General features: G+C 41.3%; 2 long non-coding RNA genes across 2 annotated transcripts; one reads left to right on the top strand and one right to left on the bottom strand.

The window, feature by feature from the left end:
- Positions 1-15,190: 15,190 nt before the first annotated feature.
- Positions 15,191-69,755, bottom strand: LOC133363359 (uncharacterized). Its single transcript, XR_009757664.1, has 3 exons — positions 69,495-69,755; positions 51,401-51,496; positions 15,191-15,322 (listed from the first exon to the last, which is right to left on the bottom strand). It is a non-coding gene; the product is annotated as an uncharacterized LOC133363359 (long non-coding RNA).
- On the top strand, positions 67,832-69,058 carry LOC133363309 (uncharacterized). The gene is made up of 3 exons (XR_009757659.1): positions 67,832-68,169; positions 68,266-68,345; positions 68,441-69,058. It is a non-coding gene; the product is annotated as an uncharacterized LOC133363309 (long non-coding RNA).
- Positions 69,756-72,089: the final 2,334 nt, after the last annotated feature.

The raw sequence follows: 72,089 nt of genomic DNA, 5'->3' as shown, positions 1-72,089 counted from the left end.
CAACTACTTGCCACAGAGATGTAGTCAACCAAGTGTTTGGAACAAATCTCAGTGCAGTGCCAGTTGTCTCCATCCACTCTGGCAGAACTGAATAACTTTCGACAGGGCTCATACATCTATGAATCCACTAATGTCATATATGTCATTGCCTACAAGTAATACCAGCCAGGAGAGTCCCTATGCAAAATAATGAATGGTCTAAATGAATTATTAAAAACTAGAACATTCAGTAACAACTGGGAGAACACCTGATCTTTTGGTTCTATGTGCACTTACTAGGGAGTAAGGTCACATCCACACCATACATTTGAAACATATTTAAAACACATGGTTTCCTGAGAACTATGGCTTACTCTTCACACAGCTACAGTTCTCAGCATCCTTAACAAACTACAGTTTCCAGGATTCTTTGGGGGAAGTTGTGTGCTTTCAATGTGCTTAAAATATATGGTGTTGATGTGACCTATTGAAATGAGTGGAACTTACTTCTGAGTAAACATACACAGAATTGCCCTGTTAATTTGCTGCACCTCAACAAAAAAAATGCAGAAGTAAGAACCTATGGACTTGTACGTCACTCAAAAATGTGGCTTTTTCCCCTTACACAATTAAAGAACCCCACAGTGTAACCAAGTGAAGTATTTTTAAAAAATCTATCCATTTCAGAGGCATATGCTCACATCCCTCCTATCGAAAGATGGGCTAAATAAGTACACTAATTAGACTGTTTCAGACTTTTTAATGGAGGGAGAAAATATAAGTACGGGGAGAATTAACAAAATCACAAACACTAGAGGGATTTCTCCCCCATACACACTGAACTGCAGATGGCTGACATTAGGTTACAGATTGGCAAAAGGAAACACCTCTTCACACAACATATAACCAGCTTAAAGAATTCACTGCCACAAGATTTGGCAATGTGTACTAAGTTTCAAAAGGGTTTCATGGAGGTTAAGGCCCTATCTGTGCTGGACATTTAAAGCAGTATTATACAACTTGAAACAGTCACAGCTTCCTCCAAAGAATCCTGGGAACTGTCATCTGTTAAGGGTGCTGAGAGTTGCTAGGAGACCCCATTCCCCTCACAGAGCTGGAATTCTCAGTTCCCTTGGAAGAGGGATTGACTGTTAAACAATTCTGGGAACTGTAGCTCTGTGGGGGGAATAGGGGTCTCCTAACAACTCTCAGCACCCTTAACAAATTACTGTTCCCACGATTCTTTAGGGGAAGCCATGACTGTTTCAAGTAATACTGCTTTAAATGTCTAGTGCAGATGGGGACTTAATCTGCCAAGAGTTGTTTTTTTAAAAAAAAGATAGTTCAGTAGAACCTCCACATAAAGAGATCTAAATGCTGGATGCTGGGAACAAGAAAGTTCATTAGCTTGTATGCTTCTGGAAGCATCTGGCATGACACTCTTAGAAACTGAACACCAAAGCCAGCACACATTTTGCTGCTTGAGGCAGAACAGCAAATTACATACCCCTTCCCCCAAGTCAATGTTCTTAGTACCCAAGGCTGGTCAAGTTATTTAAGAAAAATCCACAAGTGCCTCTCCCTAGAAATAAAAAAATACAACTATACAAAAATTAAATAACTAACAATTTGCTACCCTTTCATGAAACCCAAAATCTGCTGTCTGAGGTAGCCACCTCACTCTGCCCAATGGGAGGCTGGCCCTGCTGGACTAGACAGATCTTGCTCTGGTCTCTTAAAGCAAATCTTTATGTGGTTAATGAAGGAATGATCTTAGAAACTCACCGGGAATATGTAGATGGAAGATTGTTTATTTCTAAAATATATCCAAGAGAAGAAATTTCATCCCAAAATCAGAGCAAGGCCTTCCAAAGTCACCTCAATTTTCAGTTGAGCATTGCTGGCAATTTAATGAGGTGCAAACCACTCCCATATCAGCAGGTATATTATCTCAAATGGACATCTTCAGGCATTCATCCTGGATTATCAAGGGCTAAAGCGAGTAGGAGTACACGTCAGCCTCTCCACCAGCATCACCAGGCAAGCTCCCTCCATTTCCTGCCTTCACTCATTTAATGTGAGTTTTTGAAAGGGGCTTGTGAATGCACTTACAAGTCTCTTGGCAGTTGGGTGAAATTAAGTGGCAGTTCAACGTTTTCTTGTCTCTAGCACACTTTTCCACCTTGGTCTAGAGTGCTGTCTTGAAATGGTCCTACCAGTCCCATTCACAGGCCATGAAGGTGAGAGAGTATTTTGGCTTATCTTAAGGGGCAACAGGCAAATTTCAAGAGGAGAGAAGAACTTCCTCCTTGCTCCTTTGCCTGGTGGCTGCCATTTTTGTTCCCCCAGAATGCACAAAGCTATGCAGTATGTAGCATTGTCTTGAGGAGCATTCTGATTGGGGGGGAATGGTGGTTCACACTGGTGACCTTAAAATGCCCATTAAAATTACCCTCCTTTCACTGGGAAACAACCATCCCCCAAGTAGCCAAAAGGAGGGTGGGAGTATTTTTTGGGAGAATTTTCAACTCGACCATAGTGATAGGTTTAGATATGGAGGACTGTGAGGCATCCTTCCCTGGCTCTCCCTGTCAGGTTCCTACCTGCTCGTGGTTACTGCCTGTCTCTAGGCACCACCAGGGACTCCACCAGTCCGGACCGCTCTCTCTTATGATTTCTCTCCCCGCTCTAGCACAGATCTCAACAGATCCCCCTGCTAGGCAACCACCAGTAACGTCCCAATACTAGTATTCCCAGAGACTCTGAATACTGGTATTGTTATTCTCTTCACCGCTGCCACCATTTGTTACAGTTCCCCTTCAGCCTTGGTCATTACCTTACCCTCCCTTCTGGTCTGTGAAACCCCAGCCAAGGATCAGACCTTTGGTAAACCAAATTAAGTATTTATTTCAGATAACAAAGCTAACAAGATTAACAAGATTTCTTCTTAAGGCACATAAGCATATGGTTTTACTCAATACTAATCCGAACTCCACCTCCCTCCTGGTAAACAACTCTCTAAACCCCACCAAGCAATCCACTCTTTCTCTTCTCCCCCCAGATTCCACAATTTACCACCTCACATTCACCCAGATTTACCTGTCATCCTTTCATTTATACTGTCAGCCATTTTAAACATTCAGCCAATCATCAAGCATTCTATTGCCCATTCACTCCCCCTCCTCTTTCACTACTTACCATGTATACTCTAAACAACCAACACTTACCATATATACACTAATATATAGGAACATCACAAGGACCCAGAGTCCAATCCCACTTACTTTAGAAGCTTCTCTCTCTCTCTCTCTCTCTCTCTCACGCACTCCCTCACTCATAACTCTTAAGATATATTTCCATCAAATATATGTTGGTTCCCCTAAAACAATACCCAGATGAGTTTTACAGCCTTTTAAATGCTTTTACATCAGGATGCACAAAATTACATCTCAGTTAGTTCTCAGCCCCTTAAGGCTCCTGAAGGCAGATCAATGAAAAAACCATAACACTACTAAGTAATGCAGATAATTGAATTATCTTTGACATACATATTGTGTGTCTGTAAAATTCACCCGTCTCATCTTAGATTGGGCTTCATCATTATGCTTCACTCAAACATTACTTTGCCATCTCTTACATCATCACATGGGGCAGGTTTCTCCAAAGAGCTGTTATAAATTAATAAAAGGTATCTCTTACTCATTGTTACATGATATCCCCAGTGACATTCTTTGACAGGCAAAGTAAATGAAGAATAATAAAAGTTAAATTACTTATTTGTAATGCTAGCTAACTAATGCTTACACGTCACAAATCCCACAAAGTGCAGTTGGGAATCATATGCACTTCCTCAATTCCTCTCCCCACCCACTGATTCATTATTTAAAATACCTATTTGTTTACCAGTGCCTATTTGACTGGTTGACATGTCACCTTAAAAAAGAAAAAGCTTTAGATGCATATATTATTTTATGTGTATAGGATTGGGTAATGGCCAGATGCTATAATTTAAAATGTGCTGGTCTTTCCATCATCCCATTAATATATTAAAATGTAAAACCAATGGGTTGTATCCAACATAATACTAAGCAAGTTGTTCTGTCAATGCAGGGATTTCTCCTTGCACACTGGAACAATCTCCCCTTCTCCTCCCCCACATACCCCCTAAATCTGTTATGGGGGATCCTCCAACCCTCCACAGCAGATTTGGGGATGATACGGGGGGGGAGTAGAGAAGGAGGGAAATCCCTTTGAGCTAGTACTAACCCTTGCACTAGAGCAATTTTTAGTTGAATACCATCCAACAGAACTAATTAATGTTCTCTTCCCCTGCATGATATGCAACAGGTGGCATTTACCCTCACCCACTTGACAGGGGAGAGACTGCACATGATGTTACCCAGGCAGGTTTGCTAGGGCAGTTCAAAAGAGATATACAATGATGAAGTGAGGTTACTTCATCCATATGTTCCCAACATAGACATCCGTCTTATCTGGAGTCAGACCATTGGTCCAGCTAGCCCAGTGTTGTCTACACTGACTGGCAGCTCTTCTTCAAGGTTTAAGGCAGGGATCTCTCCCAGGCCTATCTGGTGATGCCAGGGATTGAACCTGGGACATTCTGCATGCATGTGTGTGTAGCACGGGAGACAAATGGTGCAGCTACAATTAAGCAGATAAGCTGTCGAAACCCATGCTTTTCCTGGGGGTGATGTTGCCTAGAGTTCTTGGTGTTAAGCATATCAGTGTAGTGATTGTAAGGAACTGCTTGTCGTACTGAGGCCAAGTTTCCACCGGACCATTTTACCCAGGGGGTTGCACTATTTGACACTACCATCTGTGGGTGAAAATATGAACAAACCGGGAGCTGCCTTTTGATAAATCAGAGCACTAGTTTCTACAACCTTGCAGTGGCTCCCCAGAGTCTCAGATGGAGACCTTTACCAAGCCCGCGACCTGATATCCTTTTGACTGGTCATGCTTGGGACTGCACCTGGGACTTCCTATGTACAAAGCATGTGCTCCATCACTAGCTATGGCTCCTCCTTCTGACGTTGCACAGAGTGTTAGAGGAGAGTAGCAATTAGGATTAATGGTGTACAAAACAGCCTTGTCACAGTTCATATGGTAGAACCTTTGAAGAAGGAGAGGATGGGAGGTAAGGGACAGATAGCTGTCAAAAGCATCCTACTGGGATGAAAAGGGGATTGTGGGCTTACCCCATTAGGAAGGATTCATTTATCTCTTAGAAATTCCCATTTTTGTGCCTGCCCTGGAGCAGTGATAGCTGATCATTTCATCCCCCTTGACATTTCTTTAGGGGACTGGAATAGTGGAGGCTGAAAGGTGGACAAATTTAAGACATGCAGTATTCATTTGCGTTGCATGTGGAAATGGTAAATAGCACACTATTAATTATATGAGTTTAGAACATATGCATCTCCTCAAATCTGTCCTTTATAAAATATCAACCCCATAATGTCTGAATAATGAAATTAAGAGAAGTTGCCTTCTTATCAGCATGGTTTCTCCTGTAACTACTTAAAGCCATTAAAATTGATTAAGATTAAGAGATGGGGAGTGTGAGTTGTGTTACCTTCAGTACAAATAATTTAGTTCCTTAGATTTGATCAAATTAAACGGGGAATCAAGTTAAGCGCCAGTGGAGGAAATGAGATAGAAGCTGCTGGGTTTGAAATTTCTTTCCTCATTATTTGTCCCATTTATTTAGAACAAGATGCTTCCTGACTTATTAGCCAGAGACATTTACTCAAAGGGCAAAACTCAGCTGACACTAAATAAGAACTAAGTCTTATCAACAAATGATAATGGTCCATTAGCTGTCTACATAAATGTGCAATGACCTTTAAGTACCCTATGACATATAGGGTGGGGACAGGGGAATGATCCCTGTGTCTAGTCCTTGAAGCTCTTGTGCATGAGCACCCTTAAAATAATCAAAAGTCTTTCATTAGTTCTATTTCCCCTTTGTCCTGAACACAGGGCCCAAATTCTTAGAGCCTATCATGACAGCACTGAGCGATTCTGAGATCCCTGCTTGGTTATTCCAGTTCTGCATTCAGCATCTTTCCCAGTATTCACCCTTGCCTATGTATATATGTACTGCCTTCAAGTCGATTCCGACTTATGGAGACCCTATGAATAGGGTTTTCATGAGGCTGAGAGGCAGTGACTGGCCCAAGATCACCCAGTGAGCTTCATGGCTATATGGGGATTTGAACCCTGGTCTCCCAGGTTGTAGTCCAACACCTTAACCACTGCTACTAACAATCTCATTCTCCAGGTGTGGATCCTTTAGTGAAAACAGCACTATCCGTACACCAGGAAGGGTGAATCAGCAGGCTTGAGGGAATCCAAAGGTTTGCAGAAACACACAATATATTTTCAGGGGAAAAGAGACCCCTAAGAGGAGGAACCTAGAACTGCCCAATGAGGAATGAGCATGCTCAGTGAATAGTGGGCACAGATTACTGACTGACAGTTGGAGCAGTGGGAGGGTGAATGGAAATGCATGATGGATCACAGGGAGAATGGAATGGAGAATCCTGGAAGAGGATATGGCTGGCACTCCTAAATAGGCACACTCCACATGCAACATTGTGCAGGCCCCGCTTATAGATGGCTATTCACATTTTTCTCACTGCTCTGCTACATCAGTCTTGCATTACATTTAGGGATGTTGCTTGATTAAAGAAATCTTAGTTGGTTAGTCATGTGAGTTTTAGTTGATTAATCAATTAATTCTGCAACATTTGGCATTCCAAGCTCATCCAGCATGCTCAGTCCTCATTGGACAGTTTCTGTCTCTCCCCCCTTTTTTAGGCTTCTCCCCTCTCTGCATTATCTGCCACAGCCTCAACATTTCTTGGACCGCTTCACCTCCCACCTTCCCCCCCCCCCGCTCCCTGGTCAATTCCCAAATGTATTATCTCCCAAATGGAGATAAATTGATATCGTGTTTGAGGCATTAACAACACGTTAAAGATATGTGGCAATTAATAAGCTTCAAAAGTCTTCCCAAATACAAGCCCAGTTAATCGGTCTTGTTCTGCATAAGTAGTACAGGATTCAAACTATATATATTTAATGGATGTGGGAAGGGGAGAATGGGGGGGAAGAGAATGTCACACAGAAAAGTCTTTTGTCAGCCAGGAAAGAGCTCCAAGCTCTTCTGTTAGCACAGATGTTCATTTGGGAGAAAGGGTTTTCTTCCTACTTTAATGGCTCTAAAAATATTAGCCAATGATAAATTATTCACAAAAGGTTGTTATATACATGAGCAATCACTCATCATCATGCTCATATTTTCCCCCATTGTCATCACTCATTTCACATGAAACCCATCCAATGCTGTTTGCCTACATTAATATATAAGTTAGATCATTATGCACTTTTTAGACAATGGGTAATAAAAGATACATTTCTCCTACACAAAAAGCAATTCTTTAACAGGAGAAAAATTACCCGCAAAACCAAATACAGCCCTACTCATTATTTCTTCTTCTTCTAAATAATAACTTGGACTCCCAGCATAGTTGAAAGCAAAAGCCTATGATTTTTCTGAAAGACACGCCTTGAAAACTTGCTATAACATGGCTGTTGATCACTGTGAGAGAGTTGATGGTATTTCCTGCACAAAACCAAAGGATATTTTCGGCTCAAACCATGCCATCCAGTGATGACATGATAGGCCCACTTTTATTATTATTATTGTTATAATAATAATAATAATAATAATAATAATAATAATAATAATAATAATACTGCTTAATGCCAAAATAGGCTTCTAAGCAGTTTACAAGGATTAAAACAATCACAACTGTTTTATGGTACTTTGCACTGTGTGTTCCTGGATAGCCTGTGCAGCAACTGGTCCTCAGACTTTGAACTTAGTTGGGATTTGAAAGTTGTGGTCCATTGAAAACACTTGGTGGTGGTGATGGGGATGTGTGTGTGTTTTTCTGCTGTTTTTGAAGGATGGTCATCACTGGTGATCCATTTTCAAACTAAATTGAAGTGGTGCTGTAAACTTGTGGTGGCCCATGACTTGTCCAGAAGCAGTTGTGCATACTCTATGGATGTGCTAGAATTCAGCCCAATTCGGATTTGATACTGAATTTTCCATTAATTTGCTTATTCACTATTGCTGCGGATTGGATTTTTATGTCGTGATTTTCCACAGCTATTTTTGGAAATGTATTTTTTTTAAAAAAAATCTGTTTCTCAAATATTGACATTAATAATATGTTATCAATATTTCCTTCAATTTATCATTTCCTTCTAAATTATCAATATTTCCTTCCAAATTATCAATATTTCCTTTTAAGATATGGATATCAATATCAATATTTTTTCTGAGAGAAAACAAATAGATCGGTAAAAGCAGCTGCTTGCAGACAAAAAAAGATCTCAAATCAACACCAGTCTGTTAGGCAAACAGAATGCTTTCGTATTCACACCAGCCAACAGATCCCATCCCTAGTATATTCCAGTGAATTGCAACAGTGCTAGTGGTTTGTGGAGCGTTTGTCAATGCAATGCCCTCCAGATATTGCTGAACTACTTTTCCCATCATCTAATACCACTGGGCAGACTGGCTAGGTCTGATGAGAGTTGTAGTCCACCAACATCAGCACCACAATAGCTATTCCTGGGTTTCTGTAGAGCAGGAGGGATGATATCTCACAAGTCCTCTTCAGCAGTTGCTGCTGACCACATGAATAGGCCTGCATAAATGTGTGGGGCTAGTTCCATCCTGTGGATAATGTCCTGCATGCCAGCAACTCTCCCAAGCTGATGCAGAATTGTCTAAGCCTGATTGGGGGGGGGGCATCTTTATTGTGTGAAGGGTTTCAAAGATGGGGATGGGAAACTGTTGGAAACACTGATGTCATTAAGAGTGGACCACCTTCAAAATCAGGTGATGGTGCATTAGCTCAGGAGTGTTGCCAACTTGAACATAATTCCCAAGGGGCCAGAGCTAGCCCCAAAAGTTCCTGCAGATCCGTTCACATGTTCCTGAAGAGGGCTAAAATTGTTGGGGCTGTGGTGTCTGCCACACATGAGGAAGGGGATGACCCATCCATAGTGAAGAATTTTATGTTTTGTATACTATGAAAAGATGGGAAACCATATAAATGAATGGTGAGCATCATTCAGCTGGCAGGTAGAATTTATTATTGTGTTTGGATCCACATTCTGAGGTCTTTACACAAAAGTGCTTTTGTGGACTAAATATTTGCATAACAATGCAAGGAACCAGGCTGGGGTCTGATGATGCTAGTGCACATCCTCTAATCAGAGGCTTGATAAACATTTTTCATTTTGTTTTTGCTGTTAGGCGTAATTCCAAAACCAGAAGCTGGTGGGCCACAGTACAAGGTCATCTAATGAAGATGAATGTTTGGAACACTAATAGACAAAAGGAAGAGCTTCATGTAGCACATGGTTTAACTCTGGAACTTGCTACCAAAAGATGCAGTGATGGCCACCACTTTGGACAGCTTTAAAGGGGATTTAGACAAAGGATAAAGCTATCAATTTTTAAATTGTGTTCCAGTATTTCCACTATAGGGGGCAGTATACCTCTGCATGCCAGTTGCTAGAAATCACTAGTAGGGAGGATGGTGTTGCACTCAGAACATGCTTGAAGGCTTTCCATGGCTATCTGTTGGTCACTATGAGAACAGGATTCTGGAGCAGATGGACCCGTGGGCTGATCCAGCAGAGCTCTTGTGGCTGGTGGACTGAAATCAGCTTGGTTGGAAGTTATACACACCTTCTTTTGGAAATGAATACTACACAAAGCAGGCATTTTATATTGGGGAAGTCACAGGTCTTCCCTTCACACATTACCCAGAAGCATGAAATGTGCAACAGAGTCATCATTGATATGGACACTGATTTGTTTCTGGATTTCAGACTATTGAACAACTGAACATATAAACAAGTTGCTTCAAACAAGCAACCCATGCCACAAGCTAAAGGGAAAAATCTGATATAGAAAAAATTCCACACAGCCTAATCTGATGGCTTTTCTACATTCTGCAGCAGTAATCCACGTTTGACAAAATACACACACACAACATACACACAAACATACATTTCATCAAAGGGCAACCAATTGTGACTCTCTAACAAGTGTATTTGCCTGATGCATTTCCAAATATTTATTCATTGCATTCACACTTATTTTTTTTAGTTATGTGTTTTTTTAAGTGTACACCCAAAATTGTAATGTATGAAGAGTACCTGAGATACAAGAACCAATTAGACCCAGAATTTCTGTGACTTCTCCCATCAAATCCTCCACCCCATCCTATTTATTGGGGACTGGGAAGACTTTTTTTGAAGATCAAATTATATTATGTTTGCTTACTTCAGTATTGTAATAGATTTTCATGGTGTCCCTACACTATATCAATGCACTCTTTGTAAAAATTAATGCTTAGCAAGCTATTTACATAATAAGCCCACAGAAACAATAACTAGAGAAGAGTGAACAATTTATTTTCTAAGCATCTGGTAGAGAGAAGGCTTATCACTAATGTCTGTAGACAGATACAGATTTTTCTTCACTGTGCATTTTTATTATAGTAGTACCCAAATGTTGCCAACAGTATATTTATTTTGGGACAGGGGAAAAAATCTAATAGATAACTGACTGATTTAGTTGTCAGTTTGTAGCCATTAAGCATATTTATAGCTGGTTACAGTTTCTTTAGGCAGCATATCACTGGTGGTATTTATTGCCTTCTAGTCGAGATAGCATTTTTTGAAGAGGTAAGATGGTCTTAAGAGATAATGGAGGACAGTTTTGAACTTCACTGAATATACAATATCAAAGGTGAAAGGAAAATAAATAAGTTTTAAAAGGAGATTTCTAAAATCTTTTAAAATCTTTCAATCCTTTAATTTTGTTAGAGACTATTTTTAAGTACATGCCTTAAATTATCACCTCTGTGAGCATCACTGCTAGTTAGAGAACACCAAGAAACAGCCTTTTATTGTTACTCGGTTGCTAATTAGGAACCTGCTTTGAGCCAGTGAATATGTAATAGGGAATAGCCACCAATTGCGATGTGCAGCTCAGCTTGCTGAAATACTATCAAGGAAAACCTGCTTAACAAAGCTTGGTAAACTATCCTGATCTTCTAAAAGTAGACCAATCCCTTTTCTGTTTATATTTAGGACTGAGCAGTAGCAGGTGACAGAGCTTACCTGTCCTCCCATCACTTGTGTCTCTGTGGCTTATTATCAGAAAGGGGGGTAAAGTTGTGCGAGGTGGCTATGGTGCAAATGCACTGGCAGGAGTGCCATATTGGCTCCACCAGAGTGTTTGCACAATGCTGACCTTGCTGCTGCCTTGCCCCTTTTGGCAAGTCACAGCAATGGCGATGATGGGAGGTCAGGTAAGCAGCAGTGCCCTACTCTGCTGACTGCTACTGGACCTGACAGATATTTCATCAATCTCATCAAAACTCACTCTCTTTCTCTCTGTCTCCCCCCCCCCACACACACACACACAATGATCAAAAGTTCCACCCAAGCAAGAATGTCCATATTTTCCCTTAGGTGAAGTTTAGTGACATCTTATAAATGGCAGATCCATCCTGAGAATTTTCACTAGTCCTGTTGGAGGTCATTTGCTTTCCTCAAAATCCCTAAGATGTTTTGCCCAAAGGGATTTGTCCCCATTCTCCTTGAAACGTTGCCATGGGAAAAATTCAGTGACAACCCAAAGATTTAATGTGCTATCAAACAGGTGCAGAACTGGACTTAGCCATCTTTCTGATGCACATTAAATTCTTCAAACCTGGGTGCAATATATTTGTATGAATTGATACTTCTATGCAGTTACATTCTGTGTATTTTGAGTGGAACAAATGTCCTGCAATACCATGCAAAGACAACCAAATGACTTTCATGTCTAGATCCAGATATGAACTGTGCCTTTTCTCGCCTGTACTAAATTATCCATTGTGGCGTCCACAAGGGGATAAAAATATTTGAATGAATGGATGGATAAGTATTAGCCTGAGCCAAAAAGATGTGCGATATAATCTCAGTGCTGTTCTGGGACAGATTCAGAGATTCACACTCACGTCATGTAAGGCACTGGCCAGGCCTGTTTGGCAACACCGAAAGCTCAAACGGAGGGTGCAAATGCAAACTCACCTGTACATCCCCAGCCTTCCTCAATTGTGCAGAGTTGGCTCTCCAGTCATACAGTGGAGTCTACTAATATTTAAGCGAATGCAAGTAGAAGCCCCCTGCAGACCTTCACCATGGAACATGATGAGCACACAATGTAAGGACAGTGGGTGTGGGGCTTGTGTGCATGCCTCACCTCCATCTACACTGTCTGCATCCATGTGTTCCAATGATTGAGTACACCTACAGTATGAACTGAAATGTTGTGATTTACAATACACTTGACGATTCACTGTGATGCACACTGCAAGGAAAGATCAGTAGTGGAAGGCAAGTTGTATTTAAGGAAGCTTGTTTGCCATTACTGATTTTCTTATTTAGAAGCCCCTGAACAGTTTCCAAGTATCCTCAGGGTTGCTTGGAACACAGTTTCAAAAACAAAAACAAAACACATGATCAAACTGATTTCCTCCTCCTCCAAAGACTACTAATTTCTTGAAAGTCCTAACAAGGCAGTCTATTTTTTTTAATACCTTGCAATTAAGTCAGCGACACACAAGGAAACATAACTTCTGTCAGTTGTGAGTATGGATTGCTGAAACACGGCTTTAGGCTTTTGCTCAAACTGAGTCCCTGTGTTCTGCCTTTGGAACAGATTCCAGCAGAAAACGGCGTGTATTCCAAGTTTCCTAGATATGTTGCATATCAGGATGGGCAATATTCTTTGGCCACTGCTCTGCATAATCTGCTCTCTCTTTCTGTCTGCTTTTCCAGTCAGCTACAGCCACAGGGTCTTGGCAAAGCTCCATTGTGGCCCAGAGTCAAAATCAGATGTAGCTTGGGTACATCTGTAAACCCTAGCTGAAATCTTAACATTTTTTTTGCCATAGCTTACTGATTTGCTTCCAGCAGAAGCTATTAGTAAAAGTTCATTCCAGTTGCTGTTATTCATCGTTGCCAGCACTCTAAATTGTTTGACTTTCAAATATCAGTGATAATGGCATTTTTAATGTGATGACTTTGGTTATTTTTACTCGCCTTTTGTATTTTAAATGATAAAGGGCTCTCCAAGTCTTGTGGAACATATTAGTATTAAGGTGGCATGTATGGCATTTATCTTGCTTGACGATAAACAGGGGGACAGTGCCTCTTTGCAGTGTTTTTGATGCAATGCCACAAATCGAAATTTGAAGACGGGATAAAAGAAAGCCAGTGGCAGAGCTTTCGACACGAAGTAAACAAAATGTGAAAAAAGGCCAAGAGATTGGCTTTGAAAGTCTTTGAAGACAAACATTATCATTGCTAATAAAAGTCTACAGAAAGAGGCAGCAGCTCACATAAGTATACATTTATAAAGAGTCTGGGTTAGACTAAAAAGTGCTGATAACCTTTTAAAATAATAGAACTGAAAGACTCTGTAAAAGACATGCAGATCTTCTACTCCAGTGATCTACTCCCAGAATCCTGCAGGCTGAAACTCAATTTGTGTGCATATATCATATCTGACTATCTACACATTGAGCAGACACATTGAAATCAATGAGCTCAAGTTAGGCAGTTTATGCTAGGGATCTGGTAGAATTCTGCTCAATTCGGATTTGGTACAGAATTTTCCATTAATTCACTTATTCTCAATAGCTGAGGATCGGATTGTAATGTAGTGAATTTCTGCAGCTATTTGTGAAAATGGGCTTTTTTAAAAAAAGTCGTTGGTTGTAGAATGATTTTATTGATATTTCCTTCAAAATATCAATATTTTAATAGATATTTCCTTCAAAGTATCAATATTAATATAGATTTTTTTCCATGTGAAAAAAACCCATGGATTGGTAAAAGCAGTGGCTAGCTGATAATGAATTCAAATAATAGAATCATAGAACAGTAGAGTTGGAAGGGGCCTATAAAGCCATCAAGTCCAACCCCCTGCTCAATGTAGGAATCCAAATCAAAGCATTCCTGACAGATCGCTGTCCAGCTGCCTCTTCAATGCCTCCAGTGTCGGAGAGTCCACTACCTCTCTAGGTAATTGATTCCATTGTTATATGGCTCTAAAAGTTAGGAAGTTTCTCCTGATGTTATTGAAATCTGGCTTCCTGCAACTTGAGTCCATTCTTCCATGTCCTGCACTCTGGGATGATCGAGAAGAGATCCCATCCCTCCTCTGTGTGAGAACCTTTCATATACTTGAAGAGTGCTGTCATATCTCCCCTCAGTCTTCTCTTCTCCAGGCTAAACATGCCCAGTTCTTTCAGTCTCTCCTCATAGGGCTTTGTTTCCAGTTCCCCGATCATCCTTGTTGCCCTCCTCTGAACCTGTTCCAGTTTGCCTGCATCCTTCTTGAAGTGCAGAGACTGGAGCCGGACACAGTATTCAAGATGAGGCCTAACCAGTGCTGAATAGAGGGGAACTAATACTTCACACGATTTGGAAACTATATTTCTGTTAATGCAGCCTAATATACCATTTGCCGTTTTTGCAGCCACATCGCACTGTTGGCACATCAATGTCAGCCTCTTGGGTTGATGGAATGCTTTCAAACTGGCACTGGCCAACAGATCCCATTCCTAGTTTATGCTGAGTGCAACCTAACCAAATACTACTTTCTGATTTACATTACTAAAGTCATGTCATACTCTCATATCACATGAGTGACCAAATTATGGAAACAAGGGTGGAGCTATGCAACAGGAGCAGCCTTGGTTCTAAATGTTTCCCGCTATGTTTTATAGAATGAAATCAATGGGCTGCAAATTGGCAAGATGGTTAGTAGAAGGGTTAAGACATACTGTCTCCAAAGAACTGGAGTCATGAGAGAAAGGGAGATTGGACCTCCTGTAATGAAACCATGTTCTAAAATAAGGATGGGGTGGGGCAGAATGGCAATTGCTTTCATGTCTGACATTCTTTATTTTATTTTGTTAGATTCTCAACAAGTAACACCATCAACTAATTAACAAAAATAACCATGAGTAAATAAGAACCAAATATAAATAGTTCAAACCATACATCACAGTTAATTATGAAGCACAGTTAGCTAATGTTGCTAGATTGATAGCAGTTCTTTTCACAGTTCCTTCAGTCTATTGTACACTCTTTGTTGGCTGACTTTTTTCTTTTCCTCTTCATGCTGGGCTTCTCTCATTGACTCCTCTCCCATTGTCTTTCTGCCCTGTTGTCACAGAGAAATGAACAAATCTGTCAATTTCAGTTTCTCTCCATTTTTCATCTTTCCAATCTTAAATTTCTGCACCAGTCTGTGATTTTTTTTTAAAAAAAGGTTATCATGAAAATCATCAGTATTTTAGTGTGAATTTCTCTTAATATACACATTTTAGTATGCCATTTCCCCATATGTAATGCATTTTGTATGTTATTTTTACTAATATATGCATTTTATGGACTCTTTCCCCTAATATATGCATTTTTATATACAGTATATCGTTTGGCTGGAGAACTGAACTGTACATTTCAGAAAAGTGTGAATTTAGAAAGATATCTGCCTTTGGGTTTCTGTATTGTTTTGGGAAGTGCACATTAGGTGTGAACCAAACTGCATTTCTCCCTAATCCACATTAACCTGTGAACCATGCATGGCTCAGGCTCAATGTTGCATAAAACAGATGCTGTTTTAGCAGCAGTTAGACTGAGCCTTATATAGGAGCTGCAGCTCTGTCTCAGTAGCTAGCTCCGCCTGCACTAAGGTGCCTCTTCACTGGAAAGGGATCAGCTTTCTCCAGCAGTTGTTTACTCTGACAGAGCAGGGGCACCTTCAGTTTCACTGGGACTTCTGAAATGGTGTCTTCTGAGTCAGAGGACAACACAATCCCCATGGGCCAGAGGGGTACTATGTCCACAGGCTCTCCTTGCAGAAGTGCTTCCAGTTGATTAGGTGCTTCTGGGACTGGCCTGAGGGCAACTCCCTCCACCATTCTGGATCCCAAACGTCATCCCCTGCAAGGATGGGTGAGAATTTCAACTCATTTCACAGTTCAAGCGGAATCTACCAAATTAGTACTTTCCAAAAAATATGAGAACCAACACACAGCCATCCATCAAAAATTCTCATTTATTTGAATTTTCAATGCAGTTTAACAACCAACGAATGTGTTAAAAAATGCATGTATTAGGGAAGATATATATTTGAGTGAAAATAGCATGCAGAAACGCATTATGACGAGAAATGGCTTGCAAAAATGTGTACATTAGTCAAAACTGCCTATCACAATGTGTTTACTAGGAGAAATCTGCACTAAAATGCTGGAGAATTTTCATGACTAATTCAGTGAAGAACTGAATTTAGGACTGGAAAAATGAGAAATGAAGAGAAGCCAGAGTCATGACACCAACCAATTCCCCCCTTCCCTCCTTTTCCACAGTCCATGCCTCTCACCAATCCAATATTCTACCAGTGTCTGAGTGTACCCATAATTTCTCTCTTAATAATTGAATTGCTGTTGTTCATCCCTAAGGAGAAAAAATAAGTGCCGGAAGAATTCCTGCTCACTGACAGACCCAGAGGTCTGTGTCAGTGGCAGATGTTTGCAGCCATGCTGGGGAAGACCTGGCATGGATTCAAAGCCACCACCACCACCCCGATTGCAGCATGGCCATGCACACTGTGTTGCGCAGGGGGCAAGGCAGGATGGCTATTTCAGCCCTGCTCCACCTTCCCTTGGCCTCTTTCTGGTCTCGCGCAACACAGAGCAGGTCGTGGGTCCAGCAGCCTCCACTTCAGGTTTTGGTTTTAGGATTCCAGTTATTGGGGAGCATAGGCCCTACATGTCAGGGAATCTGAAGTCAGTAGTTGGAATGGAAACAGTGGTGCAGGAGAAAATAGATAACGAGGTAGCTGAGGGACGGGTCTTGGGTCCATTTGATTACCATCCTATGCCCACTTTAAGGGAATTCCCTTGGGCATAGTTCCTAAGACAATATCGCCTCATTCATCACCTGTCTTACCCTAGGGGACAGTCAGTGAATGATGCTATTCCCGAGCATTTGTGTTCGGTGCATTACGCTTCCCTTGACAGCACAGTTGTTATGGTTCGGCAGTTTGGCCCAGGCACTGTAAGTGTGATATTAAGTCAGCTTTCCACCTCCTGCCAGTCCAACCTTTGGATTTTAATCCATTGGGATTTTCATTTAAGAGTTTGTTTTACGTAGATCAAGCTCTGCCCATGGGATGTTCTATTTCATGTTCAGCTTTTGAATGTTGTAGTACATTCCTTGAGTGGGCTCTCAGGCAGCAGGCCTGCTGTAATGCTGTAGTGCATTATCTTGATGACTTTCATTTTGCTGGTCCTGCTGTTTCACAGCAGTGTAGTCAGCTTATGTTGGCATTTGGGAAGGTAGCGGAAGAGTTAGGGCTGTCTTTGGCCAGAGAGAAAACTGAGGGCCCTTTGCCTGTCCTTACCTTTTTGGGTATTGAGCTTGACTCAGTAGCATAGGCTTGATGTTTACTGGGTTACCAGGTTGACAACATGAAAGGTGCTAAGAAGGCTACCCTCAGGGAGCTTCAGGAATTGGTAGGGCATTTCGTGTGTAGGGTCATAGTACCTGGCAGGGCATTTTTGGGTAGGATTTGTGACCTGATGAAGGGCCTCAATAGGCCTTATCATCGGGTTAGAATTACCAGGGACATGAGGGATGATTTGCTATTTTGGTCACAATTTTTGGATCAGTTTAATGGGGGTTTTTTGGCGTAGGGATTTATTATTGGAAGCTGAGTTGCAAATTCACTCTTTCGCCTCTGGGTCTTTAAGGTTTGGGGTTATTTTTTGGGATAGCTGGTGTGTGGAGACATGGCTGGTGGCCTGGGCTGAGACTGGCATCACTAGGGATTTGACCTTTTTGGAGTTTTTTCCCACAGTGGTTGTGGTACATCCTTGAGCAGCTGATCTGGCTAACTCCATGGTGCATTTTTGGTGTGATAAACAGGCCACAGTGCACATTATCAACTCTCTTACTTCTAGGAATGCTAGAGTGATGGTTTTGGTACATGCTTTTGTAACTTAAAATTATTTTTCTTGCTTGCCATACTCCTGGTCTGGTCAATGGCATGGCTGATGCCCTCTCTCACCATCAGATGGGAAAAAATGAAGGAAAATCAACCAGTGCCTGAACCAGTTCCCAATGTGCTCTTCAGCCAATTCAGGAGGAGGAGGAGGAGGAACATGTTATTTGTTATCTAATTTAGAGAATTGTTATTTAATTTTGAGAATTGTATTATTTTATTGATGTATTATGTTCTATTGATGTATTGTTATGTTCATTTTCTTTTGTAAGCCGCCTTGAGGGCCTTTTGGCCGTAAGGCGGGGTATAAATTTAATAAATAAATAAAAATAAATAAATAAGATGTCACATTTTGGGGAGTTTGCCCCTTTGGTTCTACCAGAGCTGATGTAGGTGGCACAATGGGAACTTGATAGTTTGAAGCTGAGAAGGCCATACTGTTGTCCCTTGCTACCAGTACTAGAAACTCCTATATAAGAGCAGGTAGGGAGTTTGACAGTTTTTGTTTATGCAGGGGGTATTCACTCCTTTGGCCTATCCCAGTGGATTGGTTGGTGGAATTTTGTGTGGTTCTTCACCAGCAGGGAGTTTTGGTGAAGACCATTAGGGGTAAGTAAGCGGGGATTGGATTTTTGGCCAAGGTCAGGGGAATACCTAACTTCTCAGGTGATTTTAGGATAAGGAAGATCCTTGAGGGGTGGACCCAGGTGCATCCTCCTGCACCAGATACCGGTTGCCCTATTTTGCCTACTATTTTGTCGGGCCTTCATCGACTTTGGGTGGTTTGATATAGTCCCAGCTATGAGGCAGTTTTATTTCATGCAGTTGCTGTTATAGTGTTTTGGGGGGCTTTTCACATGGGATAGTTGCTTCCCTTGTCTAGAAATGACAGGTTCGGTTGGGCTTTGGAGGTGATGTGATGTGATGGTGAGCGGCAGCTATGCCTGCATTCGGCTGCGCAAGTCAAAGACTAACCAGAGAGGGTGAGGAGCTTATCACTTTGACCTCTTCCGCTGTTGATGGGCTGTGTTCATTCCAGGTATTAGGTTTGTTTTTGTGCCTTAGGGGTAAGTCTGGGGTTTTGTTGTTTTGCCACCAGGATGGTCACCCTTTGACTAGGTTTCAGTTTTGGTCCATCACCAGACGGGCCTTGTCATGTTTGGGTCTGGATCCTGGGCTGTTTGGTGCACATTCTTTCAGGACTGGTGTGGCCTCTACAGTAGCTACCTTAGGATTTGGGAGTACAGTGATACAGGCAGTGGGGTGCTTGCGATCGGGTGCTTTCCATGCTTATGTCAGGCCAATCAAGGGCCCACATTGACCATTGCACTAAGGAGTGTGTTGTTAATTGTTGTTTCTGATTTAATAGGTTGAAGGGTGCTGGAGAGAGTCAAGGTACTCATTTGTAGCCACAGCATGGTGTTCTGGGCCAAGAGGAGGGTGTCACAGACCAGGCATGGAATCCAGTTGGGGCTCAGCCATTGCACTTCAGTCCAGTGGCTGGGTAGGCATGGCATGCTGTGGGAATGCCTCCTACCAACGCTTTTTGATGCTTCATTGGTGCAGCACCCTCTACAGGTTTTGGTTATCCATTTGGGAGGCAATGACCTGGGAATGTTGAAGGGGAAAGGCCTTATCATTCAGGGTTGCCTGGACTTTGAGGCTATACATGGAAGGTGGCCTGTGACCATGATTGTTTGGTCCAATATCCTCCCCACAAGGATTTGGAGGGTAGGGATTGACCCCAGGAGCCTGGACAAGGCTTGTAAGAAAGTAAATAGGGAGGTCCAGCTTGCCCTTGCTGATATGGAGGGTGAGGTGATACATCATCTGGAAGTGAAGTGTGGCAAGGCTGATCTTTACTGGCCAGGCGCTGGTCATATGTCTGACTTGGGTAATGATCTGTTTCTGACTGATCTGCAAGATTGCCCTGAATGTAATTATTGGCAGCAGGTGGTGAAAGAGGGACTAAGGTGATGTTTGTCATCTTTTGTGGTAGTTATGTGTGGGAATATCACAGGGTAGGGTTTGGTGAGCACCCTTAGGGACCCTTTAAGGTGATAGGTGGAATCTGAGGCTTGCCTTCCAGGTTGTGTGGCCTGTTCACAGGATAAGGCTCACCTTTGGGGCTATCCTGTAACACCCACTCAGAGTTGTGTGGCCTGAGGGGTGGTGGATCAGGAAGGCCTCCTTAACCACCCTGTGGGGATGGGGCCCAGCTTGTACCACCCCGTTTTCCATGGCAGGGTGTCCTCGCCCATTTGTGTAAGAGTTCAGTCCCACACTTTTCTGTGCAGATCATTTGTTATACAACTAAGCACTTAATTGGCTTTATTTAAATATATGTGGCCCTTGATTTACCCACCCCTCATCTTGTCTTGCCTCTTCATTTCCCAGCTATGGGCTGCAATGTTAGTTTCATGTCAAAAGTATAGCCCTCTTAACATATCCTAGCTCCTGTGTAGAGCAACATGGGAACAGGGTTCAATAGCACTCAATTGCTCTGATCCCGATATTAGGTACATTGAGAAGTCCCACCCCCTTGGAAATTACATGTATGGTGTGAATTGGGGTTCCAGGTCATGTGGAAGCTTTCAGATGTACACCTGCACACATGAAGGCTCTCTGTCTTCAGACATTTGTGCTGTATGCATGATTGCCATGGGTAGGGGCTTCTTAATGTGTGATGTCAGGGGCAGGGTTACTCTAGGTCACCCCTCTCCCGTGTTGCTGTACACAGGAGTTAGAATGTCTGAAGAGGACTGAGGAGTGGATTAAATTAATAATAATAAAAATCTCTCTTACTCATTACAAACTAAGTAAAAGTTACAGGGATAAAGGTGCTGAACTAGTAAATTGGGTTCCTTTGGGAGGAAATGTGGGATACTAAACAAACAAAAAACAAAAATTCTAAACAGTGGCAACAAATTATTAATTAATTCATTTTTTAAAAAAAAACACCATCAGCTCCTAAGCCAAACAAGACTCCCAGCCAATATCTTACAAAGAAGAGTAATCCCTGTCCACATTTACAGTCTAAAAGACATGACACAAGAAGGAAAGCAAATTGAAGGGAGTAGGGAAACCTGCAAACGTAGGCACTAATTCTTTGTTTCAAAGTTCTTAGAAGGACCATCTGGAATGAAAATAGAGTTGAAGGAGAGGAGACAAAAGTAGCACAGCTTCCCTTTTCTTCCTCCCTTGGCTACAGCCTGATGTAAGGGCTGTTTCCAGGTGACAGCTGAAGGAGGGAGGAACTGGATGGAACTGAGTTATCAGCAGAACTGTTTGTGGCTCTGTTTCCTTTGACTCCCTCTGCTACAGCCTGGTGGAATTTACAAACCTGTTATCTGAAAACATATTCAGCATCACCAGAGATGACCCTTGAGATAACTTTCATATCAGTGTTTCAGTTCTGCTGACAGTGATTATGCAATCAAATCTCCTGCAGGTATAGCCAGACATCTTATGCCCCCCCTTATGATGTGTGGCTGCTTGAGTAGTGTGCAGTCTTCAAAGGAAAGGTGAACATAAGCAACAAAATTCAGGCAAATGTGCAAAAGAAGTACAGAAGACCTGGAGATGTAGAGATCAGATCGTTCATGAGGGTTATTCTCTTGAATGTCAAGGAATGGACATTCTGATCTAATTATAAACCCCAGGCAACAGAAAGAAGTTTAACTGAGCTTCGTTTTTGACCTGTCAGTAAAGAAACAGTGAAAAGGAGGAGGAAAATATTTAGACAAATGAATGCAGTGGAGTCATTGTGAGAAAAATGAGGAAAATATTGCTGGCTAGGAAAGACTTGTTCATTAAGATAACCCAGTGGTTTTCAAACTGTGTTCCTTCAGTGGAAACTAGGGGCTAGGGACATAAGAAAGCATCCATTTCTTTCCTGACTCATGTACATCTCATGCAGCACTGTTTCCATTCTGTTACAGTTCAGCTTCAGACAAAAACTATGTTAGTCAAGTGTCCACTGTTGCAGAATTGTATGCAATGAATCATGTTATCATTACATTATTCCACACCATTCATTTCAGTGCAAAGGAAACAGAATGCAGATGAGGGAGGGAAGGTTACGTACTGACTGAGAACTGAAAACAACAACAGTGAATGCCAATAATATTTGCTGAATTGATTTCTGTTCTGGAAATGGGACAAACAACAAACATTGGCAATTTCTGCTCCTGTTTCCGTTTCCATCAGAATACTACAACATCCCTGCCTGTGGTTCTATGGAGGGTATTCAATAAGATACAAAAATGTTGGCCATTGAAAGATAGGCCTTTACTGCAATGTGCTGTTGCAGTGTTCTCTGGGGTATGTGCTAGAGCACACTGCTGAAGCCCACTGGGCTTGGCCAGCATTCCATGTGAACTGACAGAGCACACTAGTACATTTCCCAGCATTTTCTGCAATGGTTCCACAGAATGCTGGAATTCCTCCAAAGTCATGTCAGTGTCTGAAAGCAGCAAGCTTGAAAACCATTGAGGTAAATCCATCTGTCCTATATAAGCCTTACAGCACAAGCCTATCCATTTGTTCTCAGAAGTCACACTGTGTTCAGTGGGGCTTATTCCCCAATAAATGAGTTTAGAATTGCAGCCTTAGTCAGGCTAATAGCCAATGAAAATACTGTTAGTGATTACATCACATTAGCTGATGTATTATGAAATGAGCATTCTGGGGCATATTGACTGCTGAGTTGGTATCAAGACCCAACCCACAATGCTGCACTAACCAGATGGTACTAATGGTATTGTTGTGTGGTATAAAGCTGAGGAGAAAGATGTGACAAGGATAATACAGAGGATGATGAGTCACTTGCATGGTATGAAAAAAGTGTTCCACTGATATGGATATGGCATCAACGTGAAATATTACGCTCACAGAACTTTGGTATTATCTATCACACCCAAATGCAGTACATCTCAATGGAAATGTATACAGTAAGCAGCTAGTCCTCAAGGAGTGAACAATTTCCATGCTGGATTTTTTATGCTGCCATGTTTTTTAATGATATTTTTAATATCGTATTTTATCTTTGTATGTTTGTGAGCCACCCAGAGAACTATATTATTGGACTGACAAGTTAAATGCCATAAATTAAACAAATAATTGTGTATTAAATCCTGCTCCTCTTTTAGCTTTCTTTTCCTCCAGGAATTGAGGGTAGCATTCAATGGAAGGCCTAACCCTCTCCACCACGGCTTCTGCAAGTTTTGGAAGTCTAGGCAATGGGGTAAGGGCTCACACAACAGAGGGACCTCCAAACCCTGCTGTGCGCTGGTGACATGTATACAATAGGGCCCTAACTTTAGAGTTGGCTAAAAAAGTAATTTTCACATTTATCTGGAAAATAAATTTTACCTAAGCTCCATTCCACACTGAGATGGGAGGTGGGCACTCACACATCATATACAGTTCTGAACCAGGGTATTATTAGACATTGAGACTGAAATTATTAACATTGAGTTCTCCTTTCCCATCCAAGCGTTCACCAGCACTTTGCAAATGTGATTAAATGTTGTTATGTGCTTTATCTATTGATGCTCACTGGAGCATCAGGCCCTCAGGCAGCACTAATTCACAGTGATGCAGCTACTGTTTGAGGTGCATACACTGTGAATAGGGGGTTGCGAAACCCATTACTCTCTTTTCAGTTTAAGAAAACAAAAAAGAAAAGAGAAAGCATAAACGTTTTCCATGCTTACTAAACAAGATATCACAGGACAATCTATTTCTGACAGTCTAATTCTTTGCTCTGGTGTGCTAAGACTGCAGTCTATTAGGCTAACATCTCCTAGTTCTGTAGCATCAGCTGTCATCATTGGTTCACCAGCACCCCATCTAAGCCCTTGCATCATGGCACAGCCATAGAGCAGAAGCACAGTGAGAGAGGAAGGAGATGGAGGACATTTCATAGCATAATTCATAGAATCATAGAACAGTGGAAGGGGCCTATAAGGCCATCAAGTGCAACCCCTGCTCAATGTAGGAATCCAAAAGCATACCCAGCAGGTGGGTGTCCAGCTGCCTCTTGAATGCCTCTAGTGTTGGAGAGCCCATCACCTCCCTAATTCCCCCTATTTCCTGTGTTCAGGTGTGAATGCCACTGCTGCCATAGCCAAAACAGTGCCCCACACAAGGTACAAGATATGAGAAAACAAGCCCTATTTTTTTGGAGGGTGATAAAAAAAAGTCCAGTGAAGACTGAGTAAGTCCAGTGGCCATAAAATGCTGACTATAGGGGGAGGGGGACTTGAAAACAGGGAACAGGAGCACTCATTAGAACATAAGAACCTGCTGGAACAGCCCAATGGCCCTTCTAGTCCAGCTTCCTGTTCCCAAAGTGGGCAACCAGATGCCTATGGGGGGCCTAAGAGAAGGACCTGAGTGCAACAGCACTTTCCCCACTTGTGATTCCCAACACCTGGCATTCAGAGGTATACTGCCTCCAACAGTGGAGGGTGGATTGTGGAGTGAATTATATAAGCATTGTGGATTCTGTGATCTACTTTGGAATTTTGGCAAAACTTTTCCAGCCAAAACAAAATGGAGGGGAAATGGCTTGTTCTGCCCATCCCTAATCTCATCTAATTCACCCATCCAGACATTATTGGAGTGGCACAGACAGGACTGAGCCAGAAGAATGTGGCTCCCACACTACTACGGTAACTACATCTCCCATCAAACCCACCCAGCACAGTCAATAGTCAAGGTGGATGTGATCAATCAATCAATCAATCAATCAATTATTTATTATGGTCCAGACCAGCACTATAAAATATTAAAACAATAAAACATATCAATATTATACAGAGAAAGAAAGAAACAGCTGCAACATAAGATAATACGGCACTAATGGTGTTGGGTAAGGTGGATGTGAGCTGTAATCCAACAGCATCTGGAGGGTTCCCCACCCCTGTAATAGAGTCTAAAGCTTTGAACCTGCTGTTCAAACCATGACATTCGTTTCTTAGAGGGAACTTATTTGGAAGACTTGAGAACAGAAAATGGTGCAAAACTCCTCTGTAGCACTTCCCTATCAGAAATGGGAAGGAAAACAGAGTGACTGAATAAGTGAGATACAAGAGCAAACATGCAAATTATGATTTAAACTTTGTCATGTTAATCAAATAGGGCAGAAGCATATTATGCTGCTAGATGAAGTTGCAACCTTTCATTAGATAGCTTGATTTCCTTGAGATCTGGACGGATAAAACTGAAATAATGACAACCAATGTTTTTCCTGCTTCTGAAAGAGATCAAAGACAGCCGACCTGGAGTTTATTGTACTTGGCACCTTAATAAAAATGCCGAATACCTACATGATTGAATCATTCTCTGATTTCCATTAGTTTTGTATCTATTAAAATTAGCAATTCATATCCCCAGCCAGACAAAATATCTAGAAAATGAGACAGAAGACTATAAACATGACATTGAGAAATTAAGAGGAAGAACATATTAGAGAGCAGTATCTGTGCATCACTAAAGTTAATACTGTGTCAAGAAGTCCCTTCTGGGACAGGCAGAGGATTTTCCAGTGGGTACTAAGAGGATTGTGGGAATGGCCCTAAGTGGTGATTCCTATCAAGCACAAAATATCAGTGTGTCCTGGGCATAGTGGTTTTGTGTTCTGGGGATGCAATGGTGATGGGGAAGAAGGTGGTTCACATTTATTAGATTATATTGCTCGTTGTGTGTTCTTATGGCCTGTCCTTCCTCCCCATAAAATACACAGTAAAAAAATAGTTAAAATATCAACATAATTCATATATTTCACAATAACTCTTTTAACTGTTAGGTTCCTATCCAGTTATGTTCCAAATGCCTGGCTGCACCCAGGATGGAGTTCCATCAATGTAGAGCCACTACTGAGAAGACTCTGCCCCATATCACTGCCACCATATCACTGCCACTGGAACCATGTCCAGTGATGGGATTATGGGCAAGCCTTCTGCAGCTGAATTTAAAGTATGAGTCATGAAGTACTGGGGCGGAAAGCTCCTTTAAATACTTGGGTCCCAAGTTGTACAGGGCTTTGTAAACCAGTATCAACTTCCTAAACCTCCTAAATTCAGCCTTGTGGTTAACAGTTTTAAGGATCGGTGTAATTAGGGTAGCCAAGTCAGAAGCATCCCAAACCCTGAGATTTTAGGGGCGTGCCCTAGTGCTGTCATGGGGGCATGCCCTAGTGATACATTAAGCATCAACCACAGTTACTTGGAGCATACCACTCAAACAAAATAAAATCTCTGTTTGGAAATTAAAATAGAAATCTTAGCTAAATCAGAGTGTTCCCAGGTCCTGCTGAAGTGACGGGATCATTCCTTTTCATGTGCTTAGATAGCCTGGGTAAGGAACATTTAATCTAGCCTATCTGATTCTGAAAAGAAGGGTTTAAGTGGCCTCAGGCCAGGCCAGCCACCAGAAGGCCATTGTAGGAAAAAATCCTAGTGTTGTGGAGATGTTAGATGGGAGCACTCAGGAGTAAAGATGGATGCCCCTGAAGGCTGCAATTCTAAACACACTTACTAAGGGACTAGGCCCATAGGACACAACAAGACTTACTTCTGAGTAGATATTGTTAGGATTGTGCTGTTGGTAAGGCATGGCTATGATCCCCTGCAATGATATCCATATCAAAGCAGGGTTGGCAACCTCCTGCCTGACTTTGGCTGCTCCAAACCTCTTTACAGACTTGACCACTGCAGAGAGAGGGTTGAGAAATGAGTAAGAGTTAAGAAGATTCTCTCCTCTTTCTACCTACTCTGTAGGCTGCTATAAACTTACTTTAACAGCCAACCTAATACCAGTGAGCAATAATTGACAGAGAGAAAACACACATGTTTTGGTCTATCTTCACAGGCTGTAGCTTAGGAACAACAGCAATTGAAGCCACACTTCACAGCATGTGAATTCTCTTTTACCACTATTAGGCAAAAAACAAACCATCATGCAAATAACAAGGTGCATCATCAGTGGATTTAAGGGGGTTTAACTTACCACATGGAAGCACTGTTGTTGCCAGTACTGCCCCTAGGCACTGGGAAGCAGGGCAGTTGCCCTGGGCCCCGCGCTTTGGGGGGCCCTGTGCTTGGCCATCTGCCACCAAGATTTGGCATGAAGGCAATAATGTGATGGACATGACCCTGTCACCGCCCCCAGCCAAGGTGGGGTGGGGAGGCACCTGACTCACTGCTCACATGACTCGGCCAGCACAGATTAATTCTGACTGCAGGCAGCACTGTTGCACACGAACCGACGGGGATGCAATGGAAAGCAACACAATGCAAGGCATGTTTGCATGCAAGCGAGAAAGCAAATGAGGGGAAGGTGAGAGATGCACTCCAGGAGAAAGGAGAGTGGGGGAGCCGGCCGGCTGGCCCTTTTTTGGCATTGAATTGCAGTCAAGACGGCGTGTTTACAAGTTAGGGGTTGTAAAGGAGAATCACCACTCTCAACCTGGAACACTTGGAGCAGGTTTTCTTAAAAAATAATTTAAAAAAGAGACTGCCTTTGAGTGTGTGCAGAGTGCCTTCCACCGGAGTAAAAGCAGCCTCCCTCCCGCACACATATCTGGTGGGGGAGGGGGAGCTCTCTAGAAGTCACACCCTCTGTAACCGAAAGCCATTCTGTCTACCTTAAAAAGTGTATTGGGAGGCTGTGTCATCACACAGCAAAGGCAAGGCCGTCTGCACATGATCAAGGGCTATTTTTACCCTGGGCAGTTCCACATCTGACGTGACAAAAAACAAACATACTTGGTACAGTACAGTTTGCCACTGAGAATCCTGGATCTCTCAGGAGCACCTTTTCACATATTAAGGAAACCCAGGTTTGCCACTGAGTATATACTTGACAGGGAATTGCAGCCAATAATCTCCACTCTGAGGAGTGTGCCTGAATCAGACTCATTTACTTCATTCCAGTGTTACACTTTTAGGTGTATACGTTACACCAAAAAAAAAAGGTTACGTTTTTTGTTGAAATGGCTGGCCTAAATCAGGGATGCAGGATACCTAGTGCCCTCCAGATGTTGTTGGAATACAAATCTCATGAGCCCCAGCCAGCATGGTCAATGGCCAGGAATGATGGGAATTGTAGTCCAGCAATATTTGGAGGTCCACAGGTTCCCCATCCCTGTTCCAAAGCCTTCCTGCCTGCCTCTGTTCTGTGTGCTCCTCTCCTCGGTGTTTCTCTTGCCAACCCACCTTGTGCTTTTGCCAAGCACACGCATCCTCCTCCTGCGACTGCCTTGAGTCTCTGCAGGCACTATGAAAAAGCTTCAGCACTTGTTCGCTCACTTTTATTCCTCGGCCTACAGCGGGAATTTCCCAGTGCTTTCAGAACAAAACTAGAAGCACCTTATTCCCATCAGCTCTGGGAACAGATGTCCGGAATCTCCTGGAGGGAGTGGAGGACCCAGTGTCGACAACTAAAATGTAAGTACTACTGCATCTCCTTTTTTTCTTAATTCATTTTTTGTTTACGTTGTGATAATTTCATTTTAATTTCATAGATCTATCTATAATTTATTATTATTATTTTAGATATTTATTTTTTTATTAATTTTTATTCAAATTTTCAAAAACAAAAAAACAAACAAAAAAACACAAAACAAAAACAATTATACAAAAAATAAAATAAAATGTTGACTTCCGATTTGTCGCAGATCAAACATAGGTCTACATAAATAACAATCCTGTCTCTAAAATTATATTACAAAATCACTTTCCTCCAGTAGTTATCTTAATTAATCATCGAATCTCATAAACATTACTTTAATCTTTCCACAAAAAGTCCAAAAGAGATTTCAATTCTTTGAGAGATATATCTTTCAATTTTTCTCCAAATAAACATGTCGCTTAATCCATCTGATTCAAATCTGTTAGGTCCAATAATTTCAGTAGCCATTCCTCCACTATCTATATTAATTCCATCTTCCATCTTCAATAATCCTGTTAAGTCCAGTAATTTCAGTAGCCATTCTTCCATTATCAGTATCCCATAATAATCTTGTTATCATAGCCATAATCCAAATAAACATATCAATTAATCCATCTCGTCAAATCTATTAAGTCCAATAATTTCCATAACCATTCTTCCATTATCAATATTAATTCCATCTTCCATCTTCAATAGTCCTGTTAAATCCAGTGGTTTCAGTATCCATTCATCCATTATCAGTATCTCATGATGATCTTGCTGTCATAACCATAGTCATATAACAAGAGTCTGATGGGAATTTCCCCCTTCACAAATACGTCCTTGCCATTAAATCTGAATATGTTGCTGAAATATTGTTGTAAAGTCACTTCTCTGCTCTTCTTTTTTACAAAATGCACTGGCTCATCTCTTAAGAGTTTTTCCATTGTCATATATTTGTAATTAATTCCATAGATTTTTTCTGTGTCAAGCTCCATCACATCATTCCAGTCAAGAAAATTATCCAAGACGTTGATAACTTTATCACTAATATCTTCATTAGTTTCTTCAGAGACAACGTTGAATTCCAAACAGTAAACTTTATTTCTAACATCCGTAAACTCCAGATCTTTTTAGATATTTTAGATATTTATAATGAATGCAAGTCGAGATCGAGATAAAAACAGAAAATACGAAAGTGGTGCTCATGGGGGGGGGCAACTATGCTTTTGCCCCGGGCCCTGCACATGCTAAGAGCGGGCCTGGTTGTTGCTTCTATGGATGTAAGGGAGTAAGGTCAGAGGTAAATGAAATGCAAATAGAAAGAAAAAAAAAGACAGCGAAGATTTCCTAAATGCAATATCATACCAACCACAACAAGATTCCTATGAGTAAGACAGAAAACTTAGCATCCCACAACCAGTCAGGGTTCCTAACCAAAACTAAATAAATCAGTCAGTCAGCTAGTCAGCCAAAGTCACAGAAATCCCTATGCAGAGGCTGGAGTTAGTGCAGAATGCTGTGGCACAATTGCTGACATGAGTGAGACCCTATCAGCACATAATACCTCTGCTGTGAAATCTGTACTGGTTACTGATTTGCTACTATGCCAAGTTCAAGGTGTGTTTTCCATGTCACGGGTTCCACATAGGACTTATTCTGCTCTTGTAAGAAATCTATCCTTTAGTGTGGCAATACTTATACTTTGGAACTCGCTGTCTATTGACATTAGGTAAACACCTTCATTGTACTCTTTTCAGCACCTGATAAAAACATTTTTGTTTAGGCAAGCCTACCCAGGCATCTAGTAGCTATTATGTTTTTATCTGTTTTTAACTCAGTTTTAACAGTTTTTTCCCAATAATTTTATTGTTTTAATTTCTTCTATAAACCACTTTGAGGGTGTTTTTTTTTTACAATAAAGCAGTATATAAATGTTGTAAATAAAAATACATAGATAAATGTTGGACTCACTGTGGCCTTTGGGTCTCTTTTCTCTTTTATACCGAATCAGGCCACTTGGTACCATGTAGCTCAGTACTGATGACATGGACTGGCATTGCCTCTCCAGGATTCCAGGCAACAATCTCTTCCAGAGACTGAATTTTGGACCTTTGCATGCAAAGCATATGCCCTACCACTCAGCTACAGCCCTATTTAAACAAGTATCTTTTAAAATTGTTCTTTTCAGTTCACTAATGAATGCAAAACATACTAGGCCAGATCCACACTATGCATTTAAAGCACATTCAACTTACATTTGAAGCACATGAATCCCACAAACCTGGGAAGTGTAGTTTGTTAAGGGTGGTGGGAACTACAACTGTGAGGGAGAAACTGCACTTCCCAGGATTCCAGGATTCTTTGGGGGAAGTCATGCACCTTACATACAAGTTGGATGTGTTTTAAATGTATTATGTGAATTTGCATTACTTTATGAACTTTTCCTGCATATAAATCATTTTAATTAAATTTTAAAATGGAAATAAGCTACAAAGTTTACAGGGTGACCATGGGCTATGCACCATCTCTTGGCCTAATCTGCCCATCAGGGTGAAAACAACAAAGGGGGACCATGACCACCCTAGGAAGAAGGCCATGTGACATCCTTCCCCAGCACCACCTGTGAAGCTCTCACTTTGTGGCTACCAGCAGACAGGAACGTCAGCTTTATTCTTACCCTTTACAGCACTAGCACTGATCTCAAAAGATCCTCCTGCTAGGCAGCACCACCCGACACTCTGTAACCCTTTTAGCCAATAGACTGTGCCTAGTCTCTGCCTGGCTATTCTGATACCTTGTGTCAAAGGGTATAGGTAATTTGTAACCCCCCCTGCAGCCCCTTGACTCTGAAGCATACAGCCCTGGGTTTCTCTGTGGGACTGGATACACTTTCCTCCGATCTGCCTCTGCCACCATTTGATACAACTGTTCAGCCTTGGTTACTTGCTATTCCCCCTGGTTTGTGTTTCCCAGCTGAAGGAATCAGGCTTTTGTTTAACCAAGAAATATTTGTTAAGAATTAGAAATAACAAGATTACTTAAGGAATGTTTCACAAGCGTATGGTTTCATCTATATTCTGTTATGTACTTGACTTCTTACTAATTGCCTCAGAACTCTGACTCACTCTCAACAACAACCTCCAAACACCACCTCACAGCCACCACCTCAATTCACCACCGAACCTCTACCCAGATTCAACTGTCATTCTTCCATTTATACTCCCAGCCATGCTCAGATGGTGGATGCTTATCCTGTTCTAGATGGGGTTACACTCCCCTTGAAGGAACAGGTTCGTAGTTTGGGGGTCCTATTTGACCCTTCCTTGTCGCTCGAGGCTCAAGTGGCCTCGGTGGCACGGAATGCGTTTTACCACCTTCGCTTAGTAGCCCAACTACGCCCCTATCTGGACAGTGATGATCTCGCCTCGGTTGTTCACACTCTGGTAACGTCTAGACTGGATTACTGTAATGCACTCTACGTAGGGCTGCCCTTGAAGACTGTTCGGAAACTTCAGCTAGTGCAAAATGCGGCTGCCAGGCTGTTGACAAGGACCAATCGGTCTGCGCATATAACACCTGTCCTGGCTCGCTTGCACTGGCTACCTATTTGTTTCCGAGCTAGATTCAAGGTGCTGGTGTTGACCTATAAAGCCTTACACGCTGTGGGACCACAATACCTTGTGGAACGCCTCTCCCGCTATGAACCTACCCGTTCACTTCGTTCTGTATCTAAGGCCCTCCTCCGGTTACCAACTCACCAGGATGCCCGGAGGACTGTTACTACATCTAGGTCCTTTTCTGTGGTGGCCCCCAAATTGTGGAACAGCTTACCGGAGGAAATACGCCTGGCGCCTACGGTTCTTTCTTTTAGGCGCCAGGTTAAGACCTGGCTGTACTCCCAGGCATTTTAATGTTTAATGCATTATGTTTAATGTTTTTAGTTTAATGTGTTCCTCTGTTACTGATTTTATTCTATATTGTATTTTAATCCTGTTTTGTACACCGCCCAGAGAGCTATTAGCTATGGGCGGTCTAGAAATGATAAATAAATAAATAAATAAATAAATAAATAAATAAAATAAACGCTCAGCCAATCATTCAGCATTCTACTGCTCATGTACTCCCCCTCCTCTTTCACTCCACTTACCATATATCTTCTATATAACCAGCACTTACCATATTTACAATATAAGCAGGAACATCACAGGCCACACTTAAAATGTAGAGGAAATAATAATTTATAAATATTTATTTATTTTTTATTCATATCCTCCTGCTGGGACGAAGGGCAGGATATAAATCAAATAATAAATAAATAAATAGTGTGAAATCAGATACAAATCAAGACATAGTATGAAGAAATATTTATATTAGGGTTGCCAGGCTCAGGGCCTGGGACTGATCCTGTATCTTTAGGAGAAGAGAAAGTCAGCCAAGTGCAGGTGTTCTTGCAACACTATAATGGGAAAAACCACAAGGTGGAATTGTTCCTTCTCCCTGCACAACTTTTAAAGATACAAAAGACCTCTTGGTTGCCAGGCCTAACCATGAATATAAGCATGAATGTCAAAGAAGTTTACTATTTGCACAACCTGTAAAGATATTTATAGTGCAATCCTATGCATGTTTACCCAGAAGCAAGTCCCAATGTATTCAATGGGACTTACTCAGACAGGGAAGCATGCACAGGACTGCAATTCAATGATAAGAAACTTCACTTTTATGGTTATTGGATATTAAATGGCTTTCTTTCTTGTTGTGAGCTGTCTTGGTTTCTAACCCTTGGCTTCACAGGGTTGTTGGAAATATTCTATACACACACAAACCAGAGATGTAGAAATACATACACTTCATATAATAGGTTATTGTCAAAACCAGTTAGCCATTACAGCACATTTTTCTAAAAAAAATAAGTACTTTTTTTCCAGCCATAATACCAGTGACACCTAAGTAAGCCCTGCCTAACTGCTTCAAAAAAGGATCAGAGGGGGGGGATAAAGATTAACAACACAATCCTTTCTATGTTCACTCAAAGGTCCCATTGATTTTCAGCACAATCCTAATCATGTCTACTCAAAAGTAAGTCCTACTGAATTCAATGGGGTTAACTCCCAGGTGTGTGAATTAGCATTGCAGCTTTACTCCCATAAAAGCTTCATATTGGAAAAGTTTTCAAAACAGGTTATGAATAAGACAAATAAACTGCCCTCTTCAACAGTCCAATAAAACTTAAACTTGTTTGACTCCATAATTAGAAAAGCATAACACTGCAGCACGTACACATTTTAAAACTTCTGTTCAAAATTATTTGAAAGATAAAAGTACATGCCATTTTTGCAAGTAATTAATTAAATCCTACATATACACTTTTATGCCTACCATTATCCTGCTGTGATCTTGTTACAGTGCAATTCTATGCATGTTTACTCAGAAGCAAGTCCCAATCCTGTACAGAGTAAGTACTCTTTATGATGCTGAAAACTATATATTTACTGAATTCCTGATATGAGACAAACAGGAAAAGGAAACTGTTCTCAGAACTTGAAATGGAGTTTAGGTATTGCCAGGGAGGGGGTGTCAACAAATCTTTTCAATCACAACCCTGACTTCACTTATTGGCTAAAAACCTGAAAGGGCAGGAATTACATCAGCCAGTACTAACAGAAGTTGTGGGTGGAGCCTGACATTTTGGTTTATATCTTTTGAGCCAGATCACCTCGAAACTTCATTTAAAAAGAAAGAAAGAAAGAGAGAAGAGAAGAGAAGAGAAGTAAGTAAGTAAGTAAGTAAAGGCTAAGAGTTTGCAGATTAATGTGACTCTCCTGGAGACTTGGAGAGGACCCCCCAAAACCGGAGTAAAACCTAGGTGTAATGCAATCCCATCTCACTGCCTCTCATCACAGCCTGGCAAGTGCAGCATGTTGACCATCTCCAAGGGCAGCCACACATATTGTGTATTGCAGTAGTCCAATTGGAGCATGGATTACTGAAGCCAGGATATCCTGAGCATAGCTGGTGAACCAACTGGAGCTGGGCATAGGCACTTGTCACCACTGAAGCCACTTCCACCTTCAGTGACAGCTTAAAAGAGAGGCATTTGTAGAACAGCAAAATAACTTTAGAAAAAAATCCAAGGGGGTAAAAAACCTCCTCAGAACAGCTCAATAAGAGCTGTGTGTGATCACTGGTCAAAGTTGGCTTACTCCGTGATGAAGAGGAAAATAGAAAACCAGAAAGGGAGGAATGGAATGGAGTAAGTATCCTGGAAAGGGGTGTGGCTGACTGGCTGGAACGTTGAACAAGGACAGTCCACACAATATTTTGTTGCAGATCCCACTTGAAACTGTTCTCATGGTTTCTGCATCACTTGTAAGTAGGATCTTCAAGGCAAACAATAGTCTAGAATAGAAACAGTAGAATCTTGGGAACGGTAGCTTGTTAAGGGCACTGAGAGTTGTTAGGAAAGCCCTATTCTTCTTACAGAGATACAATTGCCAGAATTCCCCGGGAAGAGTGACTGACTGTTAAACCACTCTAGAAAGTATAGCTTTGTGATGGGAATAGGGACCTCTTAACTCTCACCACCCTTAAAAACTACCGCTCCCATATTTCTTAAAGAATTGAAACCTCTCTTTGACTTTTTGTGGAAAGAATAAAGTAATGTTTATGAGATTTGATGATTAAGTAAGATAACTACTGGAGGAAAGTGATTTTATAATATGACTTAAGAGACAGGATTGTTATATATTATAGACTTATAACTGATTTGATCTTTGACAAATGGGAAGTCAATATTTTACTCTTTATTTTTTATTTTTGTTTTTTTTTCTTTTTTTCTTTTTGTTTAACTATTTTTGATTTTGTTTTTTGTCTTTGAATGTTTTATGATTTTGTCTTGTATGTTTTATGAAAATCTGAATAAAAATTATTGAAAAAAAAAAAAAAAAAACTACCGCTCCCAGGATACTTTGGAGGAAGCCATGATTGTTTCAAGCGGTATGATACTGCTTTAAATGTATTGTACAGATGGGGCCATAGTCATCAATAGCTCAAAGTCATCATCTGCTAAATGTGTGCATATTTTTTTTTTATTTATCAGGCAACATTTAAACTATTATAGAACAAAATTTTCCACATGTGGATCTTTCATTGCCAAAATGGCACAGCCCACATACAAGAGGTGGTGGGTATCAGCAGGCTTGGGGAAACTCCAAGATTTACAGAAGTACAAAGAATCTTTAGGAGGGAACCCCCTCACAAACACACAAAGTAGATAACGTCAAAGCAGCCAAATGAGGTCTGAGCGTGCTCACTGGTGACAGAATCCTGGCTTGGTGGTTGTAAGAAATGGAAAACAAATGGGGAAGGGTAATAGAATGGAGTATCCTGAAAAAGGGTCAGAAACCTTAATAGGAGCATTCCATACTGCAACATTTTCTTGCAGGTCCCACTTGTTCTCTATTTTAATAGCAAACTTCCAAGCAACTCTATGCATTTAAAAGGTACTGCAATATTCATGAACTGGAACTGAAAATTGAACATATAGTCAGAATAAATCATTGTGATACCTGTCCCTAAAGTGCTTAATTATGTATTTAATTGCTTAAAGTACTGTTAACCCACTCTAAGACCATTTGAAGTAAGGAATTCTGATGGTGGGATGAAAGATGTCCATGCTCATTTTTATTCTACTTTGTCATAGGTTATTTAGGATTTTTTTGTGCCATGGTGTGAATGCATAATTGATCAGTTTAAAACATTTTGAAAATATATATTTAGCATCTAAATATCAAAGATCCTCACACACACACACACACACACACACACCATATGTAGATATGATAATTCCAAACTTAGCCAAGTCTGATTTTAACTGAAACTTCATAAGAAATTGCATTTCCCTTTGATACAAGATTTCAGTTACCATGAAAGCTTCAGGGGTAAATTGAAGGGTATTGAAAAGAGAGGACCCTGAAGTATTCCAGTGCTCTTGGCCATGATTATCAAAGGGTTTTCTTTTTTCTGTTACCATCAGCCACAGAAAAGTCAGTTTCAAGTTCCATTAATACAGGAGTCCTTTATCAGTACAAGTCAACAACTAACACTTCCACTGCCTTCTGTTGCCTTCCATGGCTTCAGTTTGAGTCCCATGGTAGCATGGATTTTCTTTATAGTACAGTGTGGTCTTTGATCCAAGAAGATTAATTCTGCATAGGTGTTGGAAAATAAACATACCTCATTATCTCTGCCTTTTCCCAACGTGGATGATAACACTATGGAATGCAGAGGAGGACTTACAGCAGGGGTGGGGCACCTAATTAGATGCCTCCAGGAAGATAATGACTGAAGACAAAGCATCATATATTTATAGGAATCCAATATCAGTAAAAGCCAGCTCCTTTATTGAGACAGACTGTCCTTTTGTCCAATGGTGAAAGAAGCTCTTTAAATAACAACAACAATAATAAACCCTAGCAGTCTTGTTAACCTATGAGAAATGTATTTAGATCCTAGTTCCCCTCCCTCCTAATAACTCTGAACTAACATTACAAAAAGTCTGGCCACTTCAGACCTGTCATAAACTTGGCTGGAAGGTAGGTGTTTAGAGACAATACAGTGGCTAACTGTCTATTCTAGGAAAACAGTGGCAGGGGAGGGCAAGAAATCCCAGATGCTCTAGGTGGTACTGTTGAACTATATTAGGATACGGGGGTTGTAATAGCCCCCAATCTAGTATCAGCTACATTGACCTTTTTATTATTTTTTTGTTTTAAAGAAGACTGATGTAGCAGACACATTAGGTGAGTAATAGAAGTAATACAGCAAGAATGTCCAGAGGGCTACCAGCTGCTGAGAAAATGATTTGGCTTATATGATGATGTATATAGATTTTTTTTAAAAAAAATATTTTTATTCTATTCTGTTGTTACGTGCCTCCCCAATCTTCGAGCGGTGAGAGTTCCGGGGTCCCTGCACTCCTTCAGGGTTTGGTTTCCTTTGGGAAGAAGATCAGCGGAGACTGAGGTGTCTTTATGAAATATGGTTTGTTTATTTACACACATTCCAACCTGAGCTTAGGATGGAGGGGGTTCAAGGCATCAGCAGTCCAATATCCAACTTTTCCATCTGGGTTGCAGGAGGCATCCTAAAGCCATGGTGCAGAGGGAAAGCCTCTCTGCCTGCCTCCAGTCACCAACCTTTCTCTAGACACTCTAAAAGCACTCTAAGCACAAACTTCTGCTAGCCACCAGGAGGGGGGGAGCTCTCCTGATGTGTTTCAGTGACAAAAGGGTCTTCCTGGCCCATTCACCAGTTGCTGGGCAACTGATAAACCCATTATCCTACCTGGCCACTCTATTAGCTTAACAAAGGAGAGACTCATCTGACCAGCAGAGCAAATTCCTCATTCCAAAGCACAGGATTCCAAATCAGAAGCTGGAAAGGGGACCCACAGGGATCATTCATTCCAACCCCCATGCTCATAACACTATCTTATTTTTTTCCTCTCTCTTATTTACTAGTGCCATATGTGATGTGTAATATTGACTGATTCCAAGCTGGGGGGGGCAGGGGTGGTAGTGGATTCTGATATATTTTTCTCTTCTGTTGTTTTTATTTTTCATAATACAAATTGGGGGGAGAATGTAGGGAGGGCCTTGCTAAAATAGGAGCCCTCTGATCTTAGGAAGATCATTGGTCCATCTAGCCCAAAAAAGACTATTCTGACTGACAACATGATCCAAAGTCTCAAAAAAGATAGCTTTACCAAACTTGTTATCTGAAATCATTGAACTGGAGATTGCAGGGAATGAACCTGGGAACAAAAAAATGCCCCCACTAGGGATGGAGGAAGAATCCATTTAAAATGGATTCATACATGGAATTTGTGATTCCAACCCAAATGAACTTTGATCGCACTGGATTTGCTCATGCACTGTCAGATCGTGGTTATTTTTTCCCATAAGCCCAACTAATAATATGTAAAATTATATGCAAAAATGCATAGATAGATGTAATAAAAGAGTCAAGCCCCATGCTGTACTATATTTCTGCAGTATTATACAGCCACAAGAGTGGCTGTATACTATAGCCAGAGTGGATTTTTTACATTCCGCAATGTTAAATTGAAAATACCCCCATGCCATTCTGATGCTTCCCATCAGCTTATTTCAGAACAAAACCTTACAAAACTTATAGTCCTGAACTCAGAAACACTTGCTTAACAACCCTCTCCATTTTATTGGATATATAAAAAACAGTCAGATAGAATCAAGAGTTCAAAGTCTAAAAAGAGAGGAAAAAACCCAGAGCCCTTTCGAAATTTTTTCTCTGATAGTTCTCATAATCTGATGAAATTCATTGAATGAATGAATGAATGAATGAATGAATTAGTTTGGTCGTAGACCAGCAAAAGCAATACAAAACAATTCACTTGTAAAATAAATATTTACAAAATACAGTCTCAATTTACAAAACTGTAACGTTAAAACTAGTTGTCAATAAAAACTAGTGGGATGTTTTAAAATCTTTGACTAAAACCCTCCTACGAGCAATGGCGGCTGCACAAAATTTCTCCACCATGTCTGTGACCCCAGGGCAACGATTGGCAAGTATTCCAGGAGAGAAGGTTGAGCTGGGCTTTGGGAGTAGTGCTGGATTTCCTATAGTGCCGAGGGAGAGGGGAAAGGCAGCCTGATGTTAGTCTGATTGAAGGATTGCCTTGTCAGCTTAGTTCTATGATCTGATTGAGCTCTCCAGTCAAATCCACGTAGACAGCACCAGTTTGCGCTGGGTTTTTTGACAAACTTTGTTTTTTTGTTGTCCAGCGTGCTCAGGTGGGGCGATGAAGGTGTAGGGCCCAGTTTCTCGGGACCCAGGAATCTGGATTGTAGCCAGTCAGATCCAGACTGTAAGGGTCTGGTCAGATGGTTTGGTGAATATTCCTTTAGGGGCCTTGAGCACCCTGTCGCAGTGTCAATCGGCTTTGTTGTTAGCGGTCCTAGGATAGTAGGGGCCTCAGCGCAAAGAAGAATCCCCATATGCCGTTTAGGCTGGCCAGTCAAAAAGTCCGATTTCTTAGGTGCTGGTGTCATTGAAGGGCATGGTGATTTCAAATCTCACTCCAGAGGCTTCCTGGCGTTGTCCTGCATGGAATGAATGAGTGTGTCTCTTAAGAGAGTGAGTCTGGAGGTTATTTCTTCCTGAGACTGTACAAGTAGTAATAAGAATGAGTCTAGGAGGTCTTTTTCTTCCAGAAGTTGAACTGATTTGAAATCATAGAGAGAATTGGAGAGCATACATTTTGAGCCGAGTCCGAGGCTCGGGGAGCTTTGGGTAGCCTGGGGATTGTCTGGATGAAGAGGCGAATTACTCAAGATGTTATTTTCAGAGAAATACATGTTGTGGAACAGGTCGAATCAATGACTCTCGAATAATCTAGATATTAAAATTCCGGCGTGGAGAAATTTGTCTTTTTCTTTGTAGAGGAGTTGTACAGATGCCCAGGTCCGAAAGGTTATCACGGCTCAGGTGTACCGGTGATTGTTAAATAGATATTCGACATCAATGATGTTGGTGATAGTGCCACACCGGGGGGCGATCTTTTTTGCCAGGTGAAGGAAATGAGCTTTATGGTGAACAAAGGACCAGGCACCTGGAAGCTTCAGAAAATTAGAAAGGATTAGACTTTGGCAGCTGAGAGTCAGTTTCCAAGCCTGGCTGGTTATGGGGTTTGGAGTAAATCTGGGCTTAATTTGGTCCTTAAGCTGGAAGGCAGAGCCCGAATCAATAGTGTGTTGCCTTTGGTCCTGAGGTCCAACTGGTGAGTGTATGGAGGCTGCTTTTTGTTCTGGAAGGGCCGGGGAGGGCTGGCAGGTATTTATTTTGGCAGCTGAGGGATAGGATAAGGGGGGATCTGGCTCTGCTGTGTGTTTGTAGGCATGCTCCATGTTAAGAAGTTGTGTGGCCTTTCCCTTCTGGGAAGTTTTGAATAGAACCTGTTTTGATTTTTCGAGGAGGTCGAAGAGCCTATTGAAATTCAGTCCCTTGATGTTTGTGGCTGCTTTCAGTCTTTCCCCCTTTGGTTTGATGTTTTTGCTCTTTTTCTGGGTAATGAGTTTGCATTTTCCTTTTCCACGATGTGGCTTTGGTGGATTCGTTGGTGCTCTTTCTGCCACTGGTGCAATGGATGTTACTTGAAGGGGCCGAAAAGAGGAGATGCCTTCATTGCTGGATCTTTCGCTTTGTTTGTGGAATTCGGCTATGACCACCAGCAGATCGTAGCATTCTGAGAGAATTTTTATTTATTTAAGCAAGTTCAGTTATGAGCAGCGCTGACACGTTCTCCGTTTTGGGAGGGGTTCGTTTGTCCTGGAGTGATGGCCAGGAAAATTTGTCATAGGGAGGGGAAGAAAGGGAATTGGAGATCTGGTTGTTCGTAATATATCCAGGCATTATAGGACTCAAGAGGCATTCCTGGAGTGCTGAGGGGTTTCCTTGCGATTCAAGATAGGTGATGTGGTTACTTATGGGTTGTTTTGAGGCATTTTTTTCTGGATCAGTCTGGTTCTCAGGGAGGTTAGATGCCAGGAGGACTGCTTGCGTGAGTTCTGTTGCAAGGTCTAACCCGGGGGGACAATTCTTCTGGGTGAAGAGCAAGACTGCACCTGGTGTAATCCACGGACCAATCAAGGTTGGTGGGGGCTTCGATTTCTACATCGTTGGCCTTGCCTACAGCGTTCAAGATAGGGAGAGAGAGTTGACCACTGCCTCCTCCAGGCATCTCTTTTGGTGAGAAGTAGGAATATATTTTTGTTTGTTTTCCCTTGTTTTTCTTAGGTGAGGCAGTGGGGGGAGAATAGAAACCCCCATCATCTTACTTGTGAAGCTGGTAAGGACCATATTGTATCCAAGGGGAGACCTAGACTCATTTGTTGTAATGACTGGGTGTAGAAAAAGCCTCCAAGTTAGTTCTGAGGCATGAGTTATGAGGCGAAGTCGTTGTTACACCTGAATGGGTGATTTATGCTTATTTCTCTTAGGGGGTTATCTCACCATGAGGGGGAGGGAGGGAGCAGCTCAGCAGTTCTCTTGGTGTTTTCCTGATTTTCTCCTCTCTAGCTGATTCACTGTCAGCCTTTCTTGTTCCAGTAAATGGACAAGCAGTGGGGGCTGTTTCAGATAATTTACAGTCTCATAACAAGGCCAGGGCTCACCTTAGTTAGAAAGGAAAACTCAGCAGCACTCAGGAGCCATTTTGGATGCAGCCAGCTGTGTCACCACCATCTTGGGGAAGATCATTGAAATTCATTAAAAATCAACCATGTTCACAGAGTACTTGTCATCCTAATACTGACTTTGCCCTATACTCTGAATTTCATCTTCCGCAGTTTAAAAGTTAAAAAAAATGCCTGGCCAATTTTTAATTAATTTAAGAAATTTTGCATTGAACTGAATGATGGTGTTGGGCATGCTCAGTAAGAATAAACTGCCAGTATTCTAAAAGCCAGACTTACAGCTACTTGTCTTGGCTAATCAGGAGTCACACTCATACCAGAATTTGATTTCACTTGAGAGAGTCATGGCTTCTGCCAAAGAATCCTGGGAAGTGTAGTTTGTGAAGGGTGCAGGGAGGAGACTCCTATTCCACTGACAGAGATCCAGTGGCCAGACTGGTTTATCAGTCAGCCACTCTGATTGAAGGTCTGTGAGGGGAACAGGGTGTCTCCTAGCAACTCACAGCATCCTTCACTAACTACACTTCTCAGGATTCTTTGAGAGAAGCCATGACTGTGCAAAGTGAAATAAAGGCCTGGTGTAGATGTGGCCAGGGACAGCTTTGGTTTAAATTTGGGTGGGAGACTACATGTGCCTGCTGCAGACTAAAACAGTGAGGGAAACACTGAAAAGCAATGATACTGTTCACAAAGTTTTCCTTTTGGAAAGGAAGGGGTTTTCCCTCTGCTCAGTGCCCACCCAATCTCCTCCCTTCCCCTCCTCCTCCACTCACTGCCCCTCCCCCTGGTCAGTGTTAGACTATGACCTGGGAGACCAAGGATCAAATCCCCACACACCCATGAAGTTCACTGGGTGACCTTGGGCCAGTCACTGCCTCTCAGCCTCATAGGAAGGCAATGGTAAAACCATCTCTGAATACAGTTTACCATGAAAACCCTATTCAAAGGGTCACCATAAATTCGGTCGACTTGAAGGCAGTCCATTTCCATTTTCAAACATGATTGCACAGAAATAAATCCCATTGAACTCAAAAAGTATGCAAATGATCAAACCCACCCTCCCTTCTCTTTCCTCCTACCCCCTCCTTCTTGCCCCTTCCCTCCTCCCTCCTTTGCTCCTCCCTCCCCATTCCCATCCCCTTCCAATCTCCGCCTCCCCTTTCCCCCTCCTCCCCTTCCTCCTCCGCATGGTCAGTTTTACCTATCTTAAGCATGATAGCATGGCAGTAAATACCACTGAACTCTATAAGCATGCAAATGATCAAATCTGCCCTCCCCTCCCCTTCCTTTGCCCCTCCAATCGGCTCCTTCCCCTTCCCCCTCCTCCAACCCCATGGTCAGTTTACCTATCCTATCCATGATTGCATAGGAGTAGATCCCATTGAACTCAATAAGCATGCAAATGATCAGACCTGCTTTTCTCCTCCTTCCCCTTCCCTCTTCCTTCTTCCTCCTCCCCAGCCCACTCCAGCCCTCCCCCTTCCCCGTTCAGTTTATTTGTTTGTTTGTTTGTTTAGTCCATTGATATACTGATTATATTTAAATCAAACTCTAAGGGGTGTACAATAAATCCAAACATCTTAAAAGGACAACTACAAAAAACAATAAAATATAGTTAACTGAACAAAACATCCTCTTTAGTATCAACATAATATAAACATTTCATATAGAACTAAGTACAAGAAATACAAGAAAAATTACAATATACATATTAGACTAAACAGAAAATTCCCTACATTTCAAGGGAAAACATGTTAAAACAAGCTTATTTTAAAACATAATAAATTAAACAAATCAGATTTTTAATAGCGGTATAATAAAAAAAAACCAGTTAAAACAGCCTATCCTTTATCCTTTACCTATCCTAAGCATGATTGCACAGGAGTAAATCCCACTGAACTCAACAAACATGCAAATCATCGAACCTGTCCTCCTCCCCTCCCCATCCTCTCTGCTCCCATCCCCCTCCTCCCCTCTGCCCTTCCTCCCCTCCCTCCTCCTCCTCCTCCTCCTCCCTTCCCCATCCCCTGTGGTCACTTTCACCTCTCCTAAGCATGATTGAAGGGGAGTAAATCCCACTGAAATGCAATAAGCATGCAAATGATCAAACCATTCTCAGCAAACTTTCACAGGATCCCATTTCTTACCTCCCGGACTACAAAGCAGAGAAATACACTAATAGGCAAAAAACCTTGGGTTTAAGAACGTACCTATAGCCAACAGATATTTCTATCAAACTTTAAAAAACAGAGAAATCGGGCAGCTATAGTGAATAAACAGGGGAGCAGGAGACCTGACCTCCTCTCTGAGATATTGTACTGCCCTACAGATTTGTCAAAATGCAAACACCATTTGGGTTGGTCTTTCACAGTCCAATTCACTTGCTGTGTAGCTTGGAAGAATTGGGTAACATGTGCCTCTGAGCATATGGTGAGTGGTGGCAACACCTGCAATCAGCCCAAAGAATAGAAAGAAGACATGTGCTGTGCTGATCTTGTTTTAGCAGGGAGGAAGCAACATTATTAAGACAATTGATATGGTTCAGATGGTCACTTTAAATGTCTGATTTCCTTTGAAATTTTAGTGAAATTTCCTATAGGAAATCATTTTCCTATGTTTCTATTTCTGTGAATATGTGAAGTACAGCAACACTTTGCAAAATTTACGCTAAAAAAATCTCCAAAAATAAGTGTGGGATAATGGCACTATTCTGCAGAATAGTCTCCAGTGGACCTCAGGAGTGTCTCAGTTTGCACAAGATAAAACAGTGGGAGGTGAAATATATTCTAGCAAAATTCTAGGTGTGCTCTATGTTTTTATTTGACCATGCCCACCTTGCCTTAAATGAAGTGGTTTAAACATAGCAAGCTGAAAACATGCATCTTGGGCAGGCTAAGTTTGTTTTTTTCAAACAGCTAGAGTCATTCCTGAAGTAGCAACATATTGTAATCAGTCTGACTGCAGTTTCCGGTCAACATTTAATGCACCCAAAATAGAAATAGAACATAACCTCCTGTTTGAAATACAAAAGGCTGTCTTCACCATCATATGACATTGACCCATAAAAAGGCTTTGAAATTAATAAAAATAAATTTGACACAGATTTCTAGGGTAAATAATGAAGGGAATAAAATTTTCTAGATTAGATTCTCTGTAGAAACATTAGTGACACAGGAAAGAAGAAAAGTAAAAGGAACACCAACAAACATACAAAAATATAATTCTCTATCTTTGGAGATGGCAGGTGTTGCCACCACTCACCATATGCTCAGAGAGACACGTTACTAAATTCTTCCAAGCTGCGCAGCAAGTGGCTTGGACTGTAAAAGACCAATCCAAATGGTGTTTGCTTTTTGACAAATTTGTAGGGCAGTACAATATCTCAGAGAGGAGGTCAGGTCTCCTGCTCCCCTGGTTCATTCACTATAGCTGCCCAATTTCCCTGTTTGTTACAGTTTAATAGAAATATCTGTAGGCTATAGGTACATTCTTAAACCACAAGGTTTTTTGCCTATTAGTGAATAATTGTATGTTTATATTAATACATATATGCATTTTATATTGTTATATGCATTTTGAAGGTATCTGTTTATGTGCTCGTTACTTTAGTAAACCTGGAGTTTATATGAGCATAGTATGCTTATAATATTATATGTATAAGCCATATAATATGTAAGAAAAGTTGAAATGTTTATTTATTTATTTTATTATTAGATTTCTATCTTTCCCTTCCTCCCAGCAGAAGCCCACGGCAGCAAACGAAAGCACTAAAAACACTTTAAAACATCTTAAAAACAGACTTTAAAATATATTAAAATAAAACATCTTTAAAAAAAAATTTAAAAGCTTTAAAAACATTTTTTTAAAAAAAGGTTTAAAAGCACATTAAAAAGCAATTCCAACACAGACACAGACTTGGATAAGGTCTCAACTTAAAGGGCTTGTTGAGAGAGGAAGGTCTTCAGTGGGCACCAAAAAGATAACAGAGATGGCACCTGTCTAATATTTAAGGGGAGGGAATTCCACAGGGTAGGTGCCACAACACAAAAGGTTTGTTTCCTATGTTGTGCAGAACAATGATGGTCCTCCTGATAAAATGGTATGTGCAGGAGGCCCTCACATGCAGAGAGCAGTGATCAACTGGGTATATAAGGAATAAGATGGTCTTACAGGTATCCTGGTCCCAAGCTGTATAGGGCTCTGTACACCAAAACTAGAACCTTAAACTTAGCCTGGTAGCTAATAGGTAGGCAGTGCAATTCCTTCAGCAGCGGGATGACATGTTGGTGATACCCTGCCTCAGTGAGCAGTCTCAACACTGCAGCTTCCAGACCAATCTCAAGTATAGTTCCACATAGAGCACATTTCATTAATCCAGCCTGGAGGATTTCAGTGCATGGACAACAGTGATCAGGCTATCCCGGTCCAGAAACAGCCACAGCTGTCTTACCAGCCAAAGCTGGTAAAAGGCACTCCTAGCCACTGAGATCACCTGGGCCTCTAGTGAGAAGGATGGATCCAGGAGTACCCCCAGACTATGGACTTGCTCTTTCACTCTTTCAGAGGAAGGACACCCCCATCCAAAGCAGGCAGTTGACCAATTATCTGTACTAAGGAACCACCAGCGCACAGCATCTCCATCTTGCTAGGATTCAGACTCAGTTTATTGGCCCTCATCCAGCCCACCACCAAGTCCAGACAGCGGTACAGGGCTTGCATGGCCTCTCCCGACTCAGATGTTATACAGAAATAGAGCTGGGTATCATCAGCGTACTGCTGACACCTCACCCCAAATCTCCTGCTGACCACTCCCAAAGGTTTCATATAGATGTTAAACCACATGGGCAATAAGACAATCACCCAATGTTATTCTCTGAAAATGACCTTGGAGAGGACTTCCGGGAAGGGTGACTTAGCCTGTGCCTGCTTTTGAGACGGGCTCCTGCCTCAAAAGAAGCTTATTCAGATATATCAGTCAGTTTTTTCTTTTTTTTTTGACTGATTAAACTTCTCCCGGGTAGGGAGAAACGAAGAGATTAACCTCAAAGCCTATTTTTGTTGGGACGACCAGATCTCATTAATTTATGGGACGAGGTCCAGCCGACGAAGGTGGGACGGATTTTTAACAGCAAGCTCTATCTGATAAAGCGAACGTTCACCTTATCTTCTAAGAGAGAACGCACTAACAGGCAAGCACCCTTCTTTCTATATTTTTCTTTTACCTGACTTAAATTGTTGCTGTTTAAAAGAGATTTGCCAGATTGATCAGTTTTTGACATCTCACTGGGGAGCCATAACTTCTCTCTGCTACGCACTAATTAATAGCTTATCTCTGTTTTTGTTGCAAAAAGCTGTCCTGGATTTGCATTCTAAAGATATACACAGAAGAGGGATTTCTATTCCAGATTTTTATTTTGAAAAATATTATACTGTTTTGAGACTACTCTCTTTTTGGTCTATTTTATTTTGACGAATCTGTTTCTTGACGATTGCCATTAATTGTTTCGATCCTGGGAACTGCATTTTGTTTACTTAACTATTGGAGAGATAAGGCTGTCTGCTCTGTTTATACTGTGATGTCACCAAGTTTGGAGTATTAACCCAATTGTTGCTGAAATAAGAAGTGGTTTTCCTATATTTTTCTTTTAAAATGGCAATTAAGAAAGTGGCTGAAAATCTGGAAATAACTATGTTTCAGAAAATAATGGATGAGATTGAGATAATGAAAATTGAATTGAGTAAAATGAAGCAGGAGATTAAAGATATAAGGGTCCCTGTGAGAGAGGTGACCCTGGAAGGGGTCCCTGTGAGAGAGGAGACCCCGGAGATTGGAACAGGGGTCCCTGTGAGAGAGGTGACCCTGGAGACTGGAATAGGGGTCCCTGTGAGAGAGGAGATCCCGGAGATTGGAACCAACGTGGAACAGGAACAAGATTTGGAGTCTATGGACTTTAGAAATAAAATCTATTGTTTGGAACTCAATGTTATCTCTGAAGAAATGAATGAAGATTCTAGAGATAAAGTTATCAATGGCATGGATAATCTTCTGGACTGGAATGATGTGATGGAGCCCAATATAGAGAAAATCTATGGAATTAACTGCAGCCATGTGACAATGGAAAAACTTTTAAGAGATGACCCAGTGTATTTTGAAAAAAAGAACAGAGATATGATTTTACAGCAGTATTTCAGCAACCTATTCAGAATGGATGGCAAGAAAATATTTGGGATAGAGGTAATCCCCATCAGACTCTTACTATATGACTATGGCTTTGACAGCAAGATTATTATGGAATACTGATAATGGAAGATTGGATATTGAAATTACTGGACTTAACAAGACTACTGAAGATGGAAGATAGAAAATGGAACTAATAGAGATAATAGAACAATGGCTACTGAAATTATTGAACCTAACAGATTCTGATGTGATGGATTAATTGAAATGTTTATTTTGACTATGGTTATGACAATAAGATTATCATAATTAGTAATGAGATGGATTAATCGATATGCTTATCTGGAAAAAAAAATTGATAGATATATTTCTTAAAGAATTGAAACCTCTCTTTGACTTTTTGTGGAAAGAATAAAGTAATGTTTATGAGATTTGATGATTAAGTAAGATAACTACTGGAGGAAAGTGATTTTATAATATGACTTAAGAGACAGGATTGTTATATATTATAGACTTATAACTGATTTGATCTTTGACAAATGGGAAGTCAATATTTTACTCTTTATTTTTTATTTTTGTTTTTTTTTTCTTTTTTTCTTTTTGTTTAACTATTTTTGATTTTGTTTTTTGTCTTTGAATGTTTTATGATTTTGTCTTGTATGTTTTATGAAAATCTGAATAAAAATTATTGAAAAAAAAAAAGAAAATGACCTTGGAGATAGGATCAGAACCCCTGTAAAACAGTGCCTCCAATACCCATGTCACCAAGTCAGCCCAGAAGGACACCATGGTCAATGGTATCAAAAGCAGCTGACAGATCAAGTAAGAATAACAGGGTCACACTTCCCGTCTTTCTCCCAATAAAGGTCATCCATCAGGGCGACCCAGGCCAATTCAGTCCCATAACCAGGCCTGAACCCAGACTGGAATGGGTCAAGATAATGTTTCATCCGAGGGTACTAGCTGTGCCACAACCCTCTCAATCACCTTCCCTAAGAAGGGGGTATTTGCGACCGAGTGATAGTTGTCACAAATCAATGGGTCCAGGGTAGGCTTTTTCAGCAGCAGTTGGATCACTGTCTCTTTCAGGGTGACTGGAACTACTCTCTGCCACAACAACGTGTTGACCACACGCTGGATCCACTCAACCAACCCCCTTGGGAAGCTTTAATAAGCCAAGAAGGGCAAGGGTCGAAAGGACACATTGCTGGCAGCATCAATGCAAGCACCTTGTCCATGTCATCAGGCTGCATCAACTGACACTGTTCCCAAGAAGTTGCAGCAGACGTTGCACCAGACACCTCACTGGGGACTACAGTAGATGTGGATGGGGCATAAAGGTTGCTACAGGGGTGAGCAACTTTACCTTCAAAGTGCCTTGCAACCAATTCACAGTGGGCCTCTGAAGGGTCTAAAACTCCATTTCTTGGAGTTGATATCAACAGACCCCTGACAATACACAAAAACTCCACTGGACAGCTACTTGAAGATGCAATGGTGGCAGAGCAGTGGTCCTTCTTTACCACTCTCACTGCCACACAGTAGGCACAGTTATATTTTATTTGTGCCCTATCAGCCTCACAGCACATCTTCCGCCACTTGTGCTCTAACTGTTGTCCAGCCTGTTTCATTGCCCTTAGCTCACTGGTGTACCAAGGTGCAAACCAGGTTCCACAATGCTGAAGAGGGCACTCAGGGGCAACCATGTCAAGAGCCCGACACTGCTCACTGTTCCACATCATGACAAGGGCTTCAGCAGGGTCATCTGCTCTATCTACTGGGAACTCCTCCAAGTCATTCAGGAATCCTATGGATTCCATTAGTCTCCGGGGAGGGGGGACATCTTAATCTGTCCACCATCCCTGCAGGTGAGGATTGGAGCCATAAGTCTAAACTTCACCAGGAAGTGGTCTGACCATGACATCTATTAAAAATGTTTAATAGAATCAGGGGGTTGCTTCTCATCTAGATTCAGGAACAAGGTAGGAACTATTTAAAAAAAATGCGGAGAAGCTTGATGTAGATTTTCAGAAAATTCCATCCCTAGTCCTCATACGTAGCAATTAGCATTAGGAAAAAGCTTCCATTGTGACCATGGGAGCCCTTTTCTCCTAACACTAATTGCTGTAAAAGCAGGTGTGTGGTGGCTGTGATCATTGTTATCTGGCAGGCATAATTCATGGCAGGCTGAGTGCACAGAGTTTGATAGTTTACATGATGCAGACTTAATGACGCTTAATGTGCTACCACAACAAACCTTAGATCTGGCCTTAGGAGATTTTTTTAAAAAAATATGATGAACATGTACAGTTTTATCATTTTATTTTTATTTATTTGAAACATTTTTCTACCACGCTTCATACAAAGCTGAAGATGGATAATAACAGCAAAAGACAACCTAACAAAACAATACATTAGAACACAATTGAACCAGTCCTGTCAGAAACCTTAGGACAATCAGATGCATATTATGTCCTTCTACTCCTCTCTGATCAAAATATTTACACTACTAGCAGTGTTGCCAAATTTTGTGCTGCAGTGATTAAAATTCGCCACGAACTGACTCTAGCCATCTCGTAACTCCTGTCCTTTGCTGGGATCTCATAATTATGTCTTTGACAACTCTATGTTATAATATTGCTTTAATATAACATAACATGATTTTATTCTACAATGTTTATGTTTTTAACAACCTTATTTGATTTTATTCTATCCTGTTTTATTGTATTCTACCTTTGTGTATATTGGGATAATTCCCCCCACAGACAGACAGACAGACAGACAGACAGACAGACAGACACACACACACACACACACACACACACACACAGAGAGAGAGAGAGAGAGAGAGAGAGAGATTCATGAATGAATAAATGCATTTTTAGGAGGTACTATTGAGTTAGGGCCTCATTCTGAGATTTAATAGCCAGGCAGGTGTGTATAGATTAAGATGTCCCTTCAGATAACCAGATCCCAAGTTGTTTAGTTGTCAACAAAAACTTAAACTTGTATCTGTAAGCATGTTGGAAGCCAGTGCTGCTCTTTGATTAATTGCATCACATTTGCAGTAGACTGCTTCAGGTAGCAGCTGTCAACTGCTGTATTTTGCACAAGCTGCAGCTTCCAGACCAGCCTTTAAGGGCAGTCCCACATAAAGTGCATTACAGTGATCCAGTCTTGAGGTTACAAAACACAAGGATCATTGTGGCCAGGCTATCCCTGTTCATGAACAGTTGTAACAGCCACTGTGGCCATTTGGGCTTCCGGGGACATTGATGAATCTCGAAGTACCTTCAGACTAGTTACCTGTTCCTTAAGGGAGAGTGCAACCCCGTCCAGATTAGGCTACTTGCCTAATTCCTGGACCTAGGAACTGCCTACCTATAGGACCTCTTCTCTTCCCAGCATTCAGTTTCAGCTTATTGATTCTCATACAGCTCACCATTGTATCCAGGCACTTGTTCAGGGCTTGCATGGCTAGAGAAACAGAAATATTTTAATAATATTTTAGCAAATGTTGCTGACTAAACATTAACAGTAATTATATTTTAAAAGACAACTGGTCTTTTCAAACACAGTGGAGAGAACAGTGCTAACCTATGAAGTCAGGCAGATAAATAATGCATATGAAAGATGCAGAAATACTTTTTTTTTCATAGCTGGTAAAATATAATTAAAGGTTAATCATGTAGAAAAAATCTTTCCCATCATTTTAAAGTGTTTTTGCAATACTTTTTATCACCTTATTTACATTTACTGTATCAGTCTTTAACAAGACAGCAAAATGGAAGCTTCCAAGTTCTCCAACTTCAATTAAAACTTTACAACATGAAAGAGGAAGCAAGGGTGAACAACAGTAGTTATTTCCTGAAGAAAGAGGAAAACGTACCTCCTGAGTCTTAAAGGAAATAGCTACAGCCGCTTGACTACTAAATAAATAATATTCACAGATTCTTTCAGATACCATAGCACAGAAAGACACCTATTTTCTGTCAGTAGTCAACCTTGGAATCTTATTTTCATTGCCAGTCCTGGAACAGTAGACTATATAAAGCAGTGGTAGCCAACATGGCTCCCCCCCATGTTAACGGACCTCAAGTTCCATCATCTTTCACTGTTGATCATGCTGGTTGGGGATAATGGGAGTTGAAGTCCAACAACAAGTGGATGGCATCAGGCTGGCTACCCCAATATAAAGAGTAGATGAAAAGGTCTTTGGGCAGGTGCAGAGTGCATTAGTTTTCCCACGAGGAAACTACAGAGCTTCCACACAACAGAGATAGGGCAAAAAGAAGGAAGCAGACAGAAATGAGCCCTGGCGTCTCCTTTTCTAGAAATTAAGCAGTGACTTTCATCCAAGCTCTTTCATGGGGCAGTCAATATAGGTGTTTAGTTAGCTGTAGATTGTTAGTCCTTGGCAGCCAATTCTGAAGATAGAGGTCACTGGTACACCATTTTGAAGAACTGCTGTCCTTGACCATTTAAGATGTGGTTGTTGTGTGTACTACAGTGATGGGAAACTTGTAGCTCTCCAGATGTTTTTAGACTCCAGCTCCTATCAACCCCAGCCAACATGGCAAATAGTCAGGAATGATGGGGTTTTTAGTCCAGCAACATCTGGAGGGCCACACATTTCTCCCCTCTCTGATGTATTATATGGCAAATCTCAACACCCTTAAAATTTATTTAGAACATGGCTCCTATTTGAAAATAACCCCAATAATTTCACCAGCTCTGTGGCAGTTGATGAGTTATGAAAATAAAGAAATATATTTATTTTCTGTGTGTGCTGGGAGTTTCATTCTGTTTCCTGACTCCTAGCTGAGCAGACCAAAGGAAGCTGTCTCAGCTGATGCAGAGGATATACAAGTGAGCCAGCTCTCAGAGAGCGAGTGAACACAGTGAGCAAATGGGGAGAGCTAAAAGGAGTTTGGCAGTGGAGGTGTGATGAGGAAAAGGAAAAGATGTGAGCAACCTTGAGTAACCCCAGGAGGCTGTCAATTCTGAGTCACCATGTGCTTAGCTAGGTACGTGGAAAGGCTGAAGGGCTCCAGAGCAGCTTAAATGGAAGGGGTGTGTTCTGATAGCTGTTAATTGAAGGAACATGGCCTGATAACTACTGAATGCAACTATCAGCAGCTGTAGGTGCTGGGAGTTTCATTCTGTTCCCTGGTTCCTAACCAAGCAGAGCAAAAGAAGCTGTCTCAGCTGGTTCAGAGGATATTCAAGTGAGCCAACTCTCAGAAAGAGAGAGAGAACAGGGAGAGCTAACAGGAGTTTGGCAGCAGAGTTTGACAAGGGAAGATCAAGGCAGAGATCCCTAAAAACTTTTATTATTGTAGTGCACATTATGGACCACTACGATTCTCTTGTTAACTTTCAAGGAGGACAGGACAAAGCACAAGCCATTTCAATACAAGTTGGCTGATAGAAACAAAAGGTAATAGAGACTATGGGTATAAAGGACACTCCAGTGGTGATGACCTGTAAGGTCTCTGCAATGTTTGTTTTCTTGCCTGAGAATGACATGATGTACACATGCAACAGGTGCAAGCTAGTTGAGGTGGAAGAAAAAATGAGAGGCCTGGAGCTGTGAGTGGCCACATTCAAGAGTCTAAGAGAAGATGAAGAGTTCTTAGACAGTGTGGGAACAACAGCAGCAAAGAGAAATACAGGAACTGGCAGGACAACAGCAACTTGAAGCAGAAGAGGAGATGTTGAGGAAAGGAACAACAAAGTGGAGGAAACTCCGTGGAAAATGGTGACAGAGGCAGAAGTGCTAGAAGACACTCTGCACTGAGAAAACTATGGAACCGCTTTCAGGTACTTGAGGATGACAGTGGAGGACAGCCTGCAGAGGAACCACTCCTTGCAACAACAAGAAGAGAAGAATAGTAGTAGTAGTAGTAGTAGTAGTAGTAGTAGTGGAAGAATCCCTACTGTGTGGGATTGAAACCCAAGTAGGCCAAGAAGACCCATGGACTTGCCAGGTATGCTGTCTTCCTGGAGGATGGATTAAATATGTGACTGAAGTGTTAGCAATACTTATAAAGTCCACTGACACATATACCTTTCTTCTCATCCATTTGGGAACAAATGATACTGCCAAACAAAGCTATGAAGAAATCGTGTCAGACTTTGAAGCTCTGGGAAGGAAACTGACAGATTTTGAGTCCCAGATAGTTTTCTCATCCATCCTTCCAGTACTTAGAAGAGGAGTAGAAAGGGAAAGAAAAAATACTTCTACCCAATTAGAAAACATACACACAATTGGGTAGAAGCCTATCAATGTGCAAAGGCAGATGTCATCACAGTAGCAAAGAAATTAATAAGGGACTTTATACCTAGATTTGGCAAACCCCTTTCATTGGACTCTGACAGAGGTACACATTTTACATCAGAAGTAATGAAGGAAGTTTGTAAAGCTTTAGGACTCTAGCAGAAATTTCACACCACCATATCATCCTGCCTCCAGTGGGAAAGTAGAGAGGCACAACAGAATTTTGAAGGGGAAATTAAGGAAAATTTGTGAGGAAACAGGACTAAAATGGCCAGATACTCTCCCCGTTGCCCTAATGAGTATGAAGTCAATTTGCAACTGGGAAACTGGACTTTCACCACATGAAGTACTGATGGAGTGGCCCATGAGGCTCCCAACCACCCCTTTGGTTCCACCATATTGTCAGGACTTGATCATGCTAGATGAAATGATGCTCCAATATTGAATGGCATTGTTAATCTGTGTGTAACAGGTTTCTGCAGCTTTGTCCCAGCCTGCTCAGGAATCTTGCCATAACCTAGAAATTGGTGAGTGGGTCTACATCAAGGTCCACATGAGGAGGAGTCCACCAAAATGCCTGTGGGATGACCCTTTCCAGTCATTTTAACAACCTATACCTCAGTGAAGGTCCAAGGCCAAGATTCGTGGGTCCACACATCCCATTACAAAAAAGTACATCCTCCCCTGGAACCCAGACAGATGAGAAAAACAGACCAGACAGAGTCACAACAGTGCAAAGTGCAAGAAACAATTGCTGATCCAGCAACCCAGGGTCATAATAACACCCTTTCTGCAAATCCAGTGGTAAGCCAGGCAATCACTGGTGCACAGAATCTCCCTGAGGGCCCAGCCCCTCATGACCTGAGATCAGGGATGAGATCTCAGGAGATTGACCACCAGACAATCTGTCCCTCCTACCATCAATACAACCTGAGACCTCAAAAGAAGCAGTGAACAGTCACTTCCTGAGGCCTAACAAGTCCTTTTGGCCTTCATCAAGTGGAGCAGAAGGTTGCCTATGGGGAAGGAGCTCTGGAGCTGCTATTGAGAGGACTGGGCAGGTCAGGTAAAAGTTCTTGTGGTTGCTGTACAATATAATTTGAGGATGACAGACTGAATTGCAGGGATGAAGCAATCGTCCACTCTGCAATAATGGCTGCTGCCATCAATATGGTCCATATGTGTTACCATGTTCTTGTTGTTAATTTTGAATTTCCATGATAGTCTGATGTTTTTCTGGTATTCACAAATCCAGTGAATTGCCACACAGTAAACTCCACTGCATGGGTTTGGGTGGCTCGAGAGGCCGGGTCAATGGCCCAGGACTCAATGAGTGAACAGGCTCAAGTGAGTAGGGAACAAGAAATAGAAAACATGGGAACTCCACATTATAAGGGAAATGCATATCTTCAAATGAATATTAAATATGCACATGTGTTAAATAAAGCAGATTGTTGGATATACACCCATGCATCTCTTAACAACAGGGATGGGTATAACTTGAATGCCTAGACCTTTTGATAGACAGGACATCTGTGATGATATAAAAGGTAGAAAGAGTAAGCAAGGAAGAATGGATTTGTATTGGGCCTTGTGTGAATATTCAATAGAAGGGTTTGAATGTCATTATTTCACTAAACCCAAGGATCCACAAGTGATAGCATCACCCATGAAATTGTCAAATGAAAGGAACGGTTTGTATCACACAGAGCTAAGGTAAAAAAGAATTTGGGAAACAGCATGTGTGAATATTCTGTTGAAGTCAGATGTGTTGCTGGTATCCCCTATCAGAAGGAGGGTACAAGAACACTCCAGTTTAGTCTAAAGGCTAATGTTAAAGATCCAGATAGCTATGTCTTTCATACATTCCATAATATGTTCCATACATACATCATATACACAGATTGTACACCTTGAATGGCACTTATTTCATTTGTGGGAAAACTGCATATAAATGGCTACCTGCGGGGTGGAAGGGATCATGCTATCTTGGATATATAGTACTTACTATGTTATACACCCCTAAAATTCCCCAATGGGGTACAATAAGAAATCACAGAGATTGGCCAACCTGGAGGGTTATGGTTGAAGATATGTTTGGATTTTTCTTTCCAAATATTGGAGTGCCATATGCTTTACATGAAATTAAAAAATTATCCAGTATTATTGAAGCTACTGCAAACAATACTTCAGATGCTCTTAAAGCAATAAATGCTGAAATTGTAGCCATGAGAACTATTATTCTCCAAAATTGGATGGCGACTGATTTCATTTTGGCAGAGAAAGGAGAGAATTGGGCAGTGGTGAAAACCCACTGTTGTGTATACATCCCAGATAACTCTACCGAAATCCAAAATTTGACAACCATATTGGGGAAGAGGGCTGTGAAGCACATGAGGCTATAAGAAGAATTCCCTACATGAACCTGCCCAAGACTTGAGATCTTTAGGTGAGGCCCTTCTTGTGTTCCCTACACCTTCACAAGCACATTTGATGCGGACACGAGATAGGGCCTTTTCGGTGGTCGTCCCTAGGTTGTGGAACTCCCTCCCGAGTGAGGTACGATCAGCTCCCTCCTTGCCGTCTTTTTGGCGACAAGTAAAGACTGTTTTATTTCAGTGGGCATTTGGGACAGAGAACGACCAGGATTAATGTTTCATAGGCTTGGTGATCATATTATATGATTTTATTATTTTAAATTGTTCGCTGTTTTAACTTTTATTTTATAGTTTTTAATTTTCCCTTATAGTTTAATTCTTTTTTAATTATATACTCTGTATGTTTTAATGATGTTGTTTTTAGTTGTAAGCCGCTCTGAGTCCTATTGGAAAAGGGCGGGGTAAAAATAAAGTTTTATTATTATATTATTATAAGAGCAGAGTGGAACTGGGGTTTGGGATGGTGGCTATCAAACATTATGGGATCAATGGGAGCCACCATTGTGTATGTAATGATTCTGCTTTTTTAAAAATATTCCTTACAATGTATGCCCTCTGGTTGTGTCTAAAATGCTTTTAAGGAAAATAAGCCAAACAGTGAAACACCAAGAAAATACAGAAAAGCAAATGGCGGTAGCTTCTTCTGGGGCCCTACAAACCTCCAGTGAAATTGACAGTGAGAGTGAAGATCAGGAACCTTTTGTAGGGTCCAAATTAATTCTTAGGTCAGATGTAACAGGCGAATCCAGTCATGGTGAGGCTTGAAAGCCTCAGAGAAGGAGAATTGTGGAAGGATACGGGCCTTGATCCTTCCTCTAATGACCCTAACCCTTGATATGCTTTAAAATGCTTCTTATATTTGTTACATTTTTTAGAGTTGCAAGCTGGAAGATAGAAAAAAGTGGGTAGGGTTGCACAAAATGCTTTGTGTTCTCAGAGATGGGAGAGTTGAAAAAAGGGAAAACATTAATAACAGATGGAGATGTTTATAACTTATACTGAGTCATCAAATTTGCAGGAAAGTACTGGAAATATGGTCACATATATGCTGACCCATCTATTTGTTAGGCCACTCCTGATGTATAACTTTGCTACCAAATATGGTATTATAATTGCTTATGCTTGTCATCAGTATAAAAACTGTATGTAATCACATCTGAAGCAGAGAGACAATCCTGAGTGATCAAGCAGCTTTTAACTAGGAATGCTCTCCTGATGGCCATCAGTATATTTCCACAATAAACTACTGTCCACATAGCACTTTCTGCAAAACTGAGTGTGAAGAGTTTTTCCTTCAACACTGTTGAGCAGTATGATAATGGAACCAATTACCTAGGGAGATGGTGGGTTCTTCAATGCTAGAGGCATCCAAGAAGCAGCTTGACAGCCATCTGGCAGGAATGCTTTATATTGGATTCCTCCAATGAGCAGGGGGTGGACTAAATGGCCTTATAGGCCCCTTCCAACTCTACTATTCTATTATTCTACTTACAGCAGCAGAAGCATAACTTTGGCAGCACCAGAGAAATGGGGGGCTGTGGAATCATTGTCATAAACACCCCAAACAACCCTGAGTAAAAATCCTACAAAAATTAGATGGACACTGCCCCACATATAAAGGATTGTCACACCTACTTCACATCTCATGTGGCTCTATTAATGCATTACTTTGTCAGCATGGTAGGTCCCCCCCCCATGTTTCTGCACAAAATACCACATTACAGAGGTAATACACAAGTGATACACAAGCTAGTGGGGCATAATGGTTAGAATGTTGGACTAGGACCTAGGAAAGCAGAGTTCAACTCCCATTCAGCCATGAAGATTTCTGGTGACCTTGGTCTAGTCACAGTTCAGCCTGACCTACCACACGGGGTGGTTGTGAGGATAAAATGGAGAGGGGGGGGAAGCCATGTATGCCACATTGAGCTCCTTGGTGGAAAGGTGGGATGCAAATCTCATAATACAATAAATGAATGGATGAATAAATAAATGTGAGTAACCCAGATTGCATGGTCACTTCCAGGACTAGCACAAGATATTGTGCCACATGAGGAGGGAGACTCTGCCACCCCCACTACTACTTTTCTCCTTCCCGCCTTTCCTATCACTCCTTTTTTTATTTTCCCTGCTTTTAAAATATTTTGCTGTTGCTAATGTGGCAGCCCCCCTCTAGGATCCACACCTTAACATGGTGAGGGGGTTTGAGAGTGTTGAAGAAGCTGAGAGCAATGCTGTCAGGAGTGTAGACAAAGAGGCTAGACTCCTAGCAGGAGCACCCAAGGCTGAATGGTCAAAGCTGAGATACCAGATTAAGATGCATCCAAACTCAGAGGAAGGCAATGGTAAACCACCTCTGAATAGCTCTTACCATGAAAACCCTATGAACAGAGCATCCAAAATGCAACACAAGATAGTGCTGGAAGATGAGACCCCCAGGTCAGAAGGCACTCACTGAGCTACTGGGGAAGAACAAAGGACAAGTAGCGCTGTGACTAATGATGCAGCTGGGTCAAAGCCAAAAGGAAGCCCAGAGGCTGATGTGCACAGATGCGAAAGGAGAGTCCGGAGTTGTACAACGCACACAATAGGAACATGGAATGTGAGAAGCATGAACCAGGGAAAGTTAGAAATTGTCAAACAAGAAATGTAACATATCAACATTACACTACTTGGCGTGAGTGAATTAAAATGCACGGGAATGGGACATTTTCAATCAGGCAACTACAAAATATTTTATGCAGGAAATGAGAAATTAAGAAGAAATGGGGTTGCTTTAACAGTGAGAAGTGATGTAGCAAAAGCAATTAGGAGCTACAACACAAAGTCTGAGTGAGTGATATCAATGAGATTAAATGGAAAACCTATTAACATAACCATCATCCAAGTCTACACACCAGCGCCAAATGCAAAAGAGGAATTGGAGAGATTTTACGCAGAAGAGCAGAAAGAAATTGATCACCCACCTAAACAAGATGTGCTGATAATCATGGGGGACTGGAATGCAAAAGTAGGGAACAGAGAGAAACTAGTGGAGAAATGGGGCTTAGGAGACAGAAATGAAGCAGGAGACATTGAATTCTGTGAAGCCAATAATTTGTTTCTTGTGAACACATTTTTTGAGCAACTGAAAAGACAACTGTACACGTGGACATCACTAAATGGTCAATATAGGAATCAAATTGATTATATAATTGGTAGCAGAAGATGGAGAAGTTCCATACTTTCTGCAAAAACAAGACTAGGAGCAGAGTGCGGTACAGATCATGAACTGGTCGTATTGAAAATCAGAGTAAAGCTAAAGAAGAACAAAGCAATCATAATGCCAAAATGCAATTTAAATAACATCCCAGAAGAATATAAAGATCAAATAAGAAACAAGTTTGAGGCTTTAAACTTAGGTGACAGAGAACCAGAAGAACTATGGAGCGAAGTCAGAGACATTATCAGGAAGAATGCAAAAAGACAATACCTCTAGGTAAAAAGAGAGAAAGACCTCAATGGATGACTGAAGAAACTCTTAAATGGTTAAAGAGAGAAGGAAAGCAAAAGCAAAAGGAGACAGAAACATGGTCAGAATCCTAAATGCAACAATACAGTGACTAGTATGTAGGGACAAAGAGACCCTTTACAACAGTTATTGTATAGAAATAGAAGAGGGCAACAAAAAGGGTAGAACAAGAGCCCTATTCCAAAATATTAGAGAAATGAAAGGGAGATTCAAACCAAGACTAGGGATATTGAATAATCAACAGGGGAACACACTGACTGACCAAGATGAAATAAAAGGAAGATGGAAGCAATACACTGAAGAACTCTATAAAAGAGATGCCAGGATGACAGACTCATTCATGGAGGAACAGTATGATGAAGAACCAGAAATTCTAGAATGAGAGGTGAAAGCAGCTCTTAAAATACTTGGAAGAAACAAAGCACTAGGAACAGATGGCATACCAATAGAGTTGATACAAGCTACTGAGACGGAATCTGTCCAAATTTTGACTAAAATCTGTCAAGAAATATGGAAAACTAAACAATGGCTCACGGATTGGAAGCGTTCAATATACATCCCAATTCCAAAAAAAGGGGATCCCAGGGAATGCAGTAATTATCGAACTATTGCCTTAATATCCCATACAAGTAAAGTAATGCTCAAGATTTTACAACAAAGGCTCTTACCACATATGGAGCAAGAAATGCCAGACATCCAAGCTGGATTTAGAAAAGGAAGAGGCACCAGAGATCATATCGCAAACATACGTTGGATAATGGAATGGACCAAGGAATTTCAGAAGAAAATCACCCTGTGCTTTACAGATTACAGCAAAGCCTTTGACTGTGTAGATCAGCCTTTCCCAACCAGTGTGCCTCCAGAAAAATTCCCATTTTTCCTGACCATTGGCAATGCTTGCTGAGGCTGATGGGAGTTGTGGTCCAACAACATCTGGAGGCACACTGGTTGGGAAAGGCTGGTGTAGATCATGAAAAACTATGGAATGCTTTAAAAGAAATGGGGGTGCCACAGCATCTGTTTGTCCTGATGCACAACCTATACTCTGGACAAGAGGTTACTGTAAGGACAGAATATGGAGAAACCAATTGGTTCCCCATCGAAAAGGGTGTGAGACGGGTGTATTTTGTCACCCTATTTATTTAAACTATATGCAGAACATATCATATAGAAAGCACAATTGGACCAAGATGGAGGTGTGAAAATTGGAGGGGAAGATATTAATAATTTCAGATATGCAGACGATACCATACTACTAGCAGAAACCAGTAATGATTTAAAATGAATGCTGATGAAAGTTAAAGAGGAAAGGAGAAAAGCAGGTCTACAGCTGAACATCAAAAAGACTAAAGTAGAATCATAGAATAGTAGAGTTGAAAGGGGCCTATAAGGCCATCAAGTGCAACCCCCTGCTCAATGAAGGAATCCAAATCAAAGCATTCCCGACAGATGGCTGTCCAGCTGCCTCTTGAATGCCTCCAGTATCGGAGAGCCCTCTACCTCTCTAGGTAATTGATTCCATTGTTGTAAGGCTCTAACAGTTAGGACGTTTTTCCTGATGTCCAGTCGAAATCTGGCTTCCTGCGACTTGAGCCCATTATTCCGTGTCCTGCACTCTGGGACGACCGAGAAGAGATCCTGGCCCTCCCATATGTGACAACCTTTCATGTACTTGAAGAGTGCTATCATATCGCCCCTCAGTGTTCTCTTCTCCAGGCTAAATGTGCCCAGTTCTTTCAGTCTGTCCTCATAGGGCTTGGTTTCCAGTCCCCTGATCATCCTTGTTGCCCTCCTCTGAAACTGTTCCAGTTTGTCTGCATCCTTCTTGAAGTGCGGAGACCAGAACTGGATGCAGTATTGAAGATGAGGCCTAATCGGTGCTGAATAGAGGGGAACTAATACTTCACACAATTTGGAAACTATACTTCTGTTAATGCAGCCTATTATAGCATTTGCCTTTTTTGCAGCCACATTGCACTGTTGGCTCATACAATCATAGAATAGTAGAGTTGGAAAGGGCCTATGAGGCCATCAAGTCCAACCCCCAGTGCAATGCAAGAATCATATTCAACTTGTGATCAACGACAATTCCAAGCTGCTTCTCACATGTCGTATGGCTGAGCCAAGTATCTCCCATCTTATAACTGCATTTGATTTCTTTTTCCTAATGTCAAACTTTGCATTTATCCCTGTTGAATTTCATTCTGTTGTTTTCAGCCCAATGCTCCAGCCTATCAAGGTCCCTTTGAATTTTGGTTCTGTCTTCCATGATACTAGCTGTGCCTCCCAATTATGTATCATCTCCAAATTTGATAAGCATGCTTTGTACCTCCTCATCCAGGTTGTTAATAAAAATGTTAAAGAGCACTGGGCCCAGAACTGAGCCCTGGGGTACCCCACTCGTTACTTCTGCCCAGTTTGAGAAGGAACCATTGATAAGCGCTCTTTGAGTACAATTCTGGAGCCAACTGTGGATCCACCTGATAGTTGTTCCATCCAGCCCACATTCAGCTAGCTTGCTAATCAGAATATCATGGGGCACTTTGTCAAAAGCTTTGCTGATGTCGAGGTGTATTATGTCCTCAGCATTCTCACAGTCTACAAGGGAGGTTACCCGATCAAAAAATGAGATAAGACTAGTTTGGCAGGATTTGTCCTTCATAAATCCATGTTTAAAAACAGTATATTAGAAGCTCAACTGGAGTGCATACCGCAGATCAGAAAAGGCACCGCCAGGGCCAAGAAGATGCCAGCATGGTTAACGAGCAAAGTCAAGGAAGCTCTTAGAGGCAAAAAGTCTTCCTTCAGAAAATGGAAGTCTTGTCCGAATGAAGAAAATAAAAAAGAACACAAACTCTGGCAAAAGAAATGCAAGAAGACAATAAGGGATGCTAAAAAAGAATTTGAGGAGCACATTGCTAAGAACATAAAAACCACCAACAACAAATTCTATAAATACATTCAAAGCAGGAGACCATCTAGGGAGGCGATTGGACCCTTGGATGATAAGGGAGTCAAAGGTGTACTAAAGAACGATAAGGAGATTGCAGAGAAGCTAAATGAATTCTTTGCATCTGTCTTCACAGTGGAAGATATAGGGCAGATCCCTGAACCTGAACTAACATTTGCAGGAAGGGATTCTGAGGAACTGAGACAAATAGTGGTAACGAGAGAGGAAGTTCTAGGCTTAATGGACAATATAAAAACTGACAAATCACTGGGCCCAGATGACATCCACCCAAGAGTTCTCAAAGAACTCAAATGTTGAATTGCTGATCTGCTAACTAAAATATATAACTTGACCCTCGGGTCATCCTCTGTGCCTGAGGACTGGAAAGTGGCAAATGTAACGCCAATATTCAAAAAGGGATCCAAGGGGGATCCCGGAAATTACAGGCCAGTTAGCTTAACTTCTGTCCCTGGAAAACTGGTAGAAAGTATGATTAAAGCTAGATTAACTAAGTACATAGAAGAACAAGCCTTGCTGAAGCAGAGCCAGCATGGCTTCTGCAGTCCTGTCTCAGTAACCTATTAGAATTCTTTGAGAGTGTCAACAAGCATATAGATAGAGGTGATCCAGTGGACATAGTGTACGTAGACTTTCAAAAAGCGTTTGACAAGGTACCTCATCAAAGACTTCTGATGAAGCTTAGCAGTCATGGAATAAGAGGAGAGGTCCTCTTGTGGATAAGGAATTGGTTAAGAAGCAGAAAGCAGAGAGTAGGAATAAACGGACAGTTCTCCCAATGGAGGGCTGTAGAAAGTGGAGTCCCACAAGGATCGGTATTGGGACCTGTACTTTTCAACTTGTTCATTAATTGCCTAGAATTAGAAGTGAGCAGTGAAGTGGCCAAGTTTGCTGATGACACGAAATTGTTCAGGGTTGTTAAAACAAAAAGGGATTGCGAAGAGCTCCAAAAAGACCTCTCCAAACTGAGTGAATGGGTGGAAAAATGGCAAATGCAATTCAATATAAACAAGTGTAAAATTATGCATATTGGAGCAAAAATTCTGAATTTCACATATACGCTCTTGGGGTCTGAACTGGTGGTGACCGACCAGGAGAGAGACCTCGGGGTTGTAGTGGACAGCATGATGAAAATGTCGACCCAGTGTGTGGCAGCTGTGAAAAAGGCAAATTCCATGCTAGGGATAATTAGGAAAGGTATTGAAAATAAAACAGCCGATATCATAATGTCGTTGTATAAATCTATGGTGCGGCCGCATTTGGAATACTGTGTACAGTTCTGGTCGCCTCATCTCAAAAAGGATATTATAGAGTTGGAAAAGGTTCAGAAGAGGGCAACCAGAGTGATCAAGGGGAAGGAGCGACTCCCTTACGAGGAAAGGTTGCAGCATTTGGGGCTTTTTAGTTTAGAGAAAAGGCGGGTCAGAGGAGACATGATAGAAGTGTATAAAATTATGCATGGGATTGAGAAGGTGGATAGAGAAAAGTTTTTCTCCCTCTCTCATAATACTAGAACTCATGGACATTCAAAGAAGCTGAATGTTGGAAGATTCAGGTCAGACAAATGGAAGTACTTCTTTACTCAGCACATAGTTAAACTATGGAATTTGCTCCCACAAGATGCAGTAATGGCCACCAGCTTGGATGGCTTTAAAAGAAGATTAGACAAATTCATGGAGGACAGGGCTATCAATGGCTACTGGCCATGATGGCTGTGCTCTGCCACCCTAGTCAGAGGCAGCATGCTTCTGAAAACCTGTTGCCGGAAGCCTCAGGAGGGGAGAGTGTTCTTGCCCTCGGGTCCTGCTTGCGGGCTTCCCCCAGGCACCTGGTTGGCCACTGTGAGAACAGGATGCTGGACTAGATGGGCCACTGACCTGATCTAGCAGGTTCTTCTTATGTTCTTATGTTGGCTCCTAGTAATCACGGCATTGCTTTCAAGGTGCTTACAGATTGACTGCTTTATAGTCTGCTCCAGAGTTTTTCCAGGTAATTGATGTTAGGCTGACTGGTCTGTAGTTCCCCGGATCCTCCTTTTTGCCTTTTTTGAAGATAGGGACAACATTAGCTCTCCTCCAGTCATGCAGCACTTCACCGGTCCTCCATGATTTCGCAAAGATAATAGACAGTGGTTCTGAGAGTTCTTCATCCAGTTATTTCAATACTCTAGGATGCAGTTTATCGGGCCCTGCCAATTTGAACTTGTTCAAAGTGATTAGGTATTACTTGACTATTTGTCTATCCATCTGAAGCTCCAATCCTGCCCCTTCTACTTCATATTTCCCGGGATGGTCACAGATCCTTTTTTGCAAGAAGACTGAGCCAAAGTAGCAATTGAGCACTTCTGCCTTTTCTTTGTCATCTGTTATCATTTTGCCATCCTCATTGAGTAGCTGTGTCACTGTTCCTTTTCTCTGTGTTTTACTAAGGACATACATAAAGAAAGCTTTTTTGTTGCTTTTAGCATCTTTTGCTAACCTCAGCTCATTCTCAGCTTTAGCCTTCCTGACACCATCCCTGCAATTCCATAACACCTGCCTGTACTCTTCCTTTGTGGCCTGGCCTTCTTTCCACTTCCTGTATGTGTCCCTTTTTTGTTTTCAGGTCATCTCTAAGCTTTTTGTGAAGCCATATTGGCTTCTTCTGTTTTATTCCCTTTTTTCCTTCTGGAATTGCTTGCCATTGTGCTCTTCTCACAGCAATACCAGTGATCTCAAACAGAAGTATGGTACTGGTATGGAACAAAACCAGGACCATCACTTTCATTAGGCAAGCTGAAGCAATTGTGTGAGGTGGCAGTGATGGGAGCAGTGCTAAGTTTGCTTGCTTTACACTAAAGTAAGTTTCAATTTTCAACTAAATTTGAAAGAGAATTTCCATCCCCCTTCCCTCAATATACACAACTGATCATTCTGGTCTGCAGGAAAGGGCCTTCTTCAGATACCATCTCATCAGTTGATCCATCCCCTAGGAAACAGACTTTTAGTGTGGTGACACCTACCCTTTGGGGAGTCCTTCCCAATACATATCTGACAGGAACATCTTCATTGTATTTTCTGCACCTACTGAAGACTTTCCTTGTAAATGGACATCTTTTCCCCAGTCTGTATCTGTATGGAATTTAAAATTGTTTTTTAAGTATGAAAGTGTTTTTTTTATGGAAGTGCTTTAAATTGTTTATATTTACATCTTTGTAATTGTTTTTATATGTGAAAATGTGGGATTGTTTTTTATTGCTGATATTTGTATTGTGAAATGATTTTGAGATTTTTATGGGAAGTGATTCATAAATGGAATAAGATAATTTAAAAGTAGCAGCAGTGCACACACCCTCCTGGGCCTCCTCATCCAAAATGCCTCCATGAGGAAGAATCTTCTTCCTCAGAATTAGGCAGAGAAGGAGGAGAGAGATCACCAGGAGAAGGCAGAGAGACCATCGGCATTGCTGCCACATTGTTGTCGTTATGTGCCTTCAAGTCGACTACAACTTATAGCCACCCTATGAATCAGCGACCTCCAAGAGCATCTGTCGTGAACCACCCTGTCCAGATCTTGTAAGTTCAGGTCTGTGGGTTCCATTATGGAATCAATCCATTGCTTGTTTGGCCTTCCCCTTTTTCTACTCCCTTCTGTTTTCCCCAGGATTATTGTCTTTTCTAGTGAATCATGCCTTCCCATGATGTGGCCAAAGCATGATAATCTCAGTTTCAACATTTTAGCTTCTAGTGACAGTTCTGGTTTAATTTGTTCTAACACCCAATTATTTCTCTTTTTTGCAGTCCATGGTATGCGCAAAGCTCTCCTCCAACACCACATTTATCCACTTTTTTCACTGTCCAACTTTCACGTCCATACATAGAGATTGGGAATACCATGGTCTGAATCATCCTGACTTTAGTGTTCAGTGATACATCTTTGCATTTGAGGACCTTTTCTAGTTCTTTCACAGCTGCCCTCCCCAGTCCTAGCCTTCTTCTGATTTCTTGACTATTGTCTCCATTGTGGTTAATGACTGTGCCAAGGTACTGATAATCCTTGACAAGTTCAATGTCCTCATTGTCAACTTTAAAGTTACATAAATCTTCTGTTGACATTACTGTTGTCATTACTATTCTGTTTCCTGACTCCTAACAGAGCAGAGCAGAGCAGAGGGAGCTATCTCAGTTGGTCTATAAGCAAGCAAGCCAGCTTTCACAGAGCGAGCAAACAGAAAAAGAAAACAGGGAGAGCAAACAGGAATTTGACAAAGTAGCTGTAGTGAGGAAAGGAAAAAGGCCAAGAGGGCACTGAAGCCATATGCTCTGAAGCTGTGTGCGTAGTATGAGAAGATCACCTGCTGTCAAAATGATGGATGGTGAACCCTGACCCTAACCTCCCTCTGACCTCCTCTCCCCTGCCCTAGCCCCCAGCCCTTACCCCAGCCCCCAGCCCCCCTTCCAAATCACATCACCAGTCCCAGCCCCTGTCTGTTGACCTAGGGGCTATAATTTATGGCCCCTGACCTTCCCCTCCCCTCCCAAAGGGGTCCATTTTTAACCCTCCCCCTCCCCAAGGACTCACTGTAGCTATGGCAACCAGTAGACCATGGATATGAACCAATCAGGAGAGGGGGAGGTCAGAGCAGGCAATTTTGCATGTCTGGGCATGTTCTGAGCCTTGAAAACATTCTGAGTTCTGAACATGGAAGCAGCCAGCACTCCTATGAGTCCGGAGGAATTAACTAAGCAGCGAACTGTAGATATGGAAGCAGCCTGCACTTCTAAGAGTCCTGAGGAATTAACCAAACAGCTACCGGTAGAGGTCCCTAACCCTCAAAAGTACTATATTAGCACAAGTTCTGATGAAGATGATGGTTTTCCACATGCTAAATTGCTAAAAGAGGGAGTGATTGAGGTCAACAAAAGATGGATCAGCATGTTGGAGATGATTGCCTCTGATAACGCTGTAATGCCGGTAAGCTTTTATTTGGGAAGTAAATGATTGGGGAGGTGTAAAAATAAAAGTTGCAAAAATCTTAAAGCATGTCCTTAATTTTCTTGGGAGCTACAGCAATTGAAAACTCTGCTGAAGTTTATCCACCACCATCAGCTGTCTGGAAATTGGAAAAAATAGGAAGCATTCAAATGCAGGTTTGTGGTGTCATTATTACCATGATGTAGTATAAAGCCAAAGAAAGGTCTGTGTATGATTTTTTCTAAATTATTATTATTATTATTATTTTAAGATTCTGCAGATCTGACCTCAAACCAGCCCAGCCACCTCATCCTTGGATCCATACTGTGCATTCAAGCAGGTGAAATGGACAATATGTTACCAAGAAAACGTAGGGGGACAATGAAAGGCATTGTCAGGGCAGCTGTTTATGCCATTTTAAAGCACTGTTTAAGGCAACACATGCAGGAGTCCTGCCTCGGCTGTGTCATTGATGCCCCAGGGCAAACCTCCCACGAGTGTCTTTTCTGGACACAAAGTGACCTCTCTGGGAAGTTATGTTTTATTAGTAGCAAAATCTGCTTTAAAAATGTATTCCATGTTGTTATCTTAACAACCTACAGCTTGAATTGTGTTGTTCTAACACATGAAACTGTTAATGAGGTTTTAAATCTTGTCACTGAGGTATCTAGATCCCAGAAGGCTGTAAAAACTGTTAATGAGATCCTGAAGAGCACTGATCAGTCACTTTTAAAACATGTTGAAAGTGTCATCAGAAATAGGGGGTATAGAAGTTTTTTCAGCTCTCAAGTTTAGAGAACGAAATCTGTCCTCTCTAGAAAATTGAGAATGTGTGCTCCATGTTGTTATCTTAACAGCTTGAATTGTCTTGTTCTAACACTAAGACTAAGGATGTTAAATTGTTGAACAATAAAGTTTTTTGTATGAAAACTCAGTGTGTTTAAATTCTGTTTAAAAACATGGGAATCATAGTTTAAACGGAAAACAGCCTGCCAAAATGATTGATGAGCCCCTCCATGCCCTTCCCCAACCCCACAACCCTTCATCTCCCAGCCCACAAAGCCATACAGTGATATCCAAGCCTAAGACTGCATTGCTTTTTCATTAATTTTGAATAGAAAACAATAAAATACATAGGTTCCCATCAATACCCCACCCCAAGCACCCATCCCTCTGAAACCTCAAGCTATGATTGTCAATAAAGCTCTAATGAACTAGGCTGACAGTTAGTCACTTCACTGCCAAAAGAAAATAAACTTTTTGTTTAAAGCCATGCAGTCATAACCTAACTAAAAATATAGATGCACATAGAAGATGCAACATACCAGCTTAAACTTGTCATGCAGTTATCCTGAGTGGAAAGTTAGAAATTCCAAAAGCATCGTAGAAAGCAGAAAAATTTCCATGCCAGCTCTGTAAACGTTTTGGGAACAAACAAAAAAAATCCTCCACCACATGGCCAAGGGGAAAAACCCTAATGCTAATCCATAGAGAAAAAAAATTCCAAGTCAGCTCTGCAAAAGTTTTGGGAACAAAAGGGCTCAACCACATGGTCAAGGGGAAAAAGTTTTGCTGTAATCCTCAGGTTGTAAGATCAGCATGTGAAAATAATTTCCAAAGTCTTTCATACAGCTCTGAACAAAGGAGATGTGGACAACCAATCAACATGAAGGGAAATAATTAAATAAATTCCATACTTTAAGCCAATAGGGGAGCTTAGACCTGCATACATAATGTCCATGAGGGTAGCTGTGTTCAAGCACAGCCAATCAGCATGAATGGATATAATTAAATAAATTCCATACCTTGAGCCAATAGGGGAGCTTAGACCTGCATACATAATGTTCTAACTTTATGTCCACGAGGGCAGCTGTGTTCAAGCACATCCATTTCCCCCAGTTTTCATAGCGGAGGTGAGTAACTTTCTGCATGTTCCTGATAGCTGTTATTATTTTTTTTAAAAAAAAGCTGGGAGGCCCACTAAAAAACAATTTGTTTTGATTTTCTAGGGAAGACCAGGGTATAAGGGAATGATGGATAGCTCCTTAGAAGGTATGAAACTTATTTTAATAAATGCTAGGCCCTGCTGTTGACAAATAAGCTAATTTTTTTTAAAAAGTTATTTATCGGTATTGCAGGAGTATCTTTATCAGGATTAATGGCCTGTCAATCACAAGAACCATTTTTAGAAGGTTAGAAAATAAAAACAGTTTTAAAAATGTATTTTATGTAAACTAGCTCTGTAACTCCTGTCAAAACTGAGTGATGTCCCCTCCTTGCTAGATGCTAAATGTGAAACAGATGTGAGAAATGCCATGCATTATATCTTAGCTGAAAAAATGCAAACTTTTAAAATTTTATTTAAAAGTAAGAAAATTAACAATCAGCTGTGTAAAAACAGTATCTCTCAATTTAAAATGTATTTCTTAAACAGTTTCTTTCAATTTTAAATTGTATTTCTTTGAGGAAACCTTTATTTAAGAGAACTAGCTTCACAATCACCACCTGCTGTCAAAATGACTGATGACCCCACAGCTGCTACAAGCAGAGTTAGAAGCAAAGATTATTAAAACCAGATGTTGCACTTAGGCTGTGTGTTATTGTAGCCAGCAATGTATATTCCTTTTGGAAAATAGGAATTGCTTTCTTTTTTAAATTTACAGATTACTTTTCAGCTTCCTTTCCAGCATCTAATCAGCTAAATATATGTGATCTATTAGAAGGTAATTAAGTAATGTATGACTTTGTCCCAGTGCCTGTTTGCATGTAAGACAGTTAGAACACCCCCCTTTGCCTGAAACTGATCGCTTTAAACAGAAGCCATGCAAATAAAATGTAAAGAGTCCTTTTGAATTTTCTGTACCTTTTATTTCATAGTTAAATTTTAAACAGGGAATATTAACCACAGCTTAGGGTGATAATTCTTGAAAACCTGGAATATTCTGGTCACAACATCAGGGGTTTGAAATGTTGTTGCAAAGCCACAGTCCTGAAATAAAGATAGATAGCAGTTATTGTTATGACTGAAGACAGTTAATGTTCTCAAACCTAAGAGCAATATATTTTTGTCATACTTACCCAGCCACCATTTTCCAAGATCCATTCTGATTTTGCACTCAGGATGTGATCAGTCAAATTGTGAACAAATTCATCCATCTCAGTAGGAGTCAGTGTGCGTGCGCGCGTGCGCGTGCGCCCTAAAGTTACATGTGGCTATTTCCCCCATTATTTTAATACTCCTGAGAACTGGAATTATGTAGGGACCATGCCGAGTCGAGGACTATGGTGTACATCAGATGTTGCCCAAAGAAAGGGAGAAAATTTTAGCGTGGTATGAGAAAAACAAATCAAACACGTTTGACATACAGAAAGAGCTGGCATTTTATTGCAAGCAAGATGTAGCCATTCTGGTACAGGGATGCACCAGGTACAGACATGTAATCATGGAAATGACAAAGGAGAGGAGAGAAGTAAAGAGGGGGAAGAAGTGTGTGACTAAATGGCTTGCTTTAGATCCATTCCAATACCTTACTCTGGCTAGGGTGAGTCTGGCCATGTACAGGTTTAAGTTTCTGAAGGAGAATACCATAGCCATCCCCAGCCTGACAACTATCACAAACAGCTCAAGAGATTCTCTACCCCTTCAATCCAGTGGCTCTCATACATATAGCATAAATAAAATATTCAGATTCAGCATGCCTTGAAGGTTGGTGAATTCCAGGCCGAGACTTATTTTCTCGATGGTTATGCTATCCTAAATAATAAGAAAATGGCCTTTGAATTTAACTGATGTTTTTGGCACGGATGTGTCCTGTGTTATTCTCCAGAAAACAGGAATCCTCTGTTGGGTAAATCTTATGAGTCTCTTTACACCTCTACAGAGAAAAAAGCTGCTGAACTGAAAGTCAGGAGCATTTGGG

This window comes from Rhineura floridana, chromosome 1 (assembly GCF_030035675.1).
Source record: "Rhineura floridana isolate rRhiFlo1 chromosome 1, rRhiFlo1.hap2, whole genome shotgun sequence".
Lineage (NCBI taxonomy): Eukaryota > Metazoa > Chordata > Lepidosauria > Squamata > Rhineuridae > Rhineura > Rhineura floridana.
The sequence above is the reverse complement of the archived record's forward strand: the minus strand, read 5'-3'. Positions and strand labels throughout refer to the sequence as shown.